Genomic DNA, 67,063 nt, shown 5'->3' with positions numbered 1-67,063 from the left:
AGCAATCTAAGCAGGGAGCAGAGCAGAATTATTAATGTTCTACAGTTGAGGGGAGTGCTGGATCTATTAATTTACTTTGAATTCCTCTGGCTGTGTAATGCAGGTTTCACTGTAGGAAATGGATTAAATGATGTCCATGAGGCATATAAGAGAGAAAAGTAATGTATCTGTTTTCCATTTTCATTAATTTATTGTGACTTTTTAAAAGATGCTCTCAGGGCATTGGTGTCTTTGGGAATTAGAGTTTTGCTGGGTAGCAGCCAGGAGAAGCAGTGAGCTCAGATCAGCCTGGCTTACCAGAAATGGGGTCTTTTGTGGTTGTCCCAACTTTTTATTCTGCATTCAAAGATATTTTTCATGACTCAAAACATCAAGGTCAAGAAAGCATGTGACCAGGATGCTTATCAAGATCTCCTGCCTGGGCTGAATTTGGTCATAAAGAAAGCAGTGAGATCCCTCATGAAACAAGAGTGATTTCTATTAGCTCAGGACTGGCTCATACATTCTCTGATTGATGCCTTGAAGTCAAAATGGGGTTCTGCTGACAGGCACTGGAAGAGTGAATAGCCCAAGTAAAAATGCAGTCAACTGTAGTTATTTAGACCAAAGGGAAAATAAATGGTTCCAGAGTTTAGCTGAGCCATACCTTACTGCTTGGCTTTCATTTATGCTGAGAACTCCCACCTTGGATGGAGCAGGGAGTGGTGCAGTTAATGTGAGACAGTGAGAAAGGATAATGGGGTTCAGGGTCAGCAAGGACTGTTTAGATGGCAGCTGAAGGACTGTTGCAAAGTGTGTGGTTTAACCCCAGGTGTTTTTTTTTCTTTTCTGAATGTTCTTCAAAAGCCAAGCTCACTGCCACACAGCAGCAATGCTCACAAATTCCATTATTACAGAAGTGGATTCAGATCAGTGACTGTCTCAAGGCAAGGGAAAGAGCCTTGTTTTGAGAGCAAATGTAAAAATCCAGACAGCCTTGAAAATCCTGGAGAGATAGGATCAGTCTTAATTGCAAAGAAAGGAGCAATTTACAAAAAATAAGTATGGATTTCTAAATAACACTACTCTGCTTTTTCCTCTGGTTCAAGGTGCTGTTAAAGGCAGCAGAGTTGTGAAAACCTACAGTTTTTCAGCCTCCACTGTGATTTGCAGCAAATTTATAGAGTAGGTTCATTATATCTAAGGATCCTTTGGTTTATTTGTTGGCAAAGTACACAAATGCAGCTTCAGCAGTGTTGGCCTTTTGTGTTCTGTAAAATGACTTGGCTGGTGGACCAAGGTGCTACCCAGAGAAAGTATTCCTGCCATCCCCAGAATATTGCATGTAGAGTGATTGGATTGTGCTCAGAGAGTGAGCTCCAACAAAAAGCTTAAAATCTGAGAAATATTTATCTGGGCCCTCCAGGGAATGTCTGCCTGGGGCGGCTCAGGGGAGACCTCATCACTCTCTGCAACTCCCTGAAAGGAGGTTGGAGCCAGGGGGGGTTGGGCTCTTTTCCCAGGCAACTCTCAGCAAGACAAGAGGGCAGGGTCTCAAGTTGTGCCAGGGGAGGTTTAGGTTGGAGATGAGAAAGAATTTCTTTCTGGAGAGGGTGATCAGGCATTGGAATGGGCTGCCCAGGGAAGGAGTGGATTCTCCGTGTCTGGAGATCTTTCCAAAGAGCCTGGATGTGGCACTGAGTGCCATGGGCTGGGAACCACGGGGGGAGTGGATCAAGGGTTGGACTTGATGAGCTCTGAGGTCCCTTCCAACCCAGCCAATTCTATGATTCTATGATCTTAAAATTTTCCTCTGATATCCTTGAGGAGGGCAGGGGTCAAAAACCTGCCCCCATATAATTAAGTTGCAAACCACCATTTTTTTTAGGAGTGTGGGGACATTCTATTCAAATCACCTCACAGTAAACTGCAGTAAGATGCTCCATTCCTGCTCCCAGCATCTCTCCCTTCCCTGTTCTGTAGTGATTTGATTCCAGATTCCTATTTGCTCTTGGGGCCTCTCTTCCATCCTAATTGTTATGCTGCTAAACAAGCATATTAATTAGAGTTATTCATTGTTCTACCTCTCTGTGTCTGGCAGATTTCCACAGATACATTTAGCTGGTGTCCCTTTTTTTCTTTAGGCCATTGCAGTGTTAAGTAGAAAATACAACTCCAAGATAGAGAACAAGTTCTGTGGTGCACATAATTATAATTATGGTAGCTTTTTCCTTCCCAAGGTGTCAGATACCAGCAGTCTGCTCAGGTTCCAATTAACAGTACAGCATGGAAGTGGGCTTAAAATGGCTGCCTGGTGGTTTCAGCCAATCTTTTTAAGATGGGGTGCATGCTCCTTGGAGGTTCAGTAGGGGCAAAAATTGGCCCACATTTCTATTAGCTTCTAATAACATCTTCCTTTGTGAAAGCAAAGAGAGATTTTTTTCTTCTAAGCTCTTCCCATCAATAGATATTGATCACTTAACAAAGCCAAGCTTTCAGCTACAAGAGAACTTTGATTAAAAATTCACTTGGCAGCCTCTTGGATTAAGTATTTTATCATCATCATGTGCATACAGCCCTATAATACAAAAAAAAGGGGAAATTAAATGAGGAGAGAGTAACCTCTGAAGGAAGAAGTGGAAAATTATGAATTAAATGCCAGCCACACACTCTTAGATACTACTGTGCCACTTTGCACGTTGTACACTCAATTAGATTTCATTGGGATGAATGTAATCACTGCAAAAAATTGAAATCTCAGGGGCTAAAGAAAAAAACCTAATCTAATCTAAGCATTTTAAATAGTACCTGTAAATCTTACTGTTCTTTTAAGAGGCTTTCTGCTATGTTCTCCTGGTAGTTGGAACTCTCACTAAGTTTGTATTGAATGGACAACAAACTGTCCCCTACAAAATCTGCTCTGATTGAGAATGAAGCTGGTGTTGTAGGGGGATGAAACAAGCAAAGAAGTCTTGGCTTTTATCAATAAATGGAAGGTCCTGCAGCTTATGTTATCTTTCCCACTCAGTGGGAAGATGATTAAGCAAAACCAACAGTTTCCTGTCTAGGGGGATCTCTTACGACCTAAATTAGAGCATGGGAAAAATGGAAACATTTTTGTTCTAGTGTCTAATTCTCATATCTGTAGAAAAAAACATTGTTATAAAAGAGGAGGTTAAGGAATGACAGAACAGAATCTGCTATTTAATTCTACCTTACGGTGAGCTTTAAGTACAGTTGTGTCTGCAAAATGGTTGTAGCTGGGGACAGGATATTTCTAGAACCCAGAGTGTCCACTCTCAGTAAAATCACTTTCCCTGAGTTTCAAAGACAGGTGGGTGAAGAGATAGTCTGACAGGATTACACTCCTAAAAGGTTGAGCTGGGCAGACATCATCCTGAAGCATCACTTTGCCCTTTATTGAGGTAAATATTTATTGGCCACTGAAACTGAAACAGAAACCTGCTCATTTATTGCAGAGTGCTCTGAAATTCATGCAAGGCTGTGGAAGGAGCAGCAAAGAAGCACAAGCTGCCCAGGCTTTCATTTGTTTCTCTCCCCATTTCAATTCTCAGCTTACAATGTCTTTCTGATAGCACAGCTACAAATAAGTTGGCTGTTCAGCCACCATGAAATGATTTTTAAAATTTGTTTCCATTATCTGAATAGGAGGCACTGCTGCTCTTGTTGATTGTGCTAGCAGAAGAGCTTCAGTAACACAGACATTATTGAAAAGGATAGCTGGATGTCCTCCCTGTTCTCTAACTCTCTTGAGCTTGTTTGTAACACCAGTGCCAACTTCTTAAGAAAGTTTGTTGGCCTCAGCATCTTTAAACTAGTTAGATGGATATAACTCTTTTGCATGAAGCATCAGATAAAAGACTATAGATTTTGGTAACCACATGGCATTCAGTTTGGTTCTGATTCCCTATCAAGAATATTTGAGGTACTAGACTAGTATTTTCTTCCATGCTTTCCAAACTTCTGATTCAATATTTCATGAGACAGCAGATACTACAGTTTCATCACCCATGTTGAAACTGGGGTGAAAATGGGTAGATACTTGCATATTTTACCAAGTTTGTGCCAAATGTGTATCTACTGTGTGTCCCAGGGCAGAGCTGAGGTGATGATGATGCTATGCCAGAGGTGTTCACTCAGCAAACCCAAACTATTTCTTACTCTGTCCTGCCCACATGAGTTGTTCCCATCTGCTCTGGTAATGAAGAAAGCTCTTCTGTTACTGAGCACTGCTTATGGAAACTAATTGGAAAGGTTTTTGTGTGTGAATTTCCAAACCTGGCATGCCTGAATGTGTTATAAACTTAGTTTTCAGTAAATAGATGCTTTACAAAATACCATAGCTAGTTAAATTAAAATATGCTTTTAAATGCCAGCAGTACTGTTGGTGTTCTCCAGTGCTGTGCTGTTTTTCAGTAACTGGAAAGCAAGATCTAAATTGTCCAGCTTGCTGCAATTGCACTCAACACCAGGCTTAAAGTTCATAAAGTGAGTATTTAAATGCCTTCAAACCTAATTGTAAAAGGAGTTCTTATCAAATGATTTGACCTTTAGCAACAGTTTTTCAACATTGCTGAAAAAAGAAATTGCATACACTTCAGTTTTGTTGCTACTTGCACTCAGATGAGTTTTGTTTTATTCTTCATACTTAAGATATCACCACAATATGAAGAGGGGTTGATTCTCATGCTGGCAGTGTTAAGGAACCATAAAGTGCAGTTCTGTTTACTTAAATCTCTTCCTACTTTTATAGATATTGCTAAAAACCATAGAAAACAGTGGGTGCAACTCCTGCTACTGCAGACCATCCAGGAGACAGGGCAATGTAATGGCAATGCACATTAACTTGTCTCTTCATTTGATAACTCCCCTGCATTGGTGTGTGTATGGAAACTTTGCCTTGGAAGTTAAAGCAAACCAGTGAGGCAACTATAATTCTACATTAGTGGCCATTTTAAATGCTAAGTGTAAAAACCCCTCTCTTTTTATTTGTAATTTACTCAATGGCAAGCTATACATAGACTTATTCATGTACAATGTAAATAAAGATAACTAGAAATAGCTTTATTTCATTTACTGAAATCCGTTGTTCTGAGCATTACATTTTAATCTCATTTAACAGTAGTAATAATGTATTAATCCTGCAATGAATTTCTCTTACAAACTTGAACATTCTCACACATCAGTGTGGATTTGTTACAGGCTGGTAAACACAGTGCAAGACATTAATGAAGCTGCAAGCAAAAGAAGTGATTATCAGCCAGTAATAACAGAAATGCTTGAGGCTGATGCCTGAGTTGTGAAACAGCTTTCTGAAGGTTGGGAAACAGCTCAGAAGCTTGGGCACAACTACAGGCTGCCTGCAACAAAATTTAATTTCACCACTAGTGCCACATTTTAGTTTCCCCAGTATGTTGTTCCTCTGGATCCTCTGGAGTACTTGCTTTGGGACCTTCTTGCTCTGATTGTATAAGATGCTAAACCCCAGCTGGAGCTGTTCATTTGCTTGGCTGCTGCTAACAATGAGACAAAGTTACAATGCTTGTCTGCCTTATTTACTGAAGGAGCCTTTGCAATGGTTCATCAGGGCCCAGCAAACCCTTCCAACCAGTGTGTAAAACACCAAATGCCCACAGCTCTCCTGGGACACCCAGTATTGATCAGCTTGTACCATGCTGGGAACAGCTGGTTGTGCTAGATTAGAAGTGTGACCTGGGAGGGTTAGAATCTAATGAAGTAGTGGAGCCACAAGCTGTAGAGACCAAATGATTCATATCCCCCCCAGCTTTCACAGAAACAAACACTGTCACCCTAAGAGCACACAAAGCCAACAAAGAGGTTTTCTTTGCAGGCAAGCAGACATCTGCTGTAATTAGAGTGGGAAACAGATGGGGGACACATTGTATCCATGTTAACTTACTACAATGGATATTGTTCTCTTTAAATCCAGGTAAGCTGTGGTTTGGGGCTAAATATTCAAAGCCTCATCCAAAGCTGGCCCCTTATTTTGCTGTCTTCACTGGGTTTATGTGGTCCCTCAAGCATGCAGTTCTAAAACAAGCAGTACAACCCCTTGCAGTGTGTGGCCAGAGAGGCTGTGATCATCTCACAGGGTGAGATAAGTACAGAAAGACATCTTACAGAGAGCCAGGCCTGGCAGGACAGGAACCAGGAGAGAATTGCAGTATGCCATGATTGGACATAAATTGTCACTGTAATAGATATTGTAACAACAAATGATAAGGACTCCTTGCTGTGGTGAGCTTGAAACCTAAAATAGATAAGATGGAAGAGTTAAGATAATGTGCTCTGCCATTGTATTGCCAGATCTTCTGGATGGCCTGCAACAGTAGGAGTTACAGCTGCTTTTTTCTGTAATTTTTTAGCAATATCTGTAAATGTAGGAGGAGATTTAAGTAAACAGGAATGCACTTCATAATTCTTTAATACTGCCAGCATGAGAATCCAGCCCTCTTCATTGTACAGTGCCTTAAAGGGTTTTAATAGAAGTGAAAGACCTTTTCCTATTGATTTCAGCAACTGTAACATGGGATCCTCAAAGTACAGTTCTGAGCTCAGTTCTCCTGACTTTGCACTGATGTAAAGGCACTGACTGCAGTGGGGGTTTGATGGGTTTGGTAATTGTAGTGTTGTAGAATCAGAACTAAATCAGGCATCAGAGACAAACCAGGAAACTGGAAAAATAAACTTTGGTGTCAAAGTCCACCTCAGCTGGGGGCTGTGCAAATCTACTCACAAAAAGCAAAGCATAAAGGGAACAAGGAAAATAAACTGTCTCTGAGTTGTCCCACTGCTTTCAGGCACTGGTTCCTCTGATTCCAACAACAACAGAGAACTGAAAATGTTTCTTAATCTCTTTTTGAACGATTTAACCATATTCAGCTGTGATTCTTAACGGGAACACTCACTGACATCTCATTTCTCATGTAGAGGAAATCTACTTTTTTTGTGTCACCAACAGGTATTTTATTTTCCTTTCATGAACTCTGTGGCAGCAGCAGGAAGGATTTCTTATCAGTAGAAACTCCCAGGAGAAGTTAGTGCCACAAACAGCGGGAGTTGGAGCGGCAGCAAGAGCCGGGGAGCAGCGCGCTCTTCCCATGTTCTCTTAGTGCTTCTGATGACAACTCTTTGGCATCATAGGGCACTCTCTGGAGCCAAGAGATCATGGGCAAACTTCACTGTTTCTATTTTTGTGATTTATAGGTTTTTTTAACAATTTCATGCCTCTTTTTCTGATAAAGGAAAGCTATGGTGTTTTTGTAGCCAAACCTTTCCTTGTTGGTTTTACAGAATATTAAATTATTCAGCCAGGTTTGTGAAAACTCTTGAGAGGATGTGAGCTACATCATTTGCCATAAAGCAAGAGGGAAAGTGTACCTAACATCCCCATGCTCCTGCCTGTTTTGGAGTCAGGGGCACCATAGATAAATTATGAGATCTGTTTAACAGTCAAATCCTCAATAATTAACTTCTTGGATAAATTACTGAAATGTGAAAGTAATTCAGTACAATCTAGGAATGTCTTGGCATTGCAGTGTAAGATTTAATAGTAATTCCTTGCACTTTCTCTTCTTGGGATGAGAGGTGCTTTATAAATACAAGAGCATGTTTATTTCAAAAGAGCTCAACTTGATGGGTGCAAAGTACCCTCTAAGACTGTAGCACTCTGCACATTTCTTTTCCTTCTGTGGTGAATACATTTTCAGAGATTCCTCTGTTCCTGGTTTTACAATTACTGCCATTTCCATAACCCTTTCAGTTGTGTTGATTCATCTCATTGTATAGCCAAGCTTTAAACTTGATACTGGAAACAGATGTGCTATAAGTGTTCAGATTCACTTCACTGTTAACTCAGACTGATTTCTCTGCATGTGTGAACCACCCTTTCTCAGTCTGGTCGTTAGGTGTGTGCTGCTTTGGGGAGGCAATTAATGTGTGCAGTGTGAGTGCTTGGAGAAAATGAGTAAGTTAGCAACAGCTGACAGAGAAAAATGCTGGTGTACTGCATAGCTTTTATCTGCTTTCCAAACATTTGCACAAAAGTGTTTTGCCAGGAGTGACAGCTGAAAGGAAAAAGAGTGTTAAATATGGAAGGTATTTCTGCACTGTGATAAGATCATCACTGGGTGATGCCTGGTCATGCAGGCAGCAGAAACAATCCAGGAAGATCCCTGATCTGAAGCACATGTTATGAATATTAAGGCCTTAAAGTAGTGGCTGCAGTGAATGATTTGTGACCAGCCAGTTGTAAGGGGTAACTTACTGAAGGAATGGACCATGAATATGTCATTTCAGAGCAGCTACATATAAGGGGAACACAGACCTACCACTTAACAGCACTCCTGGTCCATAGTCAGCTACTGAGTTATCAGTAGGTTGTGAAAGATTTTTACATCATGAGAGTAATGAAACAGTTTTGTTGACAGTGACTAAGCCATTCTCTTCAGCCCTGACTGTGGGAAATCTCTTCTCTGCCTGCAAGAACATTTTGTGTAATTATACAGATGTCAGTGAAATGAGCTAAGGAATCAGTGTCAGTGTACTAAACCACAGCCTGTTTCTTCCATCACATGACATGAGCTATCTTCATATATCAACATCCTTTATATTTATTGTTATTGTCTAATCCTCAAATCTGCTTTGTCCACAGGGGGTTGAAATCCTTGGTTTTCAAAAAAAACCCTCATTTTCCCATCTTTTGCAGGAAAATAATGGCTCTGTTGCATCTGAGAATATTGCTGTTTGAGGCAGCATTGCCAGGCTCCAGGATGGTGGTAGGATGGAAAGAGGAGAAATGTTGCACTTGAATCTTACTTCTACCAAAGCCTGTGGTAGCTGTCAGACACTCACACTCATATAGCCTATGAAGTCTTTATTTCTGCAGGCAAAGAACCAATTATTGTTCTTAAATGTAACCAGTGTGCAAGGTTTAAACTACTTGAAATAACAAAAAACTGCAAAACACAGGCTCACTGAGACTCTGAGGGAAACTTGTAAATAGCCATCACCTCCTTCTCACCTCCCTTTAGATATCTGAGCCATACTGATTATATGTACTGCCAAGACTCAGAAGCCCTTGAAGTTAGAAACTCTTAGGCAGAATTCTTGTTTTACTTATAAGACCTAGCAAAAGACCCTGATTTCATTTGGATTATACTGTAATGCAAATAACTCCATAACCATCATAGCAATTGCAGTCAGTAGTAATGCTCCAATTACTGTAGAGCTCTAAACAATCACTGTGAGTTTTTAGGAGACCTGGTACCATCAGTAATAATTTTTAAGATGTAGAGTTTTGAGTCTCAGCATACGGTAGTTAATGGAAAGCTTCCCAGCTATTTTCCTTAGGTCTGGTCAAGTCACCACGAAAAGAACCAGCAGAAGTGCTCTGCTCTTTACTCTTCAGAGTGAGTCTTTGGCCTTGCCTTTACTGCTGCATAGGCTGTCTTCATCAAGTTGAATTCTTCCCTGAGAAGACAGCACAAAAAGAGTGGGAAACAAATTCCTCTGGGTTTCAATTTTAACTTATTTGTACCTAGAAACAGGATTTGTGCAGCTCTTCTGTTTATAATCAGTTGCTGTGAGAGCTTGTGTGTGGCCTGACCACTTCCTGCCAGCAAACAGACCACAAACCCAAAACACAATGTCCTCCTAGATTTTCTAATATTCTCTTAACAACTATAACCTAAACTCTGAGGTGTTTAATGCTGGTAATGAAAAACAATTTCAAACAAATCTACAGTTTCCTCATTTATCTATTTTTCTGTTTGTACTCTTCTCATGTGTGTAGAAGAAGAGCTTTGTTGACAGAATGATTGGAAATGCTCCGAATGTGTACAAATGAGGTACAGTGTGGCACTCACAAGGCTTAAACAAAATTCTTCAGTAGTTACACTGAGAACATTTAATCAAAACACTCAGTGATAGTGCTAAAGCAAAAGGAGAAAAGCATTGGTAATAATACCTCCAAGTCTGTCCAAATTCAGGAACAGACTTAACTCTTTTACTGAGTGGTACCAAAGTGTGTAGCATATTCCATTCTTTTTGATGTCTTCTGGGTGAAGGATGTTTTGACCTCTCCTGGGTGAAACAAAACTCTGTTCTGGATGGTCCAGAATGGAAACCACTTAGATTTGACATGCAGAAGTAAACTCAACCTGCTTTAGTGAGCTCAGCCTCAAACTTCTGCAGATGGTAAGATGAAACTTGCTGAAATTAAGCAGGAATCCTACGAGTTGTTGGGAAGGTAACCTAGCTTGATGAAACAAAAGAAACAAAGTTTAGCAGTAAAGAAAGCTAAATTCTAGAGAACCTGAATCATGGAAGTGTATGCAATTGGTTTCAGTGGGAGAAGAAGTCTCAAAATAGACTTAATTAACAATAATGATATTTTGGCAGACTCCTCCTAAGCCCCAGCAGAGCAGTCTATGTGATTATCACTGCAAAACCATCATAAATATCTGGCTGCTTTTGCTATGTTAAAGAAAAAGTCTATAGAAAGGTAATGGATTGAGTGAACTTCTTCTGCAGGAGAGGGGCCATGATTAAAGAGCAGAGAGCCATTGAGAATGAATGGGACTTCACAAAAGTCCATGGCAAAATTCCCACTGATTTCAGTAGACTGAGGCTTTACTTTGTGTCTGTCTGTGAAGGTGAGGAGATTTGCCTAATTCCCACTCTGTGCCAGTACATCAGCAAACTGGCATCTGGTCCAGCTTGCCCAGGCCTTTAGCTGAAAGCATCTGCTACCTTACAAACTGAATTCCCAAATCCCTCCTCTCCCAGATCTGATTGAAATTCTCAGTGTGTAACTCTTAAGCTTTAACTTGCAGCCTGGGGAAACAACAAAGCAGAAGAGAAAACAAAACTTGAGTACTGGATTTGAAGTGAGCAAAGAGGGAAAAACTTTCAGGTACTCTAAAGATGTTTTGGGTTTCCTTTGTGCAGCAGCTTAAGTGTTTGTCACTCAGACTGTGAACCACAGGTGGAAAGAAAATTATTAATAGACTTCTTAATAATATAAACCCTTCCTAGGTTTAGGATCAAATGTTTTTAGGACCAGCTACTTAGGTATCTGGCAACCTGTTGTGTTCCCTAGAATGAACATGGTTTTGTTTCATTGAATGAGTAGAGATTAACAGTTTCAGCCTGGATAAAGTAGAACTTCTCACCATGCTGCCCTCAGCCCAGCTAATCCTGTGGGAATGAGTGCCAAAACATGCCAGACACATGCAGCAGTTACAGAAGAAAGGCCAGGAGTACCTCCCCTGGCTGTTTCCCAAATCCCAGGTTAGCCACAGTTCCTACTTCAGGCTCTGCATCACTCAGTGTCTGGCTCATCTTTTGCAGCAGTAATTTCAGTGGGCTGGATGCTGCTGCTCCTCTGCATTGCTAAGATGAAGTCTCATTTCTTTTCTGTTTCGTTGGCACAAGGGGATAATTGAAAGATAGTCTGATATTTTGGTTCTTTATAAATAGCACTCAGGATGAGTTGGAGAATTTTGTCTTTTGAATTATAATTATACTTATCTATGAGCTTTATTTTATTAACTACATTTTATTATCCTCCCAGTGCATTGTAACTGCACTAGCTGTGGAACTGCCAACTATATTATTCACTGGTTGATGTGTTTTTCTACAGGGTGATTAATTCAGGGAAAATGAGAGTTAGTCCAGTATTCCTAAGATTAGCACCTTTAAATTTCTCCTGGAATTCCTTTTACCTAATCATAACCTGCTGACCACTGTGTTCCATTATATTTTAACTGACTTTCAGGAATAATGCAATATTAATTAATATTTTGTCTAAAGCATTTGTGCATTTGATGGCATGACTTGTTTGCTGCTGGGTCATAGCAAAAAATAAGGAAGAGATCCCTGTGACAGCAGAGAATTCCTTATTGTACTACTCGGGGGAAAGCAAAAACCAAAGGGTTTACAAATCAAAGAAATGTAGAGGCTGCTAATGAAGAAAATCACACAGGTGTTCTGGGGGCTCTAAGGGATTTAAGAGAAGGAAAGGTATTGGCATGGTGGCCTTTCAGACAGCATTGCCCTGCTCACAGTTAGGTCTGGACTGTGTGAAATGAGAACTCTCCATGACCCCCTCTAGCATAGGTTTGCTGCCCAGTCCAAGTTGTGCTAAACATGCTGAGACAGAAGTGAAGGAGAGAAAGAAGGAAAAGCAGACCAGTATTATTTTAAAAACGTTGTTAAAATGTTGTTAGAGACTGGATGTGGCACTCTGTGCCATGGTCTAGTAACTGCAACGGTAGTGGATCAAGGGTTGGACTTGATGATCTCTGAGATCCCTTCCAACCCAGTCAATTCTATGATTCTATGAACAGCAGTATTGTTACTCACCTTCTGAATTTCTACACATAACCTGCCCAAACTGCCACTGAAATTCTTTATCCTATTCATGTATCTTCCTGTAACATGCACGAGCAATTCATGACAGCTTTGGGACACTGAGAATCTCCTGAGCTGTTGAGTGTAGACCTGGATGTCACAACAAACAAATCGTGTGGCTGCCATGCAAGCAGTGGTGTTCATTTATTTTCAGCATTATTTTTTGACCTTTGTTGTCTGGAAGATTGCAATGAACTATGTCCTGACCTTGCTGCCCTTGGTTGAAGAGGAAGGGATTTTGGAGACTGATTCTTCAGCTGCAGACAAAACTGTTGAAATGCCTCAGAATATCCTTTCTAGTACTCACTGAATTAAAGGATATTCCACCCCCTGCCCAACTGGCCTCTGGCTGTGAGGAGGGAACAGTGGGGCAGATAACACTTCTCAGTGATGTCAGACATGTAGATTTGGGGGAATTTCCAGGATAGCACAAGGAAGTACAGCCCCAGGACAGAAATGCTGCACTCTGAAGCCCTCTAACAGGGTTATCAGATGTGAACAGAGATGATGCCTGCAGCCAAGCTGCTCAGAAGCGTTGCCACAATTGGATGGCTTTACTCACTGCCATTAATGGATGTTCTCCCTCATGCCAGAGCCTGCAAGAGGCCAGGAAAGGAAGAGCAGACCTCAGTGATGGTACAAAGCCAGTCAGGACTTTATGAACCCCTTGTATACTCCAGTGGGCTCTGTGAAAGCAATCCTGTACTTTAGAAGAAAGAATTGATTAAATCTTGCTCATAGTGCTTTGAGACTTCATGAAAATACATATTGAGGAGGATAACATTATCATGACAGTCTTGATTACCATGATTATTCTCTTTTATCTACCCAAGGACATTGAAAACTTCCTAGCAAATCCTGCTGGGCTGGTAAGGATTTGGGATCTGACATTTATATAGCAAAGCCCTTCTCTCAGCATTTAGACCTATGTGTATGCTCTCGTCATGGTGATACATCTTGCTTCTGGGTTCTAAAATGAGCAAGATCCTATTAGCAGTGGGAACTGAGTGTGATTGGCTAGAAAATTGGAGATGTTCCAGCTGTGCTAATAATACTTTTTGCTTGGAGACAATAACAATCCATTTCTGTTAATTTTCTGCCTGGCTCATCCAGTGTGCGATGTACGATGGTGTCCATGAGTGTTTTTATGAGTGCTTAATGCACACACTTAACTTGTGCAAAGCAGCTGTCAGAATTAAATGCCTAACAAATCAGATGGTTAATCAGCATGTGAATACGTAAGGAGCTGTGCCTGTGAACGAGGAGTGCTATTTTTTAAACCCCTCGGGGGCTCTGCCACCAGATGGCCTTTTTTGAGCTATGAGTGTTCCTCAAACCAGTTTGGTTTAAGCATTATCCAATATCTAATAACTTTTAAGTACTTTTCTGAAATTGCTCATTCTGGCTTCTGGGGATGCTGCTGATTTGGGCATCTTCACCTTGCTAAATGGAGCCCTTGTTTCAGGCAGTTTAAGCCCTGTTGTCCTGGGAAAAAGCTGCAGGTGATTATGTGTGGCTGTTTTTGTACATATCATAGAATCATAGAATTAGCCGGGTTGGAAGGGACCTCAGAGATCATCTAGTCCAACCCTTGACCCACCGGAGCAGTTGCTAGACCATGGCACTGAGTGCCACATCCAGTCTGTTTTTAAATGTCTCCAGGGACGGAGAATCTACCACCTCACTGGGCAGTCCATTCCAATGCCTGATCACCCTCTCCGTGAAGAAATTCTTTCTAATATCTAACCTAAACCTCCCCTGGCACAACTTAAGACTGTGTCCTCTTGTCTTGTTGAAGGTCGTCTGTGAAAAGAGTCCAGTTCCCACCTGGCTACAGCCTCCTTTCAGGGAGTTGTAGACAGCAATGAGGTCTCCCCTGAGCCTCCTCTTCTTCAGGCTGAACAGCCCCAGCTCTCTCAGCCTCTCCTCATAGGGCCTGTGCTCCAGTCCCTTCACCAGCCTGGTTGCCCTCCTTTGGACCTGTTCCAGGACCTCTACATCCTTCTTAAACTGAGGGGCCCAGAACTGGACACAGTACTCGAGGTGTGGCCTCACCAGCGCTGAGTACAGGGGCAGAATCCCTTCCCTGGACCTGCTGGTGACGCTGTTCCTGAGCCAGCCCAGGATGCCATTGGCCTTCTTGGCCACCTGGGCAATATACCCATATTCTTTTAATTCCTATTCCACACTGCATGTGTTGTAACCAAGTCAACTGATATTTTAAGCAGGAATTAATCAAGACTAAGAAATTCCAAACCTGCAATTGTTTAAAGACAAAAAATCTAGTCATTTTAGGAGTTAAACACCCAGGTAAGAATGATGCTCCTAGGTACCTTTGTGGACCTGGACATGAAGCATCCAGTTAAATCATGGACACCAGTGTAAGCAAAGTCCTTCACATCCTTAGGAAATTCCTAAGTGGGATTTTGTCATGTATAATTTAAACTTGATCAAACCATATACAGAGTTTTACATGAACGTTTAAGTGCTCTAGGTGATAGCACATGTTACTCAGGGGGTGTTTTTTCTGTCTCTTGATGTGCTAATTGTCCTCTTTTGCTAAATGTGCATGAAGTAGTTATGCTACAACACAGAGGGGTTTTGAATCTTCAAAGTGAGTTCCTTAATCTCCAAAAACCACTAACCAAGAGCTCAGTTGTATTTTGTTCCACCTTGATGACAGCATTATCTGCTAACACTCATGGCTGCAGTGACTTCACTATTAATCGTGACACCATACAGCTCTAGCAAACTTCCCCTGCATTTCTGTCTCTTCTGAGCAAGACAATAATATTTACTTACACTAAAACAACCTTATCAAGAAGTTTGAATTTTTTTATGACCATTAATTAAGCTCAAAGAATAATTATCACCACAACTGGTAATTATTACCACTTCATGCCTGGCTAAACCTGCACAGAAAGAGGTGAAGAAACCAGTTGGATATGTATGTGAAAAAATGTGCAATGAGGAGAAGATGATACAGAAATGTTAAAATAAACAGAAACTTCTTTTCTTCATTTGATCAAGGACTATAGAGACTCATGTTGCATCTGTTAAATACTCAAAATAACCACAGCATCTTATTGGTTATTTCTCTCTGCATTGAAACAGCTATCGGAGCAGAACTTCAGCATCTCATGTTAATATCATTAGCACTCCTAATTCTGGGGTAGTGAAGAATTCTTTACCCTCCTTTCTGTGTTTTTCTTTCTTTCCCCTTCTCCCCCTGTGACCAGGAATGCCATTTTTGTTGCATGTGGTTTTAGTGCTCACTCTTTGCATTTGGTTGCCAGTCCCGACCGTTCGGACTTTTAGGACCCCAGTCAGAGATAGGGGAAAATGGCCACTTCGGGCTGAAAACTGAACCAAAGAGTGACCACTGAAAACTTTGCCTGGCCCTAACCCTCCCATGGAACCCTACCCACAGCACCACCAACAATCGACCTACGGGTTTGCGTTTTACCACAAACCTTGAATCTCCCAGCCCGAAGCGGCAGTTTCCCCGGATCGCTTTTATTCCCCCTGAACATTGTATTGGTTTTGTGAAGATCCTGGAGAGAGGGAATAGTTCAGGTTTAGGCTTTGGAGGACAGACAGGTGTCAGACCTGCAAAACACAAGCTAAACAGTGACAATGGAGTGGAAAGGAGAAGGAGGAGGAGAAGGAGGAGGAGGAGGAGAAGAAGAAGGAGGAGGAGGAGAAGAAGAAGGAGGAGGAGGAGAAGAAGAAGGAGGAGGAGGAGAAGAAGATGAAGGAGGAGAAGAAGATGAAGGAGGAGGAGGAGAAGAAGATGAAGGAGGAGGAGGAGGAGGAGGAGGAGGACGAGGACGAGGAGGACGAGGGGGACGAGGAGGACGAGGAGGAGGAGGACGAGGGCGAGGACAAGGGCGAGGACAAGGACAAGGACAAGGACAAGGACAAGGACAAGGGGGGCTCCCTGTCCCCCAGCAGATACTTCAGGGTGGTGACTCTGCCACAGCTTTGGTTCTACTTGGTTTTTTTGCTCCTTCACTTCACGGATTCCCAGAGGGATTGGGGATTTTTCACCCCCTCCCTCAGCTCAAGAAGTCGGGTGGTGTGGGGATGGCTCATGTCCTGGCTGGCATGGCAGGGAGGTCACCCTGTGGGACAGGATGGAGAGGTAGACCTGGTCCTGTCCCCCATCAGGTCCCCGTGTCCCCAGGGGTGGCTGTGTCCCATGGGGGGACCCCATCAGGGGTGGCAGGGGACAGCTCAGGGGTTGCTGCTTGCTCCTGCCCAGCCTGGGGGTGGTGGTGGGGGATGTCCCACGCTGGGACACGCGTGTCCCCGTGAGGAACGGGGTCTCCACACAGCCCTGCCGAGCCGTGTCACCTCCGTGGCTCTTGCTGTCACCGATGTCCCCGGAGTGGTGGCAGTGCCACCTGCCTGTTCCTCCTGAGCATCACCAACCCCGCGGGGCGGGATGGGGACAAGGACAGCACCCAGCTCCCCGGGAAGTGCCACCACCACCTCTGCCTGTCCCCGTACCCATCTCGGGGAGGGGGGGGAGCTGACACCCCCTGCCCCGGGGGTCCCTGTGTCCCCCCCCTCACCCCAGGGTGCAAACCTCTCCCTGTGCAGGCTGTAGGAAGCAGGGCTGGAGGGCACTGGGGTGATTGCACAAGGACCTGGGGGGGCTGCCAAGTTTCTGACTGCTCATCTTCAGCTGCTCCAGCATTGGGGGGGTGGAAGGGTGAGGCTGAGCCCTGTGGAGGGGTGCTGAGCCCTTGGAAAACTCAGCACATCCCATCCCATCCCAGCTGTGTGCCTGGGGCTGCCTGGTCAACCCCGAGGGGATTTTTAAATAAAGATCCTGGGGCAGCTGAGGAGGAGTCGTGTTTCCCCCCCCTGCCATGGGGGCCAGCATCCCAGTCCCAATAATTCCAGTCCCAGAAACACCAGCAGCCCAGTCCCAACAATTCCAGTCCTAACAACACCAGCAGCCCAGTCCCAATAATTCCAGTCCTCACAGCACCAGCATCCCAGTCCCAATAATCCCAGACCTAATAGCACCAAAATATCCCCTTCCAGTAATCCCAGACCCAATAACAGCATCCTAGTCCAAGTAATCCCAGTCCTCCAAATCCCAGTCCTAATACCAACATCTCAGTCCCCAAAATCCCAGTCCTCATAATCCTGGTCCTAATAACACCAGCACCCCAGTCCAAATAATCCCAGTCCTAATACCAGCAGCACAGTCCCAATAAACCCAGTCCTAATAACACCATCCCAGTCCAAACGATCCCAGTCCTCATAATCCCATCCCTAATAACACCAGCATCCCATTCCAATGATCCCAATCCTAAAACCAGCATCCCAACCCCAGTGATCCCAGTCCTGGGGCTTCAGCCAGTGGCCAGGACACGAGCTGTGTCCAGGAATAGCTCCAAGACCTGATTCTTCCCTTTATCCTTTATTCAGCTCTGCAGGGCAGGAGAGGACAGAGACATTTTTCCAGAACAGGGACATTTTTCCAGCCTCTGGCAGGAAGAGGGAGCAGCACAGGTTGGTCCCGTGCCCTGAGGTGCATCCAGTGAGCCCCCAGCCCCAAATAATTCCCCTTCATGCTGCTCAGAGCCCCAAAATGCAATTTTTTTTTCTTTTTACAGCAAAGAAGGTGGGATGTGCAGCAGGGAGCAAAGAACAGGAACAGAGAGTTTGGTCCTTTTAAGTGTCATGGGTTTGGTTTTTTTTTTTTTTACTTTGGCAAAGCTGAGAAGACTTTAAGTGACAAACCAGCTGTCCCAAGCAGCCACCCACCCACACCCTCCAACCCCCCCCCCAGCACCACCATTGCATCAGAGACATAAAGCTGGACACCCCCCACCCCAAAAGACCCCCTAAACCCCCCCACTCATCATCATACCCCCCCCCTCAAATTTGGGGAGGGTGAGGGGGTGCAGAGGTGTTGGTGATGCTCCCGAGGGGGTTGAGGCAACGCTGTGTCCATCAGGGATGCTGCAAGGGAAAGTTGGCACTGTCAGGGGGATTTTAGGGTGGGTGGGGGGTCTCTTCTCACCCTCCCAACCCCCCCTCTGCACTCACCCTGCCAGGCTAAGCCCAATAGATGGGGAGGATGCTGCAGAGGATGCTGGCGGTGGTCCCCAGGAGGGAGGGGTCAGCCAGGGGCAGGCTCAGCCTCTGCTCAGCCTGCAAGGGGACAGCAAGGGACAGGAGGGGTGAGTGCTGCACCCCACTTCTTCATCGAGGGGGGGAGGGCACTCCCCAGTCTGTCCCAAAGCCTCACCTGCCGGCGCTGGAAGGTTTGGGTGACAGTGTCCAGTCCTGGGATGTTGTCCTTGTCCACGCGGGTGACGTAGCAGGAGTGGTGGAGTCGGGATCTGTAGGTGACCAGCAGCTGATGGCAGAGAGAAATGGATCAGCTGGGTCCCACAGAACCCCACAGAATCACCAAATCACAGAACCAGAGAATCCCAGAGTCACAGAATCATATAATCACAGAATCATAAAGTCCCAGAAACCCAGAATCATAAAGTCCCAGAATCATAAAGTCCCAGAATCTCTGAGATTCAGAGTCACAGAATCATAAAATCACAGAAATCCAGAATCCCAGAGTCACAAAATCCCAGTCACAAAATCCCAGAGTCACAGAATATCACAGAATCACAAAATCCCAGAATCATTTGGGATAGAAAGCACCTCTGGGATCGTCCAACCCAACCCTTGATCCACTCCCCCCGTGGCTCCCAGCCCATGGCACTCAGTGCCACATTCCGTCCCTTCTTCAAAGCCTCCAGGGATGGAGAATCCCCCCCCTCCCTGGACACCCCATCCCAGTGTCTGATCACCCTCTCTGGGAAGGATTTTTTCCCAATCTCCACCCTACTCTTCCCTGGCAGAGTTTATCCCATTCCCCCTTGTCTGACTGATAGAACCCAACCCGCCCCTGGCTCCAACCTCCTTTCAGGGAGTTGTAGAGAGTGATGAGGTCTCCCCTGAGCCTCTTCCCCACAGGATTTTTCCTGGAATCCCTTCCCATCCCTTCTGCTCCTCTCACCCATTCCCTGTCCCCTTTTTCCCCAACTTTACTCACATTTTTGTAGTCATAGATGACCGTGGCCGGGTCCCCATCCCCAGCATCCAGGTAGAAAGTGGCCACATCCTCTTCCCAAGCCAACCCCCTCTGCATCCCCACCCGCAGCACCTGGGGAGGAGTTTTTTGGGATGGGAGGGGATCCCCAACACCTTCAGCAACCCCTGCCCGGGGTGACAGCGGTGATGGGAGAAGTTTGGGGTCCACAACTTACGGTGTCAGCCTGCTGCTGGCCAACCCACAGCCACATCAGCAGGATGCCGGCGACAATCACCACCAGGAGGACCACGACCACCAGGGTGATCAGGAGACACCGGAGGTGGCCGCAGCTCAGGAGCTTGCGGGGCAGCCAGCAGAGGAGGCGGGGCAGGAAGCAGAAAGCTCTCTTGAGGCAGCTCCCGCAACTCCCGCAACTCCCGCAGCCCTTGCAGCCGGGACACTTGAGGCAGCGGGGGAGGTGACATTTGGAGCAGCACATGGCACAGGGCCAACAGCATTTGCAGCACCCCTTCTCCTGGTCCTGCGGGAATGGGGAAAGCGGGATCAGGGAGGGAGGAGATGGGAGATGAAGGATGCGGGAGGATGGATTGGCCCCCCTCATCCCGCCCTCCCTGAGCTTCGGGAGGGCGGGATCCCGCTGGGTTTTGCTCCAGTGCCAAACTGGGATCAGGGAGGGAGGATGAAGGATGCAGGGATGGGTTCGCCCCCCATATCCCCCTCCCTAAGCTTCGGGGGGTGCAGGATCCGTCTGAGTTTTGCACCAGTGCCAAACTGGGATCAAGGAGGGAGGAGATGGGAGATGAAGGATGCAGGGAATGGGTTCGCCCCCCTCAGCCCGCCCTCCCTGAGCTTCGAGGGTGCGGGATCCCGATGGGTTTTGCTCCAGTGCCAAACTGGGATCAGGGAAGGAGGAGACGGGAGATGAAGGATGCGGGGGGATGGGTTCACCCCCCATTTCCCCCTCCCTGAGCTCCGGGGGGTGCAGGATCCCGATGGTTTTGCTCCAGTGCCAAACTGGGATCAGGGAGGAAGGAGATGAAGGATGCGGGGGGATGGGTTCACCCCCCATCTCCCCCTCCCTGAGTTCGGGAGGGTGCGGGATCCCGCTTGGGTGCCAAACTGGGCTGGACTGGGTACGGAGCATCTCTGGTGGGCACAGGGACCCCCGTGTCACCCCTCTTTGGGGACTCACCGGCTTCTCTTCAATCACCACCTGCTTCATGCTGCTCTCCATGGCTGCCTCCTCCTCCTCCCAGTGCGGGCAGCCCCGGAGCAACTGGGACTGCGGTTTTTTATACTGGGATGGTGGGTAGGGAGGGCAGAGGGGTGGGTGCGGGGGTGCGGTGGGGCTGGGGGGGTGCAATCCACTTCACCTCTGTTTGCTGCAGCTCCCCCTGGGAACCCTGCTGGTGGAGAGGCTCTGAGGACACTTGTCCCCAAGCTCACGAGGGTCACTCGGCCGCTCAGGAGGGAGGTGTCGGGGCCAAAGCAAACCCTGGAGCACCCTGGAGCTCTCTCTTCTCCAGGGTGGAGCATCCGGCCACAGCTGTGGGCAAGGCGAGACCTGGCTCTGTGTCCCTGTCCCCGGGCCAGCTGGGGCACCTGGAACCGCTGCGAAGGGGACATTAAAAGCTTTCCCACAGCCCGCCAGGACAGGGTGGCAGCGGGGTCACCACAGGGGGGGGGACACATCCTGCGACCACGGCCAGGGCTGGGTTCTATTCAGTGCCGAGGATTATGGGGGGCTCGGAGGGGTTGGTATGATGGGGATGGGGCTTTGGGGGGGGGTGTCAGGGGTGAGTTTGCTCATGGGGAGGGGGGGGTGACAGGGGGTGGCACCTCGGGTGGTGCAATCAGCAGAACAGGACATGAACCTCTCTCAGAGTTTGGCTCAGGGGGGGACCTCACAGTCACCCCTGGGTGCCCCCCTTGGCCTCCTGGGACCCCAGACTCTCTTTTTTTTCTTTTTTTTTTTTCTTTTTTTGTTTTGGGGGGGGGTGAGGGTGTGCACCCCCCGTCACAGCTGCCTCTTGTCCCACACTTTTGAGGAGCACGGGACACTTGGGAGCAGCTCCAAGGTGTTTGTTCCCCCACTCAGGAGTGGCCGTGGGGAGCCCTTGTCCCTTCCCTGGGCTCTCAGCACCCCCCTGACCCCAGGTCCTTGCTTGGGTGACACGGGCTCAGGGCCAGAGCAGGATTTTTTCTGGGGGGGGAGCAGAGCTGCCAGCCCTATGTCCACACTCAGCCATGTGCAGATTCCCAGCAGAGCCCCCAGACCCCCCCAGCTGCCCCCAATCCCCAGTTAATGCCCCAATTGTGCTCCTGGGGGGTGGGCAGGGTCCCCCTGGGGTCTTTTTTTTTTCCTCTCTATCCCTGCTGATCCCCTGAGCCTGGAGGTGCCCCCCGAGGATGCTCCCAACTGCTTTGGGGTGGAGGAGCAGGGTCTGGGGTGGTAAATGGGGGTTTGGGGGTGCTGGAGTGAGGGGATTGTGGGGATGTGGCACAGCCCCTCTGCCCCCCTCTGCACCTGGAGTCACTGGGTGACCATGGGCTGGAGGGGCTGCTGCCACCTTGCTCACCCCCTCAGGGTGGCACAGAGGGGACAGTGGCCACGGAGCAGGGTGGGCAGTGTGGCCAAGTGCCACCTCCTCCCTGCTCCTCACCCAGGGTGGGATGGAGCAACTCCAACATCCCTGGGACAACCTTGTCCCCCCTGTTTGGCCAGTGTGATGGGGACAAGGACAGGAGCAGCACAGGGAAGAGGGACCCGGGCCTTGGGTGGCACACAGAGAGATGACTCCTGAAGCAACTCCCGAAGCAAATCCCACTTTATTATTATTTATTATTAGTGATGATGATTGCAAGTGCTGTGGGAGCGCCGCGGTGCTGAGCCTCTGAGGACAGAGCACCCTCTTGGGGACACGCAGGGGACAGGGACAGGGAGGAGGAGGAGAGATCCCTGGGGAGCATGGGGACGGTGCCATCCCCACGTCACCATCCTGTCCCCCTGGGGGGGGGTCACTATGCCCAGTAGACAGGGACAGAGCTGCAGAGGATGTTGACGGTGGTGCCCAGGATGGAGCGGTCGGCCAAGGCCACCACATTGTCCCCAACCTCCTTCATTTCAGCCTGCAGGAGAGAGAACGGGGTGGGCTACCAGCCTTGGCTACTGGTAGCCATCCCTCTGGCAGAACCACAGAACCATTCAGGTTGGAGAAGACCCCTGAGCTCCTCCAGTCCCACCATCCACCCAACACACCCACTCCCACTAAACCGTGTCCCACAGTGCCACAGCTACACTTTTTTTATTTTTTTCTTTTTTTTTCCACAAGCCCTATCCTTCCCCGTGGTGGCCCAGGAGGTGACCAAAGGGGTGACCAACCCTCACCTGCCTGTGCTGGAAGGTTTGGGTGACAGCATCCAGCCCGGGGATGTTGTCCTTGTCCATGCGGGTGATGTAGCAGGCACGGTGACTCCAGGACCTGTAGCTGACCAGCAGCTGGGTACAAACAGACCCACCCGGGGGGGTCAGCTCAGCCCTGTCCCCACTGCTGTCACCCCCCACGTCCCCTGGGCTGTCCCCAGACCTTGCTGTAGTCATAAACCACCACGGCAGAGGCGTTGAGCCCATCCTGCACGGCGAAGGTCCCGGTCCTTTCCTTCTTGCTCATGGAGAGGTGCTGGGGGGGTGTCCCCTCTCCATCCAAACCCTGGATGGTCATCCTCAAAACCTGCCAGGTGAAGAGGAAAGGAGGGTTGCGGGGATTTTGGGGCTCTAAGCCCCACGGGTGGTGTCCCCGTGCTGTCCCCGTCCCCCCTCCTCACCGTCTCGGCGTGGGTCTCGGTGATGTGCAGCCCCAGGAGGAGGAAAGTGACAATGACAACCGTGAGGACCAGCACCACCAGCACCACCACCAGCAAGGACTTCAGCTGGGGGGGGCTGTAGGGCGGGCGGGAGGAGGCTGTGTAGCTCTGTGGGGAGGGGACACACAAAGGACAAACCCGGCTGAGCCTGGGGACAGGGACACGACAGCCCCAGGCTGGGTCCCCAAGCTGGGTGAGGAGTTTGGGGGGGGGGAGGTCCTTACCGGAGGTGCCTCCTCCATCAATGCCTCCTTGGAGCTCTCGTCCATCTCGCCTCCTGTCCCTTTGCCAGCCCGACCCGGGGAGGGATTTATAGGATCCGCAGGAAGGGTAAGAAGAGGGGGTTGGGGCCACCCTGGAGGCCAAGTGCCACTTGTGCTCTGTTTGCCGAGCCAAGGAGAGGGCGTGAGATCCCCCCCAGAGGGTGTGAACCCCCCCCCCCAAAGAGTGTGAACCCCCCCAGAGGGTGTGAAACCTCCGAGGGCTCTTTCCCGGCATTTGGGAAGGCGGGGGGGAGCAAAGTAAACAGTGGGCAGGCAGAGTGTTCCCAGCCTGAGGACTCAGCACCCTCAGAGCATCTCCCGGAGGATGGGGGGGGGGGTGGATACTGCACCCCTGGTCCCTGCAGCCCTGTGCCCAGGCAGCTGCAAACCCCCCCTTTGCCCCCCCTCCAGGAGCTGGCTGGGCTCTTTGTGTGCCCTGAGCGCCGTGCCTGGGACGGGACGGACGGGACAGAGGGGACAGAGGGGACAGATGGATGCGCGGTGCCTCCCCCATCCCCCTCTCTCCCCTGCAGCGTGAGCAGAGCACAGGGTGGGGGGGTGGTGGCATCGTCCCGGTGGGTTCCCTCCTATCCCCCACCCTGCTGCACCCCTGGAGTCCCCCAGCTCCCCCCTGGCAGCCTCGGGTTTGCGGGACACATGCGACAGGGATGCTGGGGCTGTCATTCAGCCGCATCCCTCTCCCCCATCCATCCCTCCCTCCCTCTCTCTCTCTCTCCCATCCTTCCCTCCCTCTTTCCCATCCCTCCCTCTTTCCCATCCCTCCCTCCCTTCCCGCAGCACAGGACCACGATGCTCTGCAGCGCAGCGCCTCGGGTGCCAGCAGCTTTCAGCGTTTTATACTGAAATCTCCCGGGGAAAAAAGAAAAAAAAGTCGCGGCTGCAACTCCTGGGAACGACAGGAGAGGGATCAGCTGCGGGAAGGAGAGAGGAAAAAAAAAAAAAAAGGAAAAAAAAAATTAAAAAGAGCAGGGCTAGGCCTGGGCGATGGAGCCGCGGAGAGGGAGGAGGATGCTGAGGGGTCAGCTCGCTGCTCTCCTCCTCTTCCTCGCCTCGGCCTGGTTCTGGGTCCCGGTAGAAGCTCGGAGACCCCCCAGGCCCCCTCCTTGCCCTCCGAGCTGCTCCTGCACCCGGGACACAGCTTTCTGCGTGGATTCCAAGGCCGTGCCCAAGAACCTGCCCCCCGAAATCATCTCCCTGTGAGTATGGGGACAGGGATGGGGACAGGGAGCAGGGCACTGTCACCCGGAGGGCTGGGCTGGCTGGGGAGGGGTTGGGGATGACAAGGACAGCCTGTTGGGGTTGGGGTTTTTTTTTTGTGCAAACGTGTGGGGTGTGGGTGTCTCTTGGGGACAGGAGTGGGTTGGGGACACCCCAGGGCTGGTTGCTGGAGACACCCCAGGGCTGGGCCCCGTGTCCTGCAGTGGTGGCAGGTCCCCGTGTCCTGCAGTGGTGGCAGGTCCTGCATCCATCCACCAGTGCCATCTGGAGCCCATCCCCACCTCCCTCCCCATCTGCTGTGACCTTGGGGACCAGAGCCCGGAGGGGACACGGCTGCTGGGTCCCCATTCCCCATCCCTGGGGACACAGGGAGGGGGCAATGACTCCAGAGCCTCCCATGGAAAGTGTGAACGCTTGCACACGCGTGTGTGCACACGTGTGTGGTGCTGAGGGGCCGGGGGGGTGTCAGAGCCCCCCTTCCCCGTGCTGCTGTCCCCTTCCTGAAGCTCGGTGTCCCCCACAGGACGATGGTGAACGCGGCTTTCACCGAGATCCGGGAGGCTGCCTTCGCACACATCCCCTCCCTCCAGTTCCTGTAGGTCCTCCTGATGTCCCCTCCCCCTTGTCCCTCCCCCCCCTGTGTCCCACCAGGGTGCTGATTCCTCCCCCCCATTTCCTCTTTTTGCAGCCTCCTCAATTCCAACAAGTTCACCCTGATTGGGGACAACGCCTTCGCTGGGCTGTCACACCTCCAGTACCTGTGCGTGGGGACAGGGACCTGGGGACAGGGACCTGGGGACAGGGAGGGGGTGGGGGTACCCCCAGGGAATGGTCCCCTCAAGGTGGCCGTGCCACCCTCTCCTCCTGCCCCAGGTTCATCGAGAACAATGACATCCAAGCTCTCTCCAAGGGCACTTTCCGTGGGCTCAAGTCCCTGACCCACCTGTGAGTACCCTCGGGGGAGTGGGGGGGTTTGTCCCCTGTGGTCCCCAAGGAGCACTCGTGGCCCTTCGTGTGTCACCTCCGTGTCCCCTCTTCATCCCCCAGGTCCTTGGCCAACAACAACCTGCAGACACTGCCCCGGGACCTCTTCAAGCCACTGGACATCCTGAGTGACCTGTAAGGCTGGGGTGGCATTGGGGACCCTCTGGGGTGAGGGTGACAATGCTGGGGGGGGTGTGACTGAGTGTTTTCCTTGGGACAGGGACCTCCGGGGCAACACCCTGTCCTGTGACTGCAAGATCAAGTGGTTGGTGGAGTGGTTGGAAAACACCAACACCACAGTCCCTGCCACCTTCTGCAGCAGCCCCGGGCACTTTGAGGGACAAAGGATCCGGGATTTGGCACTTGGGGACTTCCAGTGCATCACCACGGGTGAGGGACCACAGGCACCCATCACCCCCACGCCCAGGGGGGGGCTGGGATCCTCACCTTCACCTCTTTTTTTTTTTTTTTTTTTCCTTTTTCCTTTCCTTTCCTTTCCTTTCCTTCTTTTCTTCTTTTTGTCCCAGATTTCGTGGTCCACCAGGTGCTGCCCTTCCAGGCTGTCTCAGCAGAACCTTTTACCTATGCCAGTGACCTCTACGTGGCCCTGGCCCAGCCTGGTGCCAGCAGCTGTGCCATCCTCAAGTGGGACTACGTGGAACGCAAGCTCAGGGACTTCGACCACATCCCTGGTAAAGAATTTTTGGGGTGGGGAGGGTCCCCTCCTGGCTGTCACCCAAGGGTTTGGGTGATTGGAGATGACAACGTCAAGTTCTGTGCCCACTGCTGGGCCCCTCAGCTCAGGAAGGAGCTTGAGGTGCTGGAGCAGGTGCAGAGAAGAGCAAGGAGGCTGTGAAGGGATCCAGCAGAATTGCTGTGAGGAAGGGCTGAGGGAGCTGGGGGTGTTGAGGCTGGAGAAGAGGAGGCTCAGGGGAGACCTCATCACTCTCTGCAACTCCCTGAAAGGAGGTTGGAGCCAGGGGGGGGTTGGGCTCTTTTCCCAGGCAACTCTCAGCAAGACAAGAGGGCAGGGTCTCAAGTTGTGCCAGGGGAGGTTTAGGTTGGAGATGAGAAAGAATTTCTTTCTGGAGAGGGTGATCAGGCATTGGAATGGGCTGCCCAGGGAAGGAGTGGATTCTCCGTGTCTGGAGATCTTTCCAAAGAGCCTGGATGTGGCACTGAGTGCCATGGGCTGGGAACTGCAGCAGGAGTGGATCAAGGGTTGGACTTGATGATCCCAGAGCTCCTTTCCAACCCAAATGATTCTGGGATTCTGGGATTTTGTGATTCTGGGATTGTCTGGTTCTCTGATTTTGTGATTCTCTGAGTCTGTGCTTATCTGATTGTCTGATGTGGTGATTCTGTGATTTGGTGATTCTCAGACTGTCTGATTTTGTGATTCTTGGATTCTGTGATTTTCTGATGCTGTGATTTGGTGTTTCTCTCATTCTCTGTTTTCCTAATTCTCTAATTTTGTGCTTCTCTGATTGTCTGATTTTCTGGAATTCTCTGATTCTCTGATTTGGTGATTTTGTGATTCTGGGATTCTCTGCTTTTTTTATTCTCTGATTTTGTGATTCTCCAACTCTGTGATTCTCTGATTCTGTGATTTGGTAATTCTCTAACTCTCTGATTCTGTATTTCTCTGATTCTCAGATTTTTTGATTCTCTGATTCTCTCATTCTCTGATTCTGGGATTCTCTGATTATTTTATTCTCTCTTTCTCTGCTTTTTGAATTCTCTGCCCTGCTCTTTCTCTGTCCCTGTTCCCCCAGCTCACTCCGCAGTGCACTGCAAGCCCATCGTGGCTCAGGACCAGCTCTACGTGGTGGTTGCCCAGCTTTTTGGGGGCTCCTACATCTACCGCTGGGACACGGCCGTGGACAAATTCATCAAGATCCAGGACATCGACAGCCAGAAAACCCGCAAGCCCAACGACATCGAGGCCTTCCAGATCGAGGGCCACTGGTATTTTGTCATTGCTGACAGCTCCAAGGCCGGTTCCACCAGTCTCTACCACCTCAACCAGAATGGTTTTTACTCCCACCAAGCCCTCCACGCCTGGCACCGCGACACCGACGTGGAATACGTGGAAAACGAGGGGAAACCCCGGCTGATCATCTCCAGCAGCTCCCAAGCTCCCGTCATCTACCAGTGGAATAAGAGCCAGAAGCAATTTGCCCTCCAAGGGGAGGTGGGGGAGATGCTGGACGTGCAGATGGTGAAGCATTTCCAGGTGAAAAAGGAACATTTCCTCTGCCTCAGCCGCTACATCGGAGATTCCAAGGTGGTGAGGTGGGAAGGGCAGCGGTTCCTGGAGCTCCAAACCCTCCCATCCCGGGGTTCCATGGTGATGCAGCCCTTCCTGGTGGGACAAAAGCAGTACCTGGCCTTGGGCAGTGATTTCTCCTTCACCCACCTCTACCTGTGGGAAGAGGAGAAGCAGAAATTCCTCAAGTTTCAGGAGCTTTCCGTCCAAGCCCCTCGGGCGTTCCGGTTCGTTCCCGCTTCCGACGTCCAACTCCTCCTGGCTCCCAGTTTCAAGGCCAACACTTTGGTCTACAGGCACGTGGTGGTGGATCTCAGCCTCTAGCCAGGACACAGAGACACCCCCCCTGCATGCAGCCCCCCCACCCCCTTCCTCACCCACCCCCTCACCCAACCCCACGTGCCTCAGTTTCCCCTGGGAATTCTTGGGTTCCCCACATCCAGCACCCGGAGCCACCCCTGGGATGCAGGGAGGAAGGTGGGACCCCTCCCCACCCTGGGATGCAGGGAAGAGGGTGGGATCCCCCCCTGGGATGCAGGGAGGAGGGTGGGATCCTCTCCCTGGGACGCAGGGAAGAGGGTGGGACCCCCACCCGGTATGCAGGGAGGAAGTGGGACCCCCCTGGGATGCAGGGAAGAGGGTGGGAACCCCCTTGGGATGCAGGGAGGAGGGTGGGATCCCTGCCCTGGGATGCAGGGAGGAGGGTGGGATCCCCCCCTGGGATGCAGGGAAGAGGGTGGGATCCCCCCCTGGGATGCAGGGAAGAGGGTGGGACCCCCCCTGGGATGCAGGGAGGAGGGTGGGATCCTCTCCCTGGGATGCAGGGAAGAGGGTGGGACCCCCACCTGGGATGCAGGGAGGAAGTGGGACCCCCCTGGGATGCAGGGAAGGGGGTGGGACCCCCCCTCACCCTCTGGTGGGGGTGTGTGGGTGGCTCTGTCTGCTTGGGGGGTGTCATGGTAAGGGGGTTTGGGGAGTGGGGGGGCTGGATGGGCCCCAGGAGAGTGGGATGTTCCCTGGGATTTGGGGGGGATGCTCCTGGGAGGATGGGATGATGGAGGTGGGGATGGGATGTCCCAAGGGATGTGGGATGCTGGAGGTGAATGGGATGCTCACAGGAGGAAAAGGATGGGATGTCCCAAGGGATGTGGGATGCTGGAGGCCATTGGGATCCTCCCAGGAGGAAAAGGTTGGGATGCTGGATGGAGGTGGGATGCTGGAAGTGGATGGGATGCTCCCAGGAGGAAAAGAATGGGATATCCCAGGGCAGATGGGATGCTGGAGGCCATGAGGATATTCCCAGAAGGACAAGGATGGGATATCCCAGGGGATGTGGGATGCTGGGGGGAATAGGATGCTCCCAGGGGGAAAAGGATGGGATGTCCCAAGGGATGTGGGATGCTGGATGAGAGATACTGGAAATGGGTGGGATGCTCCCAGGAGGACATGGAATATCCTAGGGGATGTAGGATGCTGGAGGCCATTGGGATGCTCCCAACAGGAAAAGGATGGGATGTCCCAAGGGCTGTGGGATGCTAGAGGCCATCTGGATATTCCCAGAAGGACAAGGATGGGATATCCCAGGGGATGTGGGAAATGGATGGGATGCTCCCAGGAGGAAAAGGTTGGGATATCCCAGAGGATGTGGGATGCTGGAGGCCACTGGGATGCTCCCAGGAGGAAAAGGTTGGGATGCTGGATGGAGGTGGGATGCTGGAAGTGGATGGGATGCTCCCAGGAGGAAAAGGATGGGATATCCCAGGGCAGATGGGATGCTGGAGGCCATGAGGATATTCCCAGGTGGACAAGGATGGGATATCCCAGGAGATGTGGGATGCTGGAAGTGAATGAGATGCTCCCAGGGGGAAAAGGATGGGATGTCCCAAGGGCTGTGGGATGCTGGAGGCCATTTGGATATTCCCAGAAGGACAAGGATGGGATATCCCAGGGGATGTGGGAAATGGATGGGATGCTCCCAGGAGGAAAAGGATGGGATGCTGGATGGAGGTGGGATGCTGGAAGTGGATGGGATGCTCCCAGGAGGAAAAGGATGGGATATCCCAGGGCAGATGGGATGCTGGAGGCCATGAGGATATTCCCAGGTGGACAAGGATAGGATATCCCAGGAGATGTGGGATGCTGGAAGTGAATGGGATGCTCCCAGGGGGAAAAGGATGGGATGTCCCAAGGGATGTGGGATGCTGGGTGAGAGATGCTGGAAATGGGTGGGATGCTCCCAGGAGGACATGGAATATCCTAGGGGATGTAGGATGCTGGTGGCCATTGGGATGCTCCCAGGAGGAAAAGGTTGGGATGTCCCAAGGGCTGTGGGATGCTGGAGGCCATGTGGATATTCCCAGAAGGACAAGGATGGGATATCCCAGAGGATGTGGGAAATGGATGGGATGCTCCCAGGAGGAAAAGGATGGGATATCCCAGGGGATGTGGGATGCTGGGGGGAATGGGATGCTCCCAGAAGGAAAAGGTTGGGATGCTGGATGGAGTTGGGATGCTGGAAATAGATGGGATCTTCCCAGGAGGAAAAGGATGGGATGCTGGACCCCAGGTTTGTTGTGTCCCCCCCCAATAAAGACACCAAGACCCCCACCCTGTCTGCCTCCCCCCTGTGTCCCAGCTCCCACATCCTGGGAGCAGCCCCATCCTGGTGAGGAATGGGAAAGGGGTTGGGGGGAATTCCCATATTTTTGGGTCCCTCCAGGTCTGTTTTTTTTTTGTTTGTTTGTTTTTTGGGGTTTTTGTCCCATGGTGTGTCCCCAGGGAAGGGAATCCCCCCCCATTTTTCCAGGGGAATATTCCCTTTCCTTTCCCATCCCTAAATAGGGATGTGGAAAAGCACCAATTACAGCTCCCAAAGTTCCTCTCCCAGGGAATAAGAGGCAACCCCAGGGCATGGATGGGTTTGGGATGGAAGCAGTTTGGGTTTTCCTGTTGTATAGGTAAAAAGAAAAAGAAATTTAAAATAATAAAATAAAATAAAAATAATAAAAATAAAAATTAAAAAGAATTAAAAATAAAATAAAAATATAAAAAATAAATTAAAAATAATTTAAAAATCATAGAATCTCAGGTTGGAAGGGACCTCAGGCATCACCTGGTCCAACCCTTCTCCTCTTATTATTTTATATCATAATATTGTTTATTAATATTTATTCTCACATTATTTTGGGGTCCCAGCACTCCCCTGAGCTCCAATTGGAATTTTCCTTGGAAAAAGGGAGGAAAGAGGGAGGCTCCCTCTTTGTAGTCACCTTTTTAAATACTGGAACGTTTGAATTCCCACTGGGAATTCTCAGTGGCCACTCTTTGCCTTTGGAAGCCAGGAAGGGGGGGGGGTCCTGGGGGACACAACACAGAACACCCCCCCAAAATGGTGTCCTGGGAGTTCTGCTGGACGAGCAGGGACCTGGGGGGGTTTCCCAGTGGAATGGGAAGTTTTCCCATTAGAGGAGGGGGCTGCAGATTGGGGGGGGGCTGTGGGAATTGGGGAGAACCCCCCCCCCTTTCCCAGGGATCCACGTTTAACACTCAGCCTCCTCCCTGCCCCACCCCTCAGGGGTCCCTGGTTAAGGGGAACCCCCCCCTTGGGGTCTCTGGTTAAGGGGAACCCCCCCCTTGGGGTCTCTGGTTAAGGGGAAACCCCCTCTTGGGGTCTCTGGTTAAGGGGAACCCCCCCTTGGGGGTCCTTGGTTAGGGGAACCCCCCCCTTGGGGTCCCTGGTTATGGGGAACCCCCCCTTGGGGGTCCTTGGTTAAGGGGAACCCCCCCCTTGGGGTCTCTGCTTAAGGGGAACCCCCCCTTGGGGTCCTTGGTTAAGGGGAACCCCCTCTTGGGGTCTCTGGTTAAGGGGAACCCCCCCTTGGGGTCTCTGGTTAAGGGGAACCCCCCCTTGGGGGTCCTTGGTTAGGGGAACCCCCCCCTTGGGGTCCCTGGTTATGGGGAACCCCCCCTTGGGGGTCCTTGGTTAAGGGGAACCCCCCCCTTGGGGTCTCTGCTTAAGGGGAACCCCCCCTTGGGGTCCTTGGTTAAGGGGAACCCCCTCTTGGGGTCTCTGGTTAAGGGGAACCCCCCCTTGGGGGTCCTTGGTTAGGGGAACCCCCCCTTGGGGTCCCTGGTTAAGGGAAAACCCCCCCTTGGGGTCCCTGGTTAAGGGAAAACCCCCCCTTGGGTCCCTGGTTATGAGGAACCCCCTCTTGGGGTCTCTGGTTAAGGGGAACCCCCCCTTGGGGGTCCTTGGTTAGGGGAACCCCCCCTTGGGGTCCCTGGTTAAGGGGAAACCCCCCCTTGGGGTCCTTGGTTAAGAGAAACCCCCCCTTGGGGTCTCTGGTTATGGGGAACCCCTCCTTGGGGTCTCTGGTTAAGGGGAACCCCCCCTGGTGCTGGTGTCACAGTGGGGGGGTCCTGGGGTGCAGGGATTTTGGGGGGGCTGCTGGATGTGCTTGTATGGGGGCAACCAAAAAAACCCCCTCCCTGTGTCCCCCCCCTCCCCAAAATGGGTCTTGAGGCTGCTGCCACCCCCCCAACCCTGGGGTGGGGGGCACGTGAGGTCTGGGGGGGCTTTGCCACCCACCCCCTGGACTTCTTGCCCTTCCTTGTGGCCAGCCAGGCTGGGGGGCTGGTGGCCCAGGGTGCCCAAGGGGTTGGGGGGCATGGGGGAAAGAGGGGGGGGGGGGGGACACCCCTGGTGCAAGGGACAAGGCTGGGGACACGTCCTGGGAGAGGGGGGGTGATCCTTAGGGATTTGTCCCTGCTCCAGGAGAGGTTTTGAGGACAGGTCCCTGGTTTTTGGGGAGCAAGAAGGTGGGGAGGGGGTGGCCACCTCGTTGTGGGGACAATCAGGGGGGGACACATGGGCTGGGCAGGGCTCATCCTCCCTCCCCAAGGGAAAACTTTTGTTCCCAGGACAATGTTGTCCCTTTTTTTTTCCTGGTGGCTTTGGAGCCAGGCTGGAAGCAGAGAGCAGCACCCCAAAAAGTGGCTGGGACAGCACAGGAGACCAGGATCTCAACACAAAACTTGCTTCTTCACTTGGCTACAACCCCCCAAGAGTTACTCAGCCCCTCAAGAGTTACTCAGCCCCCCCAAGAGATGCCCACAAGTAGCATAAAACAGATCCAAATGATTCCAACACCCTGGGAAAAGCAGGAATCTGCAGCAGGCACCAACCACCCAGACACTTTGCTTGCTGGGAGTGCTCTGTTCCTCTGGAATAATTAAAAAAAACCCCAAAAAAACCCAGCTCTGGACTGGACATCACCACTGTGTCCTTGTTGTTAAAGGTTGTGTCACCACCTCCTTGAGTTAGGGCTCCCAGGGGGGGCTTCTCCTCCCATCAACTTCTGTCTCCACGTGGTACAGGACATCTGCCAGGGTGTGCTCCACGACTGCTCCCCAGCCCATGTCACTCATCTGCACAGGGATAAAGGCAGTGACCTCCTCTCAGGAGCTGCAAAGTGGGACTAAAACTGGGTTTTTCCCCCCTCACTGTTTTCAGGAGGGAAAAGAAAGAACCCCCTTGACTCCTAAGGGAGTTTATAACCTGGTAAGAGGAGTAAGACTCCATCTATTGTTAATTAAAGTTATTTGGAGGTGTATTCTAAGATATTTTTTATATACACATGGAGTTTATAACCTGGTAAGAGGAGTAAGAGTCCATCTATTGTTAATTAAAGTTATTTGGGGGTGTAACTAACATGTGCACAGGGATAAAGGCAGTGACTTCCTCTCAGGAGCTGCAAAGTGGGACTAAAACTGGGTTTTTCCCCCCCCCTGTCTTCAGGAGGGAAAAGAAAGAACCAAAAATTCATCCCCTTGACTCCTGAGGGAGTTTATAACCTGGTAAGAGGAATAAGACTCCATTTATTATTAATTCAACTTATTTGGGGGTGTAACTAACATGTGCACAGGGATAAAGGCAGTGATCTCCTCTCAGGAGCTGCAAAGTGGGACTAAAACTGGGTTTTTCCCCCCTCACTGTTTTCAGGAGGGAAAAGAAAGAACCCCCTTGACTCCTAAGGGAGTTTATAACCTGGTAAGAGGAGAAAGACTCCATCTATTGTTAATTAAAGTTATTTGGAGGTGTATTCTAAGATATTTTTTATATACACATGGAGTTTATAACCTGGTAAGAGGAGTAAGAGTCCATCTATTGTTAATTAAAGTTATTTGGGGGTGTAACTAACATCTGCACAGGGATAAAGGCAGTGATCTCCTCTCAGAAGCTGCAAAGTGGGACTAAAACTGGGGTTTTCCCCCTTCACTGTTTTCAGGAGGGAAAAGAAAGAACCCCCTTGACTCCTAAGGGAGTTTATAACCTGGTAAGAGGAATAAGACTCCATCTATTGTTAATTAAAGTTATTTGGGGGTGTAACTAACATGTGCACAGGGATAAAGGCAGTGATCTCCTCTCAGGAGCTGCAAAGTGGGACTAAAACTGGGGTTTTTCCCCCCCCCCCGTCTTCAGGAGGGAAAAGAAAGAACCCAAAATTCATCCCCTTGACTCCTAAGGGAGTTTATAACCTGGTAAGAGGAGTAAGAGTCCATTTATTATTAATTCAAGTTATTTGGGGGTGTAACTAACATGTGCACAGGGATAAAGGCTCCTCTCAGGAGCTGCAAAGTGGGACTAAAACTGGGTTTTCCCCCTTCACTGTTTTCAGGAGGGAAAAGAAAGAACCCCCTTGACTCCTAAGGGAGTTTATAACCTGGTAAGAGGAGTAAGACTCCATCTATTGTTAATTAAAGTTATTTGGAGGTGTATTCTAAGATATTTTTTATATACACAGGGAGTTTATAACCTGGTAAGAGGAATAAGACTCCATCTATTATTAATTCAACTTACTTGGGGGTGTAACTAACATGTGCACAGGGGATAAAGGCAGTGATCTCCTCTCAGAAGCTGCAAAGTGGGACTAAAACTGGGTTTTTTCCCCCCCCCTGTCTTCAGGAGGGAAAAGAAAGAACCAAAAATTCATCCCCTTGACTCCTAAGGGAGTTTATAACCTGGTAAGAGGAGTAAGAGTCCATCTATTGTTAATTAAAGTTATTTGGGGGTGTAACTAACATGTGCACAGGGATAAAGGCAGTGACTTCCTCTCAGGAGCTGCAAAGTGGGACTAAAACTGGGTTTTTCCCCCCCCCCTGTCTTCAGGAGGGAAAAGAAAGAACCAAAAATTCATCCCCTTGACTCCTAAGGGAGTTTATAACCTGGTAAGAGGAGTAAGAGTCCATTTATTATTAATTCAACTTATTTGGGGGTGTAACTAACATGTGCACAGGGATAAAGGCAGTGATCTCCTCTCAGGAGCTGCAAAGTGGGACTAAAACTGGGTTTTTCCCCCCTCACTGTTTTCAGGAGGGAAAAGAAAGAACCCCCTTGACTCCTAAGGGAGTTTATAACCTGGTAAGAGGAGTAAGACTCCATCTATTGTTAATTAAAGTTTTTTGGAGGTGTATTCTAAGATATTTTTTATATACACATGGAGTTTATAACCTGGTAAGAGGAGTAAGAGTCCATCTATTGTTAATTAAAGTTATTTGGGGGTGTAACTAACATGTGCACAGGGATAAAGGCAGTGATCTCCTCTCAGAAGCTGCAAAGTGGGACTAAAACTGGGTTTTCCCCCTTCACTGTTTTCAGGAGGGAAAAGAAAGAACCCCCTTGACTCCTAAGGGAGTTTATAACCTGGTAAGAGGAATAAGACTCCATCTACTGTTAATTCAAGTTATTTGGGGGTGTAACTAACATGTGCACAGGGATAAAGGCAGTGACTTCCTCTCAGGAGCTGCAAAGTGGGACTAAAACTGGGTTTTTCTCCCCTCACTGTTTTCAGGAGGGAAAAGAAAGAACCAAAAATTCATCCCCTTGACTCCTAAGGGAGTTTATAACCTGGTAAGAGGAATAAGACTCCATCTCTTATTAATTCAAGTTATTTGGGGGTGTATTCTAAGATTTTTTTTTCATGTCTGTCCTCTTGAGTCTTTGGACTTAAAATCTCAACCACCTTTTGTTTAAATGTGCTTTTTGTTTGAGGCTGTCACAAAGGAGAGGCAAAAAAAGAACTTTACTCACTGGATGGTATGTGATATCCCTGGGTGGATACTTGAAATATGGCCCAAAATTTATAGAAACCTGTGGAAGATATTTGTGATCAGATCCAAAAAAAAAAAAAAAACCAAAGCCTCAAACCCATTTCTTTGCCCTCATCCACCCTGTGCCAAGAGGAACACATCCTTGGCATGAGTGTTGGTGGTTGGATAAAAATCACATCCCAGGTGAGCAGCAGGAGCAGCATTCCAGAGTCACTTCCCCAAAATAATTCCCCCCTTTCCTCTCCACTTGCTTGAGAAGCTCCCTGCATTGCTAAAACCAGAAGGGACTTTTGTGGAAGATAATTCAATATCTTCATCAAGGACTTGGATGAGAGTATAGAATGTACCCTCAGCAAGTTTGCTGATGACACTAAGCTGGGAGGAGTGGCTGACACACCAGAGGGCTGTGCTGCCATTCAGAGAGACTTAGACAGGCTGGAGAGTTGGGCAGAGAGAAACATGATGAAATTCAACAAGGGGAAGTGTAGAGTTTTGCATTTGGGGAAGAACAACACGATGGCCCAGTATAGGTTGGGGGCTGACCTGCTGGAGAGCAGTGTAGGTGAAAGAGACCTGGGGGTCCTGGTAGACAAGAGGATGACCATGAGCCAGCAATGTGCCCTTGTGGCCAAGAAGGCCAATGGCATCCTGGGGTGCATTAGAAAGGGGGTGGTTAGTAGGTCAAGAGAGGTTCTCCTCCCCCTCTATTCTGCATTGGTGAGGCCGCACCTGGAGTATTGTGTCCAGTTCTGGGCCCCTCAGTTCAAGAAGGACAGGGAAGTGCTTGAAAGAGTCCAGCGCAGAGCTACTAAGATGATTAAGGGAGTGGAACATCTCCCTTATGAGGAAAGGCTGAGGGAGCTGGGTCTCTTTAGTTTGGAGAAAAGGAGACTGAGGGGTGACCTCATCAATGTTTTCAAACATGTAAGGGGTGAGTGTCAGGGAGATGGAGTTAGGCTCTTCTCAGTAGTGACCAGTGATAGGACAAGGGGTAATGGGTGTAAATTGGAGCACAGGAGGTTCAAGTTGAATATCTGGAAACATTTTTTTCCTGTAAGGGTGACAGAGCCCTGGAACAGGCTGCCCAGGGGGGTCGTGGAGTCTCCTTCACTGGAGACATTCAAAACCCGCCTGGACACGTTCCTATGTGATGTACTCTAGGTGGCCCTGCTCTGGCAGGGGGGGTTGGACTAGATGAGCTTTCGAGGTCCCTTCTAACCCCTAGGATTCTGTGATTCAGTTACTCACTGTGCAGCCTTTGTACAAAGAAATTGCAGGGAAATAAACTCCTTCAAAGATGTCTTTAAAGGCAACTCCTTGGTTGGCACCATTCTTGAAGAATATTATCTGAAAAAAGAAAATGAAATGGCTTGGTTTTGGGGTTTTTTTTTCTTTTTAATTCAGGACAACTTCCTGGTGAGTTAGGAAGAAGTCCTCACCAGGGAGCTTCACCAACCTGCCCCTCAGGTCCCATAATTAAGGGACAGCAATAAAATAACAAGCAAAAGGAGCAGTTTTGGGCTTGCTAAAGTCACTTTTATTATTGTTTTAATAAAAGCAGTGTTTCTTGATGAAGAATTAATGAGCTTTCTCCCTTTGTGTTCATTAAATGAACACCTACACCAAGCCAGGCTCTCTGCTCAGCCCAAGGTTCTGCATCCACCATTCCTCACCTGGCTTCCAGGTGCTTGCTTCAGGCTCTTCTCTGCTTTGTCCACAAAGTCCTTCTCTTCAAAGTACAAGTAGCTTTTGAATTTGATCAGAGCCTGGAATATTAGGAAAAAAAAAAAAACAAACCAAAAAGCACTGCAGAAGCAAGCCAGAAAAAAATTCTTTTTAATTTAAGAGCAGCAGAGTGAGGAAAGGATTTAAAAAAATATTTAAAAGCCAGGAGGAGGAGATGAAATGAGAGCTGGGCACTCAGCAGTTCAGGCAGAAAAACTTTTGGGGTGGTTCAGGATATTTTGTGTTGAAGATCAACACTTTATATCCAACCAAAAGCCCAAAGTGAGGCCAAAGCAACCTCTGTCTCCCACTTTCCACTGAGCCAAAGCTTCAGCTGAGAGGAATCTCCCCACCTCACCTTATCTTTGTAGGTGTCAGGCAGGGATTTGGCAGTCTCTGTGTCTTCTGGCAGACTGATGTAAAAGCCCAGCACATCCCCCTGCCCATAGCCAGCTGAGTAGTGCTTCCCTATGGATTGGTGAAACTTTGTTCCCTTTTTGCTGCGCCAGGAATAGCTGAATTTGTCATATCCCAGAGGGGCCTGGAGGTTCCCTGTGGAAATCAACAGGTTTTGGATGGGCACAAGGAATTAATCAGGAATTAACAAAGCTCCCTGCTGCTGCTAGGACAAATGTTTGGGCTACAGGGTTAAGGATGAAGGAGCAGAGAGTCCACCTGCACTGTGCAGCTCACTCCTGGAGGGTTTTTCCCTTCAGAAAAGCAGAGAACACAGGAAACAGAAAGTGAAGGCTTGGAAGGGACCTCAAAAGTCCATGGAGTCCAACCCCCCTCCAGCAGGGACACATCCAGGTGGGCTTTGGATGTCCCCAGGGATGGAGACTCCACAACCCCCCTGGGCAGCCTCTGCTGTGCTCTGAGGTTTGGGTTTGTTTTTTTTTCCTTAAACATGACCTCCCCCAGGAATTTAGATTAAGGAGGGGAAAAACCCTGCTAAGAAATGGTTGGTGAAGTTATTTACCTAAGGGCTGTGACCAGCCCAGTCTGGCAGCTGTGTCTGGAGGCATCTCATCCATGGATATCTCAAAGTACCAGGCTCCTTTCCTGACTCCATGTGAGGCTCTCACCATGGAATAACCCTTCTCCCCAACAACTGTCAGCCTGTCATCAGAAATCTTCAACTGAGGAGCTGAGGGAATGAGAAGAGCAAAGGAGCAGCTCAGGAGTTGATTCCTAGGGTGGCTCTGTTCTGGATTCTCTCAATCAGTTCCTGGACCTTCCTGAGCTGAGGGGCCCAGAACTGGACACAGGACTCAAGCTGTGGCCTCCCCAGAGCTGAGCACAGGGGCAGAATCCCTTCCCTGGACCTGCTGGCCACGCTCTTCCTGAGCCAGCCCAGGATGCCCTTGGCCTTCTTGGCCACCTGGCCACACTGCTGCCTCCTCTTCAGCTTCCTGCCAATCCCAGCTCCCTTTCTGCCACTCTGTGCCCAGCCTGGAGCTCCCCATGGGGTTGTCGTGTTGAACCTCATCCCATTGGGATCATCCCAACTCTCCAGTGTGTCCAGCTCCCTCTGCAGAGCCTTCCAGCTGATCCACACTCCCCCCCAGCTCAGTATTGTCTGTGAATTTACTGATAAACAGATTTCCAAGTGGACTCCATCCATCCCAGAGCCAGAAGATGCTCCCTGGGAAGAGCACCTGGCTGTACAACAACCCCCTCCAGTTCTCCACCTCTGTACCTCGGTCATGCAGGGCCAGGAGGACTCGTTCATAGAGGCAGGCTCTGTAGAGGTCCCCAGGGATGGGTTTTCCTGCCCAACAATCCAGCTCCAGCTTTTCTGGGTCGGGAGCATGGGGATCAGGCTCAGCCAGGATGTAGCGGTACCCGTCCTTGTTGAAGGGATGTTCCAGAGGGTAACCATGGGGGGGTAAACGTTGAGCTGAGAACAGGGGGTCACTGAGAGACAAAAAAACCACACAGGTTGACATCTCCAGAGGGTGACAGTTCACTCACAAGCAACCCAGGACAGCCTGGGTGAAGTGTTTGGCTTCCAAAACCCTCGGGGTGAAACGGGCGGCAGCTCTTTGGTCTCAAGATAATTCCTCTTGAGACTTAAAATATTCTGGAAGGATTCCCCCAAAAGGCAGGGAGAGCCAGGAGGCAGGAATTTAGCCTTCCACTGGTGTCCCACACTTGGCTATGGATGCTGAACACCTCTTACCTCCTGGTTTTCTTGGCTGTTCCCGTGGTGCCCCCATCCTGCTGCTTGCGTTTGGCTCCTCGTCCCTTCCCACTGCCTCCTGCAGCCATTCCCCCTGAACAGAGAGAGGGGCATCAGAGAGAAACCCTGAGCCTGGAAACCCCCCCAGACAGCAAGGGGTAGAAGCAGGCAAAATAAAATAATAAAAAAAATCATTTTGTGAGCTCAAAAGAAAATTTTGTGAGTGTTCTTCCACAGCTGCACATCAAACAGAATTCATCGGAGAGGAGCAGAACTCTCATGGAGCTTGGAGTTAATTTTGGTTTTTTTTCAATGTCTGAGTTTAGGGTGGAAGCTAAGTCAGATTTCTCAGCAAAATGAGCTCAGCTCAAGCTTTCCAGGTGAGAATTAAAACTCTTTTCTGGCACTTAAGGATCTCCAGACAGCAGCACTCAGAAAGTGCTCTCCTGGGCTTTCCCGGAGATCCCGTTTCCAAATTTATTTCTGCAAAAGGAGCAGAAAATTCCACCCAAAGCACCCAGGGACACACTGTGCTCCAGGGAGACTCCCAGACAGAGCAGCACTAAGCACTGAAACTCCCCAACTACAGAACAAAACACACCTAAGCTCTGAGGAGAAATGGGAAGCAGGAGAGGTGTTTCTCTGCAGTACTGCCAAGGGCTGAGCAGAGCCTAATGTTTTCCTCCAAAAATCAAATTACCAGAGGAAAAGCTGGGTGGCAGGTGCCAAACTGGTGGCAGTTTGAAGGCATTCAGTTTGCAGAGGCATCTTTTTTGTCCCACTGTTTCCAAAAGGGTGACTTACCTATTGATACAGAAAACCAGAATTCTTAGGTACTGGAGACAAACACCTTTACAAACATCAGGGTGTTGCCCTGGCAGTGTGGGGGATTCCACCCACTAAACACCATATTCTGCACAAATGTGGTGTCACCCCAGCTGCATTTGTTGGATTTGGTGCAGGGAAATGTTTAGGCACTTTGGTTTGACATAATTTATTTTTTTTTTAAGCCTTAACAGCCACAAAAATCATCCCAGCTCGGGTGGGGGGGGGTTGGGCCACTTAATTTAGGCATTAAGATTAGAAAACTTTAATCAAGGAATAAATAAAGAATAAAACTTGAAACCAGTCACCTGGGGCAGAATATGGCAATTAGGAGCTTCTAGGTGGTGAAGATTAAAGAGGGAAATTGTTGGTTTGTATTAATTACTGCAATCACACCAGGGCACGTTTTGGGGTTTTAATTGACTCTAGCTTCTAGGATAATTGAGCAAAAAAAGCTTTGCAAATAAACAATACTTAGGGTTTAGAAGCTGAAATGCAAATATTCACCTCCCAAAGAGGCTCCACCTGTAAGAACAGAAGTGGCACCACAGATCTGTCAATCTCCCAGAAATTAAAACACACAAGAAAAACCCCAAAACCCAACAACCAGAGCATGAAATGGAGACCACACAGCCTTACAGACCTTTGCTTTAAATAAAAAGCCCCAAATACTTCCTAAAAAAACCACAGGATAGGTGTTACATAGTGCTAAGAGTAACTCTCAGGAAAACAAGGAATAATTCAGGCTTTTTCCCAGTGCCAGAGTGATGGGGAAGAGGGCATCTGAGTAACCCAGGGAAATAAATCAAATTATTCTGGCAGAAAAGTGAAAGGTTCAGCTCCCTTGCAAGCTGCCTGCCCTTCAGAAGACACCAAGATCCACCAAACTTCACCAAGAAGGTGAATTTTTCTCTCCCACCACACCCCAAGACCTTTTTTGAGGGAAGAACTTGCCATTTAAGCTCCCACTCGTGGACACGGTGTTGTTCTGCTTCTGGTTGTCATAAGCAGGACCAATGTTGGCAAGATCCTGGGAGGGATTTAAACAAAAAAATAAATGATTTAGAGACCTGGGACAACCACCCCACGTGGCTCTGCCCTGGGGGACTCCAACACAATACAGGCACACACTGTGCTGTGGCCATTTCTTGCTGAGCCCTCAACTTTCTTCCATTTCTCACTGCTTACTTGGTCTAAAAGTCCAAATTTGGGGTAATCTTCTTCTGGGTCTTTACTCCCTGGGTCTGGGTGCTCTTTCACCAAGAAAACATCTCTTTCTTTACACTGAAACAGAGGATTTTGTGTTAAACAGAGGGGAGACATCACACTAAACTCATTAAAAAGTGTTTAAATCTCAGCATTTACTGAGTGTGACTTCCCAGACTTTTCACCATTTTGCTCCAAGTCTCAGCCAACACCACCAGAGAGGAGCAGAACCCTTTCCATGGATTGAATTCCAAGTGCTCACCATAGTTTTCACAATATTGTTAGGCCAAGTCATCTTCCCAGGCCTCTGGCGTGTGGTCATGCATTCCCAGTATTTATCAATAAATGGGATAATATCCTGGGGGAAAAGAGAAAACTGAGTTTGAAAGAGTGGGTGGGGAATATTTGTCTCAATATTTGTTCCAACTTAGAATCATAGAATCATAGAATGGGCTGGGTTGGAAGGGAGCTCAGAGCTCATCAAGTCCAACCCTTGATCCACTCCTGCTGCAGTTCCCAGCCCATGGCACTCAGTGCCACATCCAGGCTCTTTGGAAAGATCTCCAGACACGGAGAATCCACTCCTTCCCTGGGCAGCCCATTCCAATGCCTGATCACCCTCTCCAGAAAGAAATTCTTTCTCATCTCCAACCTAAACCTCCCCTGGCACAACTTGAGACCCTGCCCTCTTGTCTTGCTGAGAGTTGCCTGGGAAAAGAGCCCAACCCCCCCCCTGGCTCCAACCTCCTTTCAGGGAGTTGCAGAGAGTGATGAGGTCTCCCCTGAGCCTCCTCTTCTCCAGCCTCAACACCCCCAGCTCCCTCAGCCTCTCTTCATAGGCTACGTGCTTAAGTCCCTTCACCAGCCCAGTTGCCTCCTTTGGACCTGCTCCAGCACCTCAATCTCCTTCCTGAACTGAGGGGCCCAGAACTGGACACAGGACTCAAGCTGTGGCCTCACCAGGGCTGAGCACAGGGGCAGAATCCCTTCCCTGGACCTGCTGGCCACACTGTTCCTGATCCAGGCCAGGATGCCATTGGCCTTCTTGGCCACCTGGGCACACTGCTGGCTCATGTTCAGCTTCCTGTCAACCCAAACTCCCAGGTCACTCTCTGTCTGGCTGCTCTCAAGTCGCTCCCTCACTGAAATCATTCCCAAAGGGAATTCCCCTCCCTCTCCCCTTGATGGTTTTCCCAACATTCCTACCTTATCTTTGGAGAACATGGTTTTTGGGTGCTCATCTTGTGTCCTTGACTGCCAGGTTAAGTTGGCCAAAGCACTAAGGCACATTTCCTTGAGATCTTCCAAAAAAAAAAAAAAAACCCACACCAGAGCTGGAATTACACTTCCTGGGGAAGCAGGAAGCCAACCCCACAACCCCCACACTATAAAACAGCAGAGGCAAAAAACAAAAAACCCCTCAAAAATCCTCTCCATCCCAACAGCTCTTCCCACACACCTCAGGAAGCTTGGGAGCAAAGCATTTGGAGCAGCCAAATTGTTGCTAATTTGGAGGTTTCTGCAAAGTTGGAGCTGACTTGAGAGAAAGCAAAGCCTTGAGGGTTCTCTTGAAGGAAAAAAAAAACATCTTAAATAAGGTGTTTGCTTACTTACTTGCTTGTTTTCTTAAAAAATAGGTGTTCCCACTGTGGTGGCAAACATTGCAGTGGAAGCTGTAGTTGGTCATGAAGGGCAGGCATGACCTGGAAGAGAACAAGCTCTGCTGTAATCCTCTCTTTAATTCAAAAATAATAATTAAAAAAAAAAATAACAGCATAGCTGTATTCCTCTTCACAACCTCCCCTTGAATCCTTCCCTCCCAAACTCCCTGCCCAGCTCCAGGCAGGGTTTTACCTACGTGGTGTCAATGCCAAAGGTGTCAGCTGTGAACCACTTGGTGCAGATCCCACACTGCAGCTCAATCTCTCCCAGTTGCCTCCCATTTTCCTCATCCACGGAACCTCCCTGGGCATCCAGGACCTCTGAGCTGTCCCCAGCAGCTTCCTACCAGCAAAGGGAAGCAGGAAAATGGGGGAAAAGAGAGGCAGAGAGGGGGGAAAAAGGTTTGGAACTTGGCCAGGTTGGGGGATTTAAGGGATTTGGGGGTTTGCTCCCCTTTTCATTGGCTGGGTTGGAAGGGAGCTCAGAGATCATCAAGTCCAACCCTTGATCCACTCCTGCTGCAGTTCCCAGCCCATGGCACTCAGTGCCACATCCAGGCTCTTTGGAAAGATCTCCAGACACGGAGAATCCACTCCTTCCCTGGGCAGCCCATTCCAATGCCTGATCACCCTCTCCAGAAAGAAATTCTTTCTCATCTCCAACCTAAACCTCCCCTGGCACAACTTGAGACCCTGCCCTCTTGTCTTGCTGAGAGTTGCCTGGGAAAAGAGCCCAACCCCCCCCTGGCTCCAACCTCCTTTCAGGGAGTTGCAGAGAGTGATGAGGTCTCCCCTGAGCCTCCTCTTCTCCAGCCTCAACACCCCCAGCTCCCTCAGCCCTTCCTCACAGCAATTCTGCTGGATCCCTTCACAGCCTCCTTGCTCTTCTCTGCACCTGCTCCAGCACCTCAAGCTCCTTCCTGAACTTCCTGAGGGGCCCAGAACTGGACACAGGACTCAAGCTGTGGCCTCCCCAGAGCTGAGCACAGGGGCAGAATCCCTTCCCTGGACCTGCTGGCCACGCTCTTCCTGAGCCAGCCCAGGATGCCATTGGCCTTCTTGGCCACCTGGGCACACTGCTGCCTCCTCTTCAGCTTCCTGGCAATCCCAGCTCCCTTTCTGCCACTCTGTGCCCAGCCTGGAGCTCCCCATGGGGTTGTTGTGGCCAAAGTGCAGGACCCGGCACTTGGAATGTTGAACCTCATCCCCTTGGGATCATCCCAACTCTCCAGTCTGTCCAGGTCCCTCTGCAGAGCCCTCCTGCCTTCCAGCTGATCCACACTCCTCCCAGCTTCATACACTGGGGGAGCTGGGATGAAGGTGAAGATCCAGGGAATTCTGGGTTGTGAGTAACAACCTCCCCACCTTCCAGGTTTTCATTTTCCCCCCCTGATTTTAGCAGTTTTGGGGAATCTGAGGATGGATCTGAGCTCAGGCATTCCCTGTTTGTCACCCAGGAATGTTTTCCTGGATGAAACAACAGAATTCCAGCCCTGCCCATCCCACCCCACACCTTCCCATCTCCCCTGTTCCCTTCTGCAGACAAAAAATAAAATAAAATCAGCACCAAATGCTCTGGAAACCCCCCCAGACCCCTCTCAGCCACCTACCAGGGGATCCTTCCCGTTGGAGGACTCTGTGTCCAGAGCTGTGGTGACATCAGCCAGGGCAGGGTCCCCTCTGGGGGAAGAGAGAGCAGATCCTGGGAGGGACCCCAAGCTCAGCCCTGCCAGAGCAGCCTGGGGGGCACTGGGAAGGACTGGGAGAGATTGGGAAGGAATAGGAGAGCATAGGGATAGACTGGGAGTGGTCTGGGAGCACCTGGGGATGGACTGGGAGAGACTGGGAAGGACTGGGCGAGATGGGGATGGACAAGGAGAGCATGGGGGTGAACTGGGAGAACCTGGGGGTGAACTGGGAGAGACTGAGAAGGACTGGGAGTGCATGGGGGAGAACTGGGAGAGACTGGGGGAGAACTGGGAGAGACTGGGAAGAACTGGGAGAGCATATGGAGGTGGACTGGGTGAGATTGAGAAGGACTAGGCGAGCCTGGGGATGGACTGGGAGAAATTGGGAAGCACTGGGAGAGCCTGGGGGTGAACTAGGAGAGCCTGGGAAGGAATAGGAGAGCCTGGGGATGGAATGGGAGAGACTGGGAAGGACTGGGAGAGATTGGGATGGACTGGGAGAGCACGGGGGTGAACTGGGAAAGATTGGGGATGAACTGGGAGAGACTGGGGGTGAACTGAGAGAGACTGGGAAGGACTGGGTGAGCATAGGGGAGAAGTGGGAGAGCATGGGGGAAAACTGGGAGAGACTGGGGGTGAACTGGGAGAGACTGGGAACTACTGGGAGAGCATGGGGGAGAACTGGGAGAGCATGGGGGAGAACTGGGAGAGCATGGGGGAGAACTGGGAGAGCATGGGGGTGAACTGGGAGAGCATGGGGGTGAACTGGGAGAGCATGGGGGAGAACTGGGAGAGACTGGGGGTGAACAGAGACAGACTGGGAAGGACTGGGAGGGCATGGGGAAGAACTGGGAGAGCATAGGGGTGAAGTGGGAGAGCATAGGGGTGAACTGGGAGAGACTGGGAAGGACTGGGAGAGCATATGGAGGTGGACTGGGTGAGATTGGGAAGGACTGGACGAGCCTGGGGATGGACTGGGAGATATTGGGAAGCACTGGGAGAGCATGGGAAGGAATAGGAGAGCATGGGGATGGACTGGGAGAGATTGAGGGTGGACTGGGGGAGCCTGGGGATGAACTGGGAGAGCCCAGGAGAGATTAGAGGTGAACTGGGAGAGATTAGAGGTGAACTGGGAGAGCGCAGGGCCCCCCATACCCTCAGGGTTCCCAGGGCTGGGTGCCTGAGGGGCGCTGAGGCCCCGGGAGGGGTCAGGGAGGTCCCAGAAGGGCAGGAGCAGCGTACCCGGGGGTCTCGGTGTCCGCAGCGCTGGGTTCGGGCGGTCCGGGCGGTTCGGCGGGGGGAGGTTCGGGAGCGGTCTCGGGCGGTTCGGGGGGAGCAGCGGAGGCTCCGATGGAGCCCGCGGTCGCCGCCATCTTGGGAGCGCAGGGACCCGGCCGTGCGCGCGCCGGTGACGTCAGAGCCCCGCCCTCCCCCGCGATGGTCCCGCCCCCTCCTCCTGTGGCTCCGCCCCCGATGGTTCAGGGGTTCCGCGGCGCCCTCTGCGGGCACCGGGGGGAACTACACCGGGAGAGAGCACTGAGCGGCGGTGATGTCATCTGCCCTGTCGTGACGTCATCTGCCCTGTCATAACATCACCGGACCTATCGTGACAATACTTGCCCAGTCATGATGTCACCTGCCTTGTTGTGATATCACCTGCCCTGTCATGACATCAACTGCCCTGTCATAACATCACCGGACCTGTCGTGACAATTCCTGGCCGGTCATGATGTCACCTGCCCTGCTGTGATGTCATCTGCCCTGTCATGATGTCACCTTCCCTGTTGCGATGTCATCTTCCCGGTCTTGATACCATTTGCCCAGTCATGATGTCACTTGCCCAGCCGTGATGTCACCTGCCCTGCCGTGATGTCATCTGCATGGCCATGATGTCACCTGCCTGTCTGTGATGTCATCTGCATGGCCATGATGTCACCTGCCTGTCTGTGATGTCACATGCACGGCCATGATGTCACCTGCCTGTCTGTGATGTCACCTTCCCTGTTGTGATATCACCTGCCATGTTGTGACATCACCTGCTCTGCTGTGATGTCATTTGCCTGGCCTTGATGTCACTTGCCCAGCTATGATGTCACTTGCCCAGCTGTGATGTCACCTGCCCTGCCCTGCTGTCACCTGCCCTGTCGTGACATCACTCAGCCAAAACCCCCGGAGCTCAGTGAAGGTCTGGCTGGCTTGGTGTCACACGTGTCCCCCCACCCCACCCTGAGCAGGTCCCAGCCCCCCCGGAACCCCCCCAGTGGCTTTCTGGAGGACGCTGTCCCCACGCTGGGGGGTCCCGCGTGAAGATTTCACACGTTTCCCCCCACGCCTCTCGCTGGGAGGGCTGTGGAAGGGGGGGGACCCCCCTGCTCGTCTCCTCACACCCCCGGGGGGGCTGGGGACAGCTGTCACACGCAGCCATGTGTCCCCAGGGCCACCCTGGATGGCTCTGCAGAGTTAAAGGCTCCCGGGGGAAGGGTCGTCCCCCCCCTCGGTCCTGCTCTGGCGACAGGAGAAGGGGACACCAAGGATGGGGGGGGATGGCTTGGGGACAATGTCCACCCCTTCCCCAGGTCTGGTTCCTTCTTTAAGGAGCAGGACAGGATTGCTGCGAGGGGTGCTGAGCTCCCAGGAGTCCCGGGTTCTGGGGACAGCGGTGTCCCCGCAGGGCCAGGGGTGGCTGTCCCCCTGCCCTGGCATCGCGGGAGAGCTGGGGGAGAGGGGGGGGGATGAGCCCGGGAGGGGATGGATGGAGAGAGGGATGGGGAGGAGGAGAGAGGGATGGAGGGATGAGGATGGGGACAGAGGGAAAAAAGGGGGGAGATGGGATGGGATGGCAGAGGGGTGAAGGGGAGGGGGGATGGAGATAGGGATGGGGAGGAGGAGAGAGGGAGGGAGGGATGGAGCCGGGGATGGAGGGATGGGGAGAAGAGGGGAGGGGGCTTTGCCGGGGCCTCCCGGGGCGGTGCTCGGGGCCGCGGTACAAATAGTGCTGCTGCGGGCTGCCCCTCCAGCCATGCGGACCCCGCTGCCCTCCGCACCCGCGCTGCTGCTCAGCGCCCTCGTGCTGCTCCGCGTCACCGCACCCACCCGCGCACCCACCGGGACACCCCACGGGGCACCCACCGGGACACCCCCAGGGACACCGACCCTCGCCGCCCTCCCGCGCTGTCCCCCGCTGATGCTGCAGCTGCTCCGCGCCCCCCCGGCCCCGCTCCGCGCCCCCGCAGCCGCTGCCCTCAGCCTTTCCCCGCACGGTGAGTGGAGCTCCGAGGGTCCCCGTCCCGAGACAGACACTGCCCCCGACCATCCCTGTTCCCGAGCATCCCTGCTCCCGAGCATTCCTATTCTCGAGCATCCCTTCTCCCGGGCATCCCTGCCGGCGGGACCGGGGACCGAGTCCCCCTGTCCTGGGACCCGCGCTGTCCCCGGGACTGGCGCTGTCCCCGGCCATCCCTTTCCTGAGCCCGGCACTCTCCCGGAACTGTCCACATCCCGGAGCATCCCTGCCCTGGGTCCCACCCTGTCCCTACGCACCCTGTTCCGGTGCTCTCGCTGGCTCCGGGGTCGGTCCCAGCTGCTTTCCCCTGACTTCGATCCCCCGCTGCAGGCAGGGACTGTCCCCTCCCTGCAAAGCCACCGGACCCTTCACCGTTCCCTTTGGTTTTCAGGCTCGCAGCAGAACGGTTCCCGCTGGGCTCTCTCCTTCGACATGTCCTCGCTTTCCAGCAGCCAGGAGGTGAACCTGGCCCAGCTCCGTGTCCACCTGCCCGGCATTCCCCCCCAGATTTCCCTGGATATCTACCACAGCCGGAGGTGGAGGTGCCGGGGAGGTGGGACCTGCGCCCACCAGCTCTTCCTGGGCACGGTGACGGGTGCCCCCTCTCCCACCCAAACCTCCTGGAAGGTGTTTGAGGTCACCAACCTCCTCCGGTCCTGGCTTCACCAAACGGTGTCCCCCGAGCGTCCCAAGGGAAAGGGGAGGTGGGAGGCGAGTGGTTCGGCCACCCCGGCCACCATCACCACTCACTCGCCCACCTCCAGCAACGGGGAGCCAGCCCTGCCCCGGGACGTGAGAGACAAAGTCCTGCTGCTCGTTTTTTCCAAGGATAAGTCTCCAGGAGAACACAGCCTCATCAGGACAGCCGAGAGCTCCAAACACGTCGTGCGTGACAGCGGTTCCCAGGGCGTGGGATCCCGGCGGCACCGCAGGAACAGGATGGAGAAGGCAAGGATGAAAGTCAGCGAGCTTGGAGCCGCTGTCCCGGGAGAAGAGAGCAAATCCCTGTGCCGGAGGGTGGACATGCTGGTGGATTTTGAGCAGACGGGTTGGGGCAGCTGGATCGTCTACCCCAAAAAATACAACGCGTACCGGTGCGAAGGGAAGTGCCCGTCGCCCGTGGATGAGACCTTCAAGCCCACCAACCACGCTTACATCCAGGTAAGGGGGGGGGGGGGTTGCTGCTGCCTCCCCCAGACCCCCAGAGCCCCCCCGGCATCCCCCCAGGTGATGCTTTGCCCTTCTCCTCTCTCCCTGCAGAGTTTGTTGCAGCTCTACAAACCCAACCAGGTGCCGTGTCCCTCCTGCTCCCCGGTCAGGATGAGTCCCCTCTCCATGCTCTACTACGAGAAAGGGGAGATCGTCGTCCGGCACCACGAGGACATGGTCATCGAGGAATGTGGCTGCAACTGAGGACAGCTCGTCCCCTGCTGGGAAAGGGGACAATCTCGGGATGCCAAGTGTCCCCCAGGACTGGCCACCCAACTCGCCACCAGCCGGGGCACGCCTGAGCTCTCCCCTGCTTGCCCCGGGGTTTGGTGAAGCTCTGGATGTGCCAGAGAGGGGGCACGGTGTGTGTGTGTCCCCACCGTGGGTGGCAGGAGCCATCAGACACCTCCTTGTGTCACCTCCACCTGCGCCGGTGGCAGCAGCGCAGGGGTGGGCGCCTGGTGACAACGTTTGGCTGGTGGGCGGTGTGTGCCAGGTGGCCACATGGTGCTGACGGTGGCCACGGGCTGTCAGTCGGACACCTCAGCAATCAGGCCGAGCATCTGCCCCGCCAGGATGTCAGATTTTTACTGTATTTCTATGAAAACTCCACCGAAATGACAACGAAGGGGTAGCCCAGAACCCACAGCCCCGGGGGGCAGCAGCAGGCAGGGAGGGGTCCACCTCAGACAGCTCCAAGATGGCCCTGGGGGGACAGTCCCCACGAGGGACCACAGAGAAATGTCACAACAGACCCTGGGGCTCCTGCATCCCTCTCCAAAGCATCACCAGGAGCCGGTTCGGTCCCAGTGGGTCTGAGCTTCTCCCCTCCCCCCCCCCTTCCCTCCTGCCATCCCTAAACCTTTGGCTCACGTTCTGCTTTTCTCCGTGACACCTTGGCTGTCCTCAGAGCTTTTCCACCACTCGCTGGACGGAGTGGAGAGGTCGTTGTTCTATATAATTCATCAATAAATTATATATTATAAAAGTGCCTGGTAGATCCTGCTGGTTCCCACAGCCCGGGGGGATTCCACTCCCTTTCCCCTCCCATCTGCTGCACCCAGGGGCTCTCCCTGCCTCTGCAAAAGCACCTGCAACCTCCGAAGAGGGGATTTTCTACCTTTATTTACCCCCTGGAGGGTAGGTGGAAGGGCCATGAGCCCTGATGGGGCTGCACCAGCTGGTGCTGGCACCTCTTCTTTGGGTCACACCCCCACGGGGTGATGGGGACAGTGCCCGGGGTCTCCACTTCCAGCCCGGGGCAGGGGACACATCCCGGGGCAGTGAGGGAGGGTCAGACCCAGGTCTGGCCGAGTTCACCCCATTGCAAGCCCAGCCGAGGGTCTGGGGTCCCCCAGGGTCCCAGAAGCCGTGGGTGGGGACTTGGCACAAGGTGGGGACCCGGCACAGGGTGGGGACCCCCAGCTGTCCCCCGGTTCCAGGCATCAGGGGAGAGGAACGGGACCGCGGCCACCCCCATCCCAGCTTTTCTGGGACCACCAGCTCCGATCCACATCCCAGCCCGGGTTGATTACTCTCAATCCACATCCCAGCCGGCGGATAAACAAAGGGCGTCTGGTTCCCCCCTGCGCAGCCCCTCCCCTGGCCCGCTCACATCTTTTCCAGCGGTTCACACCGGGACCAGCCCGTCATTAGAGGGTCATTTGCAGGAGCTGTCAGGACCAGGCCGGGCCAGCTTTGGCAGGAGGCAGCCGGGCACAGAAACCTGGAGATCTGATGAGAGGGATGAAATAAAATGACATTTTTTTAATTTTTCTTTTTCTTGCCTCTCCCTCCGCCAAGTCTTGCTGCTCCTTCCCTGTCACCGCAGCAACGAGGGTGACAGCCAGGAAGTTTCGATCCCGCAAAGCCACCAGGTCCTGGATCTCCTCAGGACCCCCCCCCTGGACCTCCCCAGACCCCCCCTTTCCATCCCCCCCCCCGTCCATCAGCTCTCTGGCAGCTGTATCTCTGCGATCTCTCCATCCAGCCTGGCTGAAATCCAGCAGCGGGTTCAAAAGTTGCTCTTGGGAAGAGCCGGGTGAAAAAATAAAGGCTGGAGATTCCAAAGGCATCAGGAAAACATCAAAGCCTGGACGGTGACAATAAAGAGTCAGGGCCGGGCTCGGGCAAGGTGTCTGGGGTTGTGCAAGGATGGAGAACTTCATCCCATTCCTGCCTCAATCCACATCGGCTGCAGAACACAGGGACCCAGACACGCAGGGCAATAAACCAGGGACACCCCCCATCACCAGGACCCCTCGGCACCCCAGGACAGGGACACTTCAGGGGTGCTGTGACAGCAGGAAGGGGACACAGAGGGTTTGGCACACCAGTCCAGCCCCACTCTTGCCTCTCAGGAGCCTGGCCCAGGGGCAGAAGGGATTTGGGGTTTTTTTGCTCCGGTTTCTTAGAGATGAAGTCCCAACCTAAAGTCCTGGGACACCTCACTGTCCCCCCAAAAGGGGTTGGGGGGGGTCCCTGCTTTAAAAGGTTTTAGCAGCCGTGCGTGTTGGGGTGGGAAGGATGGAGCCTTCCCTGAGCAGGGAAGGTTTTCTGGCACCCAGGGGGTGTTTTATAGGAGTTTTGGGGTTTTTTTAAGAGCGTGGGGCAGGCTAGGATGACGATGAGGAGCTATGCCCCTTGCCTGCCCCCGACCCCAAGGGGTCCGATCCTCCCAGCCCCCAAAACCCAGCGAGAGGAGGGGGTAGTGACAGTCACCAGCGCAGCCACCAACCTGCTTGTGTCCAGAGCAGGGGCAGGGAGGGACCATTGGGCACCTTTCGGCTCCCGGGATATAGAAATGGGAATAAAGAGCCCGAAATGTTGATTAAAGGAGGAATGGCACAAACGTGGGGCAGCACCAGCAGCAGGGTCAGGTCGGGTCGGGTTTGGTGTCCCCCGGGGACACGAAGCAGGAGGAAAAGGGGCAGGGACAAAAAATGCAATGAGCAAAAGCAACACTTGTCCCTCAGACCTCCCCGGAGCATCCCAGCTGTGGGAACCCCCCCCCCATTACCCCCCTCCCCACCTCCAGGCAGCTCCCGGCAGCTCTGAGGCCAAGGGGGAGGCGAGGAACAAATCCTGCTGGGCAGGGATCTGCTGGGAGAAGGGAAAAGCTTGGGCAAACCCGGAGGATGCGGGAGTTGGACCCAAAACTGGGGTGCAGGGTGGGAGGTGGATGGGAAGGAGCGAGCAGGGGATGCTGAGACCGCTCCAGGGTGCAGGAATCCCGGGAAAAAGCTTGGGATAAATTGGAGCAGATGCACAGAAGTGTCACCTCGCCTGTCCATGGCCTTGGGGCCCCATATCGGGAATCCTGAGCCTCCTGGCCACCCCTCTGCCACCTGGCTGGGTGCTTCACAGGGTGCTCTCCCTCCCTCCCTCATTCCCTCGGGATTATCGGCTCGGGATCACTGTGGAAGGCACCTGGAGCTTTGATGCTCCCCCCCCAAATCTGCATAAGCACAGAGATCCCCATGCAAAGCTGTGACGGACAAAATACTTCACACCTAAACACTTGGGACCTTCTAAGCAGGGAGGGTGGGAGGGAAGGGGAATTTGAAAAGCAGGGCTTGGAAAAGCTGACACTCCCAAAGGACCAGGTGGTTGATTTGTGCCGACAGAAAACTCCCCCCCCTTCTCCTCCTCTCAGCACCACGAGGGTCCTGTGGGTCAGAAACTGACTGAAAAAAGAATGGAAAGGAAAGAGAAGAAGAGAAGAGAGAAAGAGAAAGAGAAAGAGAAGAGAAAGAGAAAGAGAAAGAGAAAGAGAAAGAGAAAGAGAAAGAGAAAGAGAAAGAGAAGAGAAGAGAAGAGAAGAGAAGAGAAGAGAAGAGAAGAGAAGAGAAGAGAAGAGAAGAGAAGAGAAGAGAAGAGAAGAGAAGAGAAGAGAAGAGAAGAGAAGAGAAGAGAAGAGAAGAGAAGAGAAGAGAAGAGAAGAGAAGAGAAGAGAAGAGAAGAGAAGAGAAGAGAAGAGAAGAGAAAAGAGAAGAGAAGGAAAGGAAAAGGAAAGGAAAACCCAGAGAGGCTGAAACCATCGGGGTGACCCCGCAGGAGGGGGATGGGGGGCTCAGGATGGGTCAGCACCTCGACCCCCACCCAAACCTCTTCCCCCGGGGTGTTAAACCTTCGGGGCAGGTTTTAGGACGGGTTTTTTTTACCCTCTGCTGCCTATCCAGAGCCTTCCCCAAGGAAGTCGGGGCTTCCCCCCCCCATTTCAGCCCCCGGGGGGGTTGGGGCAGAGCAGGAAAATTGACCCCAAAGCCTGAGGTGCAGAGACCTCCCCAGGATGGGTTTTTTAGTCACCAGTTTGGGACAAATTCACAGCAAATCCGCTTAAACCCAAACCTGCTGCTGACCTCCCCTTGAAAAACCCAAGCTGGGGGGGGGGGGCTCTGAGGATAAAACACTGCTTGGCATGACGGAACCACTCAGCAGAACCGTTTGGATCGGAAAATAAGAGCTCGGGAGGCAGTCCCCGCAGTGTTCTAGCACCTCCTCTCCCGACACGTATCGCGACAGAACCCCCCCCCCCAGCAGCTGCAAGGTTGGCCAAGTGACACCGCCCCAGGGCGATCAACTTGGATGTGTTCCCATTAAGGTTTCAGAGAAAACACTTCAGATCTTATCTTAAAAAAAAAAAATAAAAAATCCCCAGCGCTTGCTTTGTTGTGTTACTCATTAGCGAAGCCTCGGCGATCATCGTGTCGCAATTGAGCTTAATTAGCAGGTGTTTAAGAGGCTCTCCAGCCCGCTTGATTAGGGCAGACACTCATTGTCTCTTAGGAAGGTGTCCTGGGTTGGGCCAGGATAAAGGGGATTTTCTGTCTTGTGCTTTTGCTTTTAGCTCAGTCTCTTGTCAGGAGCTGCACTTGCTGAAATTAACAGCAAGTTTCTCATCAGTGTCTGATCTGGGACTGATAACACCCGATTATAGTGTTATATAAACTATATAAACTACTATAAAACTCGAGTTTATAGTTACTGCTGGAGCCTGGTGTGCAGAGCCAAGGACACTGCTCAGCTCTGAGGAACATTTTACCCTCCAGAAGGAATAAAGAGGTCCCACCTGCAGCCTCCTTTGGGGAGGAACAGACAAGAGAGATGCCAGAATTAAAAAAAAAAAAGAAAGAGGCCAAGAAAGAATTCCAAGGGCATCCTGGGCTGGCTCAGGAAGAGCGTGGCCAGCAGGTCCAGGGAAGGGATTCTGCCCCTGTGCTCAGCTCTGGGGAGGCCACAGCTTGAGTCCTGTGTCCAGTTCTGGGCCCCTCAGCTCAGGAAGTTCAGGAAGGAGCTTGAGGTGCTGGAGCAGGTGCAGAGAAGAGCAAGGAGGCTGTGAAGGGATCCAGCAGAATTGCTGTGAGGAAGGGCTGAGGGAGCTGGGGGTGTTGAGGCTGGAGAAGAGGAGGCTCAGGGGAGACCTCATCACTCTCTGCAACTCCCTGAAAGGAGGTTGGAGCCAGGGGGGGGTTGGGCTCTTTTCCCAGGCAACTCTCAGCAAGACAAGAGGGCAGGGTCTCAAGTTGTGCCAGGGGAGGTTTAGGTTGGAGATGAGAAAGAATTTCTTTCTGGAGAGGGTGATCAGGCATTGGAATGGGCTGCCCAGGGAAGGAGTGGATTCTCCGTGTCTGGAGATCTTTCCAAAGAGCCTGGATGTGGCACTGAGTGCCATGGGCTGGGAACTGCAGCAGGAGTGGATCAAGGGTTGGACTTGATGATCTCTGAGCTCCCTTCCAACCCAGCCCATTCTGTGATTCTATGACTCTATGAAATGGTATGGAATAAGGGGTGGAATGTCCTGGTTTGGGCCAGGATAAAGGTGATTTTCTGTCTTGTACTTTTGCTTTTAGCTAAGGAGGAGAGAGACAGATTAATAGAGAGTGTCTGTTATTCGGTTTAATTGCTGGGCCAGTGTTAAACCCTGACAGAAGGTCACCTCCATCCCAGGTCACCTCCATCCCAGGTTACCTCCATCCCAGGTCACCTCCTAACATGCATCCTCCCCCTTCCCAGAGTCCCAGAATCAGGGAATGGTTTGGGTGGGAAGGGACCCCCAAGCCCTCATCCAACTGCTGCAGAGCAAAAATGGAAATAATTGAAGGTTTCCAGATTAAAATCCCCCTCTTAAACCCAGACAGAATTCCTCCCTCCTTCCCTAGGAAGCCCCTCAAGCTTTCCCAGGGCAGAGGGGATGGCGCTAGGAGCAGCCTGGGATGGTGGGAATGGTCCTGTCCCTGCAGGGAGGTTGGAACTGGAGGGGTTTTTAGGTCCCTTCCACCTCAAAACCATTTTCTGAATTGATTTTTTGGGGTGGGCAGCCCCAGGTTGGGGGTTTCTTGGTGGAATGAAGCTCAGAAGCCACATTTATTGCATGAATCTCCCTAGGAGGAAGACTCCAACTGATTTTTATTTCTCCCTTATATTGCATTTCCAATTTATTTTTTAATGTATTTTATTTTTTTTTATTTACTTTTTAATTTTATTGTATTTTTTTTTTTTTACACTATTAAAATGATCAACAAAAGCACAGAGCTAGAACCAAACCCCACCCCCAAAAATACCCCAAAAAAACCCCAAATCATTGAGAGTGTCTCCTCCCATCATCAGCAGGGGCTGCAGCCACAGGAGAGGCTCTGTCCTGGTGACAAGGACACTGTTCCCAAAGGGAAAAAAAAATAAAATCCCACAGCTTTTCCCAGGAAGCAGGAAGGCACTGGAGGCTTGGGCTGCTTTGAAGCCTGGCTGGTGGGAATCCTCAGGAGAAGATCCTGGTTTTTCACTGGAGCAGCATCCCCAAGGCTTTAGATGTCCATGTCAAACTGCTCTTCCTCAGCTGGAAGGTGAGAAAAAGGACAAAAAAAAATTAAATTAAAATCAAAAATCAACACCAGTCCTCAAAGTTTTCCAGTTAATCCAAAATATTCCATGAAATAAACAATCTTAGCCCTAAGATCATAGAATCATAGAATTAGCCGGGTTGGAAGGGACCTCAGAGATCATCAAGTCCAACCCTTGACCCACCGGAGCAGTTGCTAGACCATGGCACTGAGTGCCACATCCAGTCTGTTTTTAAATGTCTCCAGGGATGGAGAATCTACCACCTCACCGGGCAGTCCATTCCATAGCCTGATCACCCTCTCCGTGAAGAAATTCTTTCTAATATCTAACCTAAACCTCCCCTGGCACAACTTAAGACTGTGTCCTCTTGTCTTGTTGAAGGTCGTCTGTGAAAAGAGTCCAGTTCCCACCTCGCTACAGCCTCCTTTCAGGGAGTTGTAGACAGCAATGAGGTCTCCCCTGAGCCTCCTCTTCTCCAGGCTGAACACCCCCAGCTCTCTCAGCCTCTCCTCATAGGGCCTGTGCTCGAGTCCCTTCACCAGCCTGGTTGCCTCCTTTGGACCTGCTCCAGCACCTCTACATCCTTCTTAAACTGAGGGGCCCAGAACTGGACACAGGACTCAAGCTGTGGCCTCCCCAGAGCTGAGCACAGGGGCAGAATCCCTTCCCTGGACCTGCTGGCCACGCTCTTCCTGAGCCAGCCCAGGATGCCATTGGCCTTCTTGGCCACCTGGGCACACTGCTGGCTCCTCTTCAGCTTCCTGGCAATCCCAGCTCCCTTTCTGCCACTCTGTGCCCAGCCTGGAGCTCCCCATGGGGTTGTTGTGGCCAAAGTGCAGGACCTGGCACTTGGAATGTTGAACCTCATCCCCTTGGGATCATCCCAACTCTCCAGTCTGTCCAGGTCCCTCTGCAGAGCCCTCCTGCCTTCCAGTTGGAGATATTAAAGAAACAACTGGAAAAAGCACTTTAGACAAGGAAAATGGGGGAAAAAAACTGATTAAAAACCACTTTAGCCTCTGCCTTGCTCTTGGAAGCATCTGCTGAGCCCTCTGAGGACACCCCTGGGCAGTGACAAACACAAAGCAGGTGTCACATCCCAGCCACAGAAATTATTGGGCTGTGGCCAGCAGGGTCAAGGAAAAAACTAAAAAGGAAATGAGAACCCCCTGAGCAAGTCCTGCTCTGAATTGTAAGTTGATATTTTTTATTTTTATTTTTTATTTTTTGAAATGCAAAAGCAGCTGCAAAATAGTCCTGGGCAGAGCAAGACAGCAGCAGCTGCAGGCAACTCAATTAATGGGGCAATTAATCCAGCAGCAGTTTCCCCAGATTGATGAGAATGAAGTGATTGCACCCAATTATTTAATAAAAATTAAATAAAAAAAGCAAACCACCACTAATCCTGAGACCATGGGCACCTGATGGCCCAAAGAAAGGGAAGCAAGGAGGTTTAAATTGAATATTTTGTCACTAAAAGGGTTTTCAAACATTGGGATTTAATAAAAAGAAATAATAATAAATAAAAGCAAACCAGCACCAACACAATCCTGAGACCATGGGCACCTGATGGGCATGAAAAAGGGATACAAGGAGGTTTAAATTGAATATTTTGTCACCAAAAGGGTTTTCAGGCATTGGAATTTAATAAAAATAAATAATAGAAAAAAAACCAAACCAGCACCAACACAATCCTGGGGACCATGGGCACTTGATGGGCATGAAAAAGGGATACAAGGAGGTTTAAGCTGAATATTTTGTCACTAAGAAGGTTTAAAACTTTGGGATTTAATAAAAATTAAAGAAAAAAAAGGAAACCACCACAATCCTGAGACCATGGGCACCTGATGGACATAAAAAAGGGATACAAGGAGGTTTAAATTGAATATTTTGTCACTAAAAGGGTTTTTAAACATTGGGATTTAATAAAAAGAAATAATAATAAATAAAAGCAAACCAGCACCAACACAATCCTGAGACCATGGGCACCTGATGGGCATGAAAAAGGGATACAAGGAGGTTTAAATTGAATATTTTGTCACCAAAAGGGTTTTCAAACATTGGGATTTAATAAAAATAAATAATAATAAATAAAAGCAAACCAGCACCAACACAATCCTGGAGCCCATGGGCACCTGATGGGCATGAAAAAGGGATGCAAGGAGGTTTAAATTGATTATTTTGTCACCAAAAGGGTTTTCAAACATTGGGATTTAATAAAAATTAAAGAAAAAAAAGGAAACCACCACAATCCTGAGACCATGGGCACCTGATGTCCAAAGAAATGGATACATGGAGGTTTAAGCTGAATATTTTGTCACCAAAAGGGTTTTCAAACATTGGGATTTAATAAAAAGAAATAATAAATAAAAGCAAACCAGCACCAACACAATCCTGAGACCATGGGCACCTGATGGGCATGAAAAAGGGATACAAGGAGGTTTAAATTGAATATTTTGTCACTAAAAGGGTTTTCAAACATGAAAATTGTTTGAATTGTGGTGGAATCCCCAAACCTGGAGCTATTTAAGTGGAGATCTGGTCCTTAGGGATATGATTTAGTGGTGGATTGGATGATCCTGAAGGTCTTTTCCACAATTAAACACCCTCTGGATTTATCTCCAGAGCTCTCCTGGCCCCGTGGTGCAAGGCTGTCGATTTTTTATATGGTTTTTAAGGTTTTTTGGGGTTTTTTTCCTCTCACCCGTGTTTGCTTTCTCATCACAGCTCTGGATGTGGTTGTTCTCCATCTTCAGCTCCTCCACCTTGGGGCTGGTAACCCCTGGAATGTCCGGGAGGTCCGAGGGAGGAGTTTTGGCACCAGGAGAATTCCGACAATCCATCAAAAACTTACGGTCATAAATGATCCTGGTACCTGGGGGGAGGGAAGGACACCAGGGTCAGTCAGGAGGAGTCCAGCTGGGTGACCTTCAGAGCTGGCAAATCCTCTCCCACCTCAGCTGTTATGATTAACATCAGTTGTTAATTAAGAGGAGTTGGTATTAGGTGTTGTTAGCACTGTTGTGTTCATTCCCTGAATGGCAAATTGGAAAAGAGGGAAGGAAGGAAGGAGAGGGAAGGAAGGAGAGGGAAGGAAGGAGAGGGAAGGAAGGAGAGGGAAGGAAGGAGAGGGAAGGAAGGAGAGGGAAGGAAGGAGAGGGAAGGAAGGAGAGGGAAGGAAGGAGAGGGAAGGAAGGAGAGGGAAGGAAGGAGAGGGAAGGAAGGAGAGGGAAGGAAGGAGAGGGAAGGAAGGAGAGGGAAGGAAGGAGAGGGAAGGAAGGAGAGGGAAGGAAGGAGAGGGAAGGAAGGAAGGAAGGAAGGAAGGAAGGAAGGAAGGAAGGAAGGAAGGAAGGAAGGAAGGAAGGAAGGAAGGAAGGAAGGAAGGAAGGAAGGAAGGAAGGAAGGAAGGAAGGAAGGAAGGAAGGAAGGAAGGAAGGAAGGAAGGAAGGAAGGAAGGAAGGAAGGAAGGAAGGAAGGAAGGAAGGAAGGAAGGAAGGAAGGAAGGAGGAAGGAGGAAGGAGGAAAGGAGGAAAGGAAGGAAGGAGGAAAGGAAGGAGGAAGGAGGGAAAGGAGGAAAGGAGGAAAGGAGGAAAGGAGGAAAGGGAGGAAAGGAGGAAAGGAGGAAAGGAGGAAAGGAGGAAAGGAGGAAAGGAAGGAAAGGAGGAAAGGAGGAAAGGAGGGAAAGGAGGAAAGGAGGAAAGGAGGAAAGGAGGAAAGGAGGAAAGGAGGAAAGGAGGAAAGGAGGAAAGGAGGAAAGGAGGAAAGGAGGGAAAGGAGGAAAGGAGGAAAGGAGGAAAGGAGGAAAGGAGGAAGGAGGAAAGGAGGAAAGGAGGAAAGGAGGAAAGGAGGAAAGAGGAAAGGAGGAAAGGAGGAAAGGAGGAAAGGAGGAAAGGAGGAAAGGAGGAAAGGAGGAAAGGAGGAAAGGAGGAAAGGAGGAAAGGAGGAAAGGAGGAAAGGAGGAAAGGAGGAAAGGAGGAAAGGAGGAAGGAGGAAAGAAGGAAAGAAGGAAAGAAGGAAAGAAGGAAAGAAGGAAAGAAGGAAGAAGGAAAGAAGGAAAGAAGGAAAGAAGGAAAGAAGGAAAGAAGGAAAGAAAGAAAGAAAGAAAGAAAGAAAGAAAGAAAGAAGAAAGAAAAAAAGAAAGAAAGAAAGAAAGAAAGAAAGAAAGAAAGAAAGAAAGAAAGAAAGAAAGAAAGAAAAGAAAGAAAGAAAGAAAGAAAGAAAGAAAGAAAGAAGGAAGGAAAGAAGGAAAGAAGGAAAGAAAAAGAAAGAAAAGTCTTGAAGCACCAGCAAGGACCACAGGGACTCCAGCTCCAGATGTGCAGCAGACCCAGAGCCTCCCCCAGCTCCAGGTCACACCAGCACTCAGAAAATGGAATTAATTTCTGCACTTTAAGGCTCCTTCCCCACTCTGCTGGGGGCTGAGGGCTGGAGCAGACCCAGTGCATCCCTCCTCCTCCTCTTCCCATTATACAACCTCACCCAGCAGGAATTCCTGGAGAGGGAACACCAGGCATTAATGTGGTTAATTAATTAACCAGAGCACAGCTGCTCCCTTGGCTCACACACCCCCAGACATGGATTTCTAGGAATCCCACTGAACAGCCTGCTCCTGGGGAAAGGGATTGGGTTGGAAAAACCCAATAAAGAGTTCCTTTTCCAGGAAGGAAAAGAATCCCTCCAGGGATCCCAGGAAATAATGGGGAAAACCTCTTCAGGATCAGCCTCTTGTCTGCTCTGCTCCTCCTTGGAAATTGCCTGAAAAGTGTTAAACAAAAGGATACAGGGAAGAAGCTCCTGGGAATATCAATATATCTGGCTCCAGGGAATATCAAGATCCCGGGAATATCTGTCCTGGGACAATCAATTTGGTTTAGAAAGCCAGGAGATGACAATTCCAACAAATTCAGGAGTTTCCACCCCACTGCAAACCTTTCCAAAAGGTCGCAGACAACACCAAGCTGGGGGGAGTGTGGATCAGCTGGAAGGCAGGAGGGCTCTGCAGAGGGACCTGGACAGACTGGAGAGTTGGGATGATCCCAAGGGGATGAGGTTCAACATTCCAAGTGCCGGGTCCTGCACTTTGGCCACAACAACCCCATGGGGAGCTCCAGGCTGGGCACAGAGTGGCAGAAAGGGAGCTGGGATTGCCAGGAAGCTGAAGAGGAGCCAGCAGTGTGCCCAGGTGGCCAAGAATTCCAAGGGCATCCTGGGCTGGCTCAGGAAGAGCGTGGCCAGCAGGTCCAGGGAAGGGATTCTGCCCCTGTGCTCAGCTCTGGGGAGGCCACAGCTTGAGTCCTGTGTCCAGTTCTGGGCCCCTCAGCTCAGGAAGTTCAGGAAGGAGCTTGAGGTGCTGGAGCAGGTGCAGAGAAGAGCAAGGAGGCTGTGAAGGGATCCAGCAGAATTGCTGTGAGGAAGGGCTGAGGGAGCTGGGGGTGTTGAGGCTGGAGAAGAGGAGGCTCAGGGGAGACCTCATCACTCTCTGCAACTCCCTGAAAGGAGGTTGGAGCCAGGGGGGGGTTGGGCTCTTTTCCCAGGCAACTCTCAGCAAGACAAGAGGGCAGGGTCTCAAGTTGTGCCAGGGGAGGTTTAGGTTGGAGATGAGAAAGAATTTCTTTCTGGAGAGGGTGATCAGGCATTGGAATGGGCTGCCCAGGGAAGGAGTGGATTCTCCGTGTCTGGAGATCTTTCCAAAGAGCCTGGATGTGGCACTGAGTGCCATGGGCTGGGAACCACGGGGGGAGTGGATCAAGGGTTGGACTTGATGAGCTCTGAGCTCCCTTCCAACCCAGCCCATTCTGTGATTCTATGTAAAGTGCTTCCCGGGATCCAAAGGGAAACCTGAGAGCTGTGCCCTGGATTTGCAGAGATCAGTCGAGAGTTCAAATTCCTTGGAAGGTTCAGAGGCAAGGATGGGGTTTCCCAGAACTCCACCTCGTGTCCCAAGGATCAGGAGCACACTTCAGGGGGGCTCCCACCCCTGCTCACGTTTTCCTCTGGCAGTCGGATGCCAGGAGCTGACAAACCCAGGACATAAATGGGTCCTTCCCAAGTTTTTCCCAGGTTCTTTTCCTCTCAGGAGAGGAGCAGAGAGCCCACACCCCCCAGGAGCTGCTCTGCACCCCAAAAGCCTGGGATCTACCACAGCTTCCACTGGTGAACCCCACAGTGAACCCCAAGGTGAACCCCAAGGCACTGCTGAACCCCATGGTGAACCTCATGTCCCTGGTGCAACCCATGACCCTGGTGAACCCCAAGGTGAACCTCATGGCTCTGGTGCACCCCACGGCTCTGGTGAACCCCATGGTGCACCCCAAGGCACTGCTGAACCCCACCCATAGTGCACCCCACGGCCCTAGTGCACCCCATGGTGAACCCCAAGGCACTGCTGAACCCCATGGTGAACCCCATGGTGCACCCCATGGCCCTGGTGAACCCCATGGTGAACCTCATGGCCCTGGTGAACCCCATGGTGCACCCCAAGGCACTGCTGAACCCCATAGTGCACCCCATGACCCTGGTGCACCCCAAGGCGAACCTCATGGCTCTAGTGGACCCCAAGGCACTGGTGCACCCCGTGGTGAATCTCATGGTGAACCTTATGGCCCTGGTGCACCCCATAGTGAACCCCATGTCCCTGGTGATCCCCAAGGTGCACCCCAGCCCTGGTGCAGGTGTCCCCGTCCTTCCCTGCCAGCCCTGGGTCCTTGGGAAGGTGCCAGGAGGGGCTGTGCTGCCAAGGTCACCCCGGGCGGCTCCTCCAGGCTGAGTCCTGGGCCCTTTGCCAAACCCCCAAATCCAACTCTTAAACTATTTCTTTTTTTTTTTTTCCTTAAAACATTCCTACACCCCCAAACCCAAGTTTTTAATTATTCCTAAATCATTCCTAAACTCCCCAAATCCAAGCTTTAAACTATTCCTTTTCTTTTCCTTAAATCATTCCTGCACCTCCCAAATCCAAGTCTTAAATTACTCCTAAATCATTCCTAAACTCCCCAAACCCAAGTTTTAATTATTCCTTTTTTTTTTCCTTAAATCATTCCTACACCCCCAATATCCAACCTTCAAACTATTCCTTTTTTTCCTTAAACCATCCCACACCCCCAAAATCCAAGTTCTAAACTAAATCATTCCTAAACTCCCCAAATCCCAGTTTTTAATTATTCCTCTTTTTTTACCCCTGTAGAGGAGCAAAATAAAATCAAATAAAACCCCAACTAAAGCCCTGGTTTGTGGTTTCTTGTCCTGGCTGCACTTCAAGTCCAGTTCCGTGCCTGGAACCTCAGGGGAGGTGGCCAGAAAGTTCCTAGAAAGCTGGAAAAAAAAAAAACCCTAATCCCAAGGCAGCTGCTGAGCTGGGGCAGAGCTGGGGCTGAGCTGGGGCTGAGCTGGGGCTGAGCTGGGGCTGAGCTGGGGCTGAGCTGGGGCTGAGCTGGGGCTGAGCGGGGGCTGAGCGGGGGCTGAGCGGGGGCTGAGCGGGGGCTGAGCGGGGGCTGAGCGGGGGCTGAGCTGGGGCTGAGCTGGGGCTGAGCTGGGGCTGAGCTGGGGCTGAGCTGGGGCTGAGCTGGGGCTGAGCTGGGGCTGAGCTGGGGCTGAGCGGGGGCTGAGCGGGGGCTGAGCGGGGGCTGAGCGGGGGCTGAGCGGGGGCTGAGCGGGGGCTGAGCGGGGGCTGAGCGGGGGCTGAGCTGGGGCTGAGCGGGGCTGAGCGGGGGCTGAGCGGGGGCTGAGCGGGGGCTGAGAGGGGGCTGAGGAGGGGGCTGAGAGGGGGCTGAGAGGGGCTGAGAGGGGCTGAGAGGGGCTGAGAGGGGCTGAGAGGGGCTGAGAGGGGCTGAGAGGGGCTGAGAGGGGGCTGAGAGGGGGCTGAGAGGGGCTGAGGGGGGGCTGAGGGGGGGCTGAGGGGGGCTGAGGGGGGCTGAGGGGGGCTGAGAGGGGGCTGAGAGGGGGCTGAGAGGGGGCTGAGGGGGGGGCTGAGGGGGGGGCTGAGAGGGGGCTGAGGGGGGGCTGAGAGGGGGCTGAGGGGGGGCTGAGGGGGGGCTGAGAGGGGGCTGAGAGGGGGCTGAGAGGGGGCTGAGAGGGGCTGAGAGGGGCTGAGAGGGGCTGAGAGGGGCTGAGAGGGGCTGAGAGGGGCTGAGAGGGGCTGAGTGGGGCTGAGAGGGGGATGAGAGGGGGCTGAGAGGGGCTGAGAGGGGCTGAGAGGGGGCTGAGAGGGGCTGAGAGGGGCTGAGAGGGGCTGAGAGGGGCTGAGAGGGGCTGAGAGGGGCTGAGAGGGGCTGAGAGGGGGCTGAGAGGGGCTGAGAGGGGGCTGAGAGGGGGCTGAGAGGGGCTGAGAGGGGCTGAGAGGGGGCTGAGAGGGGCTGAGTGGGGCTGAGTGGGGCTGAGTGGGGCTGAGAGGGGGCTGAGAGGGGGCTGAGAGGGGGCTGAGAGGGGGCTGAGAGGGGCTGAGTGGGGCTGAGTGGGGCTGAGTGGGCTGAGTGGGGCTGAGTGGGGGGCTGAGAGGGGGCTGAGAGGGGGCTGAGAGGGGGCTGAGGGAGAGGGGCTGAGAGGGGGCTGAGAGGGGCTGAGAGGGGCTGAGAGGGGCTGAGAGGGCTGAGAGGGGCTGAGAGGGGGCTGAGAGGGGGCTGAGAGGGGGCTGAGAGGGGGCTGAGAGGGGCTGATAGGGGTTGAGAGGGGTTGAGAGGGGTTGAGAGGGGTTGAGAGGGGTTGAGAGGGGCTGAGAGGGGCTGAGAGGGGGCTGAGAGGGGGCTGAGAGGGGGCTGAGAGGGGCTGAGTGGGGCTGAGTGGGGCTGAGAGGGGGCTGAGAGGGGGCTGAGAGGGGGCTGAGAGGGGGCTGAGAGGGGGCTGAGTGGGGCTGAGTGGGGCTGAGAGGGGCTGAGAGGGGCTGAGTGGGGGCTGAGTGGGGGCTGAGTGGGGGCTGAGTGGGGCTGAGAGGGGCTGAGAGGGGCTGAGAGCAGCCGGGGAGCAGCCGGGACCCCCCGTACCCCCCCTCGAACCCCAGAACCCCCCCAGCCGAACCGGGAGACGCCTCTGGGTCCCGGTAAGAACCCCCCCACCCCTGGACTGCCCTAAACCCAGAGGCTTCCCCCCTACCCCTGCCCGACACCGGCAGAACCGGGACCCCCCGATACCGGCAGAACCGGGACCCCCTCACCCCAACGAACGGGACCCGCCCCATCCCGGCGAACGAACCGGGACCCCCCCCCGGCGAGCCGACCGTGACCCCATCCCGGCGAACCGACCAGAACCCCCCCCATCCCGGGAAACGAACCGGGACCCCTCCACCGCGGCGAACGAACCGGGACCCTCCGGTACCCCCGTCCGAAACCCATCCCGCTCGCTTCCCCCCGCAAAACCGGGATCGCTGCCCCTCCTGCCCTTCAGGAGCGGCCATACCCGAACCCCCCCCAGCCCGGTTCGGTCCAACCCACCTCCCGGTGTGGTCCCGAACACGGTACCGCCCGGGGTGGTGCTGTAGTCCCCGGGAGGCAGCGGAGCGCCGTCGGGCAGGGCGAGGCGTTTCCCGGGCCCGGGGATATCGCGACTTGGAGTCTGGCCCTGGCAACAGCTGCCCGACATGGTGCCGGGGCCAGGACCCGAACCGGGACCGGGACCCGAACCGGGACCGCTGGTGATGCCACCGCCCTGCCCGCTGCTTCCGCCCCTCCACGCACCGCTTCCGGCGCGGGGTAGCGCGGGAAATAAGCACGGGGGCGGGGCTTAGGGGAGAAGGGGCGGGGCTTGTGATGAGGGGTGGGCGGGGCTTGGATATGGGCGTGGCTTATTAATGAGGGATGGAATAATTAATGGTGGGGCGGGGCTTGGTAATGAATTGGGCGGGGTTTTATAATGAGTTGGGGGTTTGATTGGGGGCGGGGTTATGTAATTAGTAGGCGGGGTTTGGTAATGAGTAGGCGGGGTTTGTGAATAGGGGGAGGGGCTTGGTCTATAGTAGAATGAAGATGGGGCGGGGCTAATTAATGAATGGCGGGAAATTCAATGAGTGGGTGTGGCCAGGGCGGGGACAATTAATGAGGGGGCGTGACAGGGCGGAATTGGAAATGTTTTCTTAATGAGGGGGCGGGGTTTGTTAATGAGCAGGCGGGGCTGGGCGTGGTTTTCATAATTAGAATTGTGGGCGTGGCTTTGTGTGGGAGGGGCGGGGTGATGGGCGGGGCATCCCCTCCTCTCCCCTTCCCCCGGGCCCCCTCT

At 51.8% G+C, this 67,063-nt stretch overlaps 6 protein-coding genes across 7 annotated transcripts; 2 read left to right on the top strand and 4 right to left on the bottom strand.

The window, feature by feature from the left end:
- Positions 1-18,264: 18,264 nt before the first annotated feature.
- Positions 18,265-20,806, bottom strand: LOC115599558 (pulmonary surfactant-associated protein C-like). Its single transcript, XM_030464122.1, has 6 exons — positions 20,706-20,806; positions 19,728-20,033; positions 19,514-19,624; positions 18,707-18,817; positions 18,505-18,609; positions 18,265-18,417 (listed from the first exon to the last, which is right to left on the bottom strand). Exons 1-5 carry the CDS (start codon positions 20,745-20,747, stop codon positions 18,514-18,516), a joined length of 666 nt encoding a protein of 221 aa, XP_030319982.1. The 5' UTR covers positions 20,748-20,806; the 3' UTR covers positions 18,265-18,417; positions 18,505-18,513.
- A 1,625-nt stretch (positions 20,807-22,431) lies between these two features.
- On the bottom strand, positions 22,432-23,651 carry LOC103526348 (pulmonary surfactant-associated protein C). The gene is made up of 5 exons (XM_008491400.2): positions 23,602-23,651; positions 23,339-23,485; positions 23,101-23,244; positions 22,902-23,012; positions 22,432-22,642 (listed from the first exon to the last, which is right to left on the bottom strand). Exons 1-5 carry the CDS (start codon positions 23,644-23,646, stop codon positions 22,535-22,537), a joined length of 555 nt encoding a protein of 184 aa, XP_008489622.1. The 5' UTR covers positions 23,647-23,651; the 3' UTR covers positions 22,432-22,534.
- A 994-nt stretch (positions 23,652-24,645) lies between these two features.
- LOC115599557 (leucine-rich repeat LGI family member 3-like) lies at positions 24,646-28,456 on the top strand. The gene is made up of 8 exons (XM_030464109.1): positions 24,646-24,857; positions 25,403-25,474; positions 25,568-25,639; positions 25,753-25,824; positions 25,927-25,998; positions 26,084-26,253; positions 26,391-26,555; positions 27,639-28,456. The coding sequence occupies exons 1-8, from the start codon at positions 24,646-24,648 to the stop codon at positions 28,454-28,456; spliced, it is 1,653 nt and encodes a 550-aa protein (XP_030319969.1).
- Positions 28,457-32,736: 4,280 nt separating this feature from the next.
- ASH2L (ASH2 like, histone lysine methyltransferase complex subunit) lies at positions 32,737-46,924 on the bottom strand. 2 transcript variants are annotated; one of them, XM_030464107.1, is made up of 17 exons: positions 46,771-46,921; positions 45,451-45,520; positions 44,038-44,183; positions 43,794-43,882; positions 43,386-43,480; positions 42,442-42,537; positions 42,162-42,257; positions 41,928-42,003; positions 41,481-41,498; positions 40,149-40,242; positions 39,666-39,883; positions 38,946-39,113; positions 38,325-38,518; positions 37,915-38,007; positions 37,490-37,588; positions 36,222-36,281; positions 32,737-33,559 (listed from the first exon to the last, which is right to left on the bottom strand). In XM_030464107.1, exons 1-17 carry the CDS (start codon positions 46,899-46,901, stop codon positions 33,452-33,454), a joined length of 1,851 nt encoding a protein of 616 aa, XP_030319967.1. In that variant the 5' UTR covers positions 46,902-46,921; the 3' UTR covers positions 32,737-33,451. The 2 variants fall into 2 exon arrangements, with proteins under 2 accessions (XP_030319967.1, XP_030319968.1); XM_030464108.1 differs by lacking the exon at positions 41,481-41,498 and having other exon boundaries at positions 33,161-33,559; positions 46,771-46,924.
- A 1,758-nt stretch (positions 46,925-48,682) lies between these two features.
- LOC103526346 (nodal homolog) lies at positions 48,683-50,224 on the top strand. Its single transcript, XM_030464115.1, has 3 exons — positions 48,683-48,788; positions 49,203-49,972; positions 50,072-50,224. Exons 1-3 carry the CDS (start codon positions 48,713-48,715, stop codon positions 50,222-50,224), a joined length of 999 nt encoding a protein of 332 aa, XP_030319975.1. The 5' UTR covers positions 48,683-48,712.
- A 6,310-nt stretch (positions 50,225-56,534) lies between these two features.
- On the bottom strand, positions 56,535-66,532 carry EIF4EBP1 (eukaryotic translation initiation factor 4E binding protein 1). Its single transcript, XM_008491397.2, has 3 exons — positions 66,283-66,532; positions 59,565-59,735; positions 56,535-56,855 (listed from the first exon to the last, which is right to left on the bottom strand). Exons 1-3 carry the CDS (start codon positions 66,428-66,430, stop codon positions 56,824-56,826), a joined length of 351 nt encoding a protein of 116 aa, XP_008489619.2. The 5' UTR covers positions 66,431-66,532; the 3' UTR covers positions 56,535-56,823.
- Between the last annotated feature and the right edge of the window lie 531 nt (positions 66,533-67,063).

The sequence above is a fragment of the Calypte anna genome, chromosome 22, assembly GCF_003957555.1.
Source record: "Calypte anna isolate BGI_N300 chromosome 22, bCalAnn1_v1.p, whole genome shotgun sequence".
In the NCBI taxonomy this organism is placed as follows: Eukaryota; Metazoa; Chordata; class Aves; order Apodiformes; family Trochilidae; genus Calypte; species Calypte anna.
Note: the sequence above shows the minus strand (reverse complement) of the source record. Positions and strands in the feature narration are given on the sequence as shown.

Excerpts from the sequence above, each read along its gene's own strand:
- LOC115599558 (XM_030464122.1), bottom strand. The coding sequence starts at position 20,747 with ATGGAGAGCAGCATGAAGCAGGTGGTGATTGAAGAGAAGCCG. Across the intron at positions 19,625-19,727 it reads GCCAGCAGCAGGCTGACACC|GTGCTGCGGGTGGGGATGCA; the intron begins GTAAGTTGTGGA and ends ACTCCTCCCCAG. Across the intron at positions 18,818-19,513 it reads TCATCTATGACTACAAAAAT|CTGCTGGTCACCTACAGATC; the intron begins GTGAGTAAAGTT and ends CTCTGCCATCAG.
- LOC103526346 (XM_030464115.1), top strand. The coding sequence starts at position 48,713 with ATGCTGCAGCTGCTCCGCGCCCCCCCGGCCCCGCTCCGCGCCCCCGCA. Across the intron at positions 48,789-49,202 it reads CCTCAGCCTTTCCCCGCACG|GCTCGCAGCAGAACGGTTCC; the intron begins GTGAGTGGAGCT and ends TTTGGTTTTCAG. Across the intron at positions 49,973-50,071 it reads CCAACCACGCTTACATCCAG|AGTTTGTTGCAGCTCTACAA; the intron begins GTAAGGGGGGGG and ends CTCTCCCTGCAG.
- LOC115599557 (XM_030464109.1), top strand. The coding sequence starts at position 24,646 with ATGGAGCCGCGGAGAGGGAGGAGGATGCTGAGGGGTCAGCTCGCTGCT. Across the intron at positions 24,858-25,402 it reads CCCCCCGAAATCATCTCCCT|GACGATGGTGAACGCGGCTT; the intron begins GTGAGTATGGGG and ends TGTCCCCCACAG. Across the intron at positions 26,556-27,638 it reads GGACTTCGACCACATCCCTG|CTCACTCCGCAGTGCACTGC; the intron begins GTAAAGAATTTT and ends CTGTTCCCCCAG.
- EIF4EBP1 (XM_008491397.2), bottom strand. The coding sequence starts at position 66,430 with ATGTCGGGCAGCTGTTGCCAGGGCCAGACTCCAAGTCGCGATATCCCC. Across the intron at positions 59,736-66,282 it reads GTTCGGGACCACACCGGGAG|GTACCAGGATCATTTATGAC; the intron begins GTGGGTTGGACC and ends CCCTCCCCCCAG. Across the intron at positions 56,856-59,564 it reads TGATGAGAAAGCAAACACGG|CTGAGGAAGAGCAGTTTGAC; the intron begins GTGAGAGGAAAA and ends CTCACCTTCCAG.
- ASH2L (XM_030464107.1), bottom strand. The coding sequence starts at position 46,901 with ATGGCGGCGACCGCGGGCTCCATCGGAGCCTCCGCTGCTCCCCCCGAA. Across the intron at positions 43,481-43,793 it reads TTTTTTAAGAAAACAAGCAA|ATCTCAAGGAAATGTGCCTT; the intron begins GTAAGTAAGCAA and ends TTTTTTTGGAAG. Across the intron at positions 42,258-42,441 it reads ACAATATTGTGAAAACTATG|TGTAAAGAAAGAGATGTTTT; the intron begins GTGAGCACTTGG and ends CCTCTGTTTCAG.
- LOC103526348 (XM_008491400.2), bottom strand. The coding sequence starts at position 23,646 with ATGGACGAGAGCTCCAAGGAGGCATTGATGGAGGAGGCACCTCCG. Across the intron at positions 23,486-23,601 it reads TGATGGAGGAGGCACCTCCG|AGCTACACAGCCTCCTCCCG; the intron begins GTAAGGACCTCC and ends CCCTCCCCACAG. Across the intron at positions 22,643-22,901 it reads AAACCTTCCAGCACAGGCAG|GCTGAAATGAAGGAGGTTGG; the intron begins GTGAGGGTTGGT and ends TCTCTCCTGCAG.